The sequence below is a fragment of the Calypte anna genome, chromosome 2, assembly GCF_003957555.1.
Source record: "Calypte anna isolate BGI_N300 chromosome 2, bCalAnn1_v1.p, whole genome shotgun sequence".
Taxonomy (NCBI): domain Eukaryota; kingdom Metazoa; phylum Chordata; class Aves; order Apodiformes; family Trochilidae; genus Calypte; species Calypte anna.
This window is the reverse complement of record NC_044245.1, coordinates 73,564,746-73,636,834: the sequence shown is the minus strand read 5'-3', so window position 1 is coordinate 73,636,834 and position 72,089 is coordinate 73,564,746. Positions and strand designations below refer to the sequence as shown.

The 72,089-nt window shown below is 36.2% G+C and overlaps 1 protein-coding gene across 2 annotated transcripts; it reads right to left on the bottom strand.

Moving 5' to 3' along the window:
* Nucleotides 1-12,159: 12,159 nt before the first annotated feature.
* LOC103525550 (cadherin-10) lies at nucleotides 12,160-64,212 on the bottom strand. 2 transcript variants are annotated; one of them, XM_008490510.2, is made up of 11 exons: nucleotides 63,982-64,212; nucleotides 48,559-48,853; nucleotides 40,418-40,537; nucleotides 39,640-39,807; nucleotides 34,468-34,655; nucleotides 31,732-31,985; nucleotides 28,993-29,129; nucleotides 26,668-26,789; nucleotides 17,833-17,941; nucleotides 14,111-14,362; nucleotides 12,160-13,228 (listed from the first exon to the last, which is right to left on the bottom strand). In XM_008490510.2, exons 1-11 carry the CDS (start codon nucleotides 64,210-64,212, stop codon nucleotides 12,735-12,737), a joined length of 2,370 nt encoding a protein of 789 aa, XP_008488732.1. In that variant the 3' UTR covers nucleotides 12,160-12,734. The 2 variants fall into 2 exon arrangements, with proteins under 2 accessions (XP_008488732.1, XP_030300629.1); XM_030444769.1 differs by having other exon boundaries at nucleotides 12,160-13,222.
* Nucleotides 64,213-72,089: the final 7,877 nt, after the last annotated feature.

The following is a 72,089-nucleotide window of genomic DNA, read 5'->3' as shown; positions in this document are numbered from 1 at the left end:
ATTTTTTACTAATGTCTAACTTAGATCTATCCTCCTCCATTTTAAAACCTCTTATTCTATTACTATGTGTCCTTGTAAAAAGTCACTGTTGGGGAAACAGTTCAGAAATATACAGGTTGTGAGCAATCCTGACTTACTTCAACTTAGGCTACATTGGGTTAATACTTATTGAGGCCTAGTTAGAGGCCTGAGAATAAGCTAATGGGAAAGAGATAACTAATTGGCAACAGGAGAGGAAAATAATTATGTGAGAAGATGGTTCCGTGAGAATGGTATGTTGATTGGAATACAAAGCCACCCGCCTGATAACATAATATAAATAAGACTTCTCTATATATAGTGGATGTGAGTTCTTAATAAACGATTTTCCTGCAATCATATTGATGCGTACATGGAATCCTTAAGGCTTCGCAGATTGTTTTCCCACAAGTCACTCTCCAGCTTTCCTGGAGGGTCTTTGGAAGGGACTGGAAGGCCATTACAAGGTCTCCCCAGAATCGTCTCCAGGCTGAAAACCCCCAACTCTCTCTGCCTGTCTTCAGAGCAGAGGAGCTCCAGCCCTCTGATCACCTTTGTAGCCCAGTATTTCCTCAGCAAAGTTCATAGCAAAATGTTTTTGATTCCTGGCTAATCCATTTCATACTTTATTGCTAGTTTGATGGCTGTATGTATTAAATGGAATGCACTCCTGAATTACAGTATGTCAAAATGTACTATGTAGTTTGCAATAATGCACATAAAACCACAATCTTTAGTGGTGTTTTGGTATTTCTCTTGCTTGCCATGCATAATTCACTCCTGCCTCCCCCCTCAGTGGCACAGAGGGATGGGCAGTGGGTTTTTTACAGTCAGTTCACCATACATTGATTTTTCTACTCCTTCCTCCTCCTGGGGAGATCCCCTCACAGCATTCCCCCACTCCAAAGCATGGTCACTCTCATGGGAGAGAGTCCTTCATGAATCCCCCTGACATAAGTTCCTCCCACCAGGTGCAGTCCCTCAGGAACAGACTGCTCCAGTACAAGCTTCCCACAGAATCCCACCCTGTGTCAGGAACAGCCATCTCCACTGGGAAGCAGTCTTCTACAGCTGCAGATCAATGGCTTCCCCACCATCGTCCTCCATGGCTGCAGATCCATGTCTGCCCACTGTGATCCTTCATGGGCTGCAAATCCACGTCTGCTGCAGCATGGTCCTTCAGGGACTGCTACACCATACTCCTCAATGAGTTTCAGGAGCACAGCTTCCATCTCACTATGGGATGCAGCTGAAATCTCTTCTCAAATACCTCCTTCTCCCTCCTTCCTCACCAACCTGCTCTAGAACTGTGGTTTAGCAAAAATAAGTTTATGTAAGTTTATGTTTGAGCCATTAAATAATTGGCTCAAACATCAGTATAGGATATTTTGTAAGAGACTGTGTGGGGATTGTGTACCAGAACATCACTAACCACAGACAAACATCGAGATGTTCGATTCTACACTTCTCCAACCACAAAGGAGAAGCTCCTGTTTCAGAAAGTACCGAAGACAACTTCCTGCAAAAACATCTTGAAAAGTGCTATTATGGCAGTAACTTGGATAGATAGTGCCTGCCTACCCTCCCATGCACAAGAACCTGAGCTCAGGGCCACTACCACTGAGCCCCCTGCAGTAATGTTATGGGGCATGTGCAACACAGGGGGCTGGGCAATGTAAAACAGTTCCAAAAATTACTTGACTCTGCAGAAGATTTCCTGGACTATAAATGATGGACATTCACCACCTAGACCTGTGAGCTTCCCCACTGTTGGTCCCACCAACAGGACGCTGTTGGATCATGTGGGTGGTATGCTTAGCTATCTTCCTCTTTCTTCCCTATTTGTTTTCCTGCTCTTTTCTCTCCACACCATCTGATAAGTTGTTGGTGCGCTAATAAAGTGCCTTTGGACGCCAAGTGACATCTGACCTCACTTGTGTCTTAATTTCACTTTATAGTGCATAGCCTCACACACTGCCAGGAAAAAAAGAACTGTGAAAAATGTGTGAGATAAATAATTAGCATGAAAGTAAGGAGCAGTTCAGAGGGTATAACATCAGCAGAAACAAAGTGTGAATTACCTTTTGAAAAGGTTCAAAGGAAATGTTTATGCCCCTCAAATAAAACTCCCGGCTATTTTTCCTCTACTACATAGATTTTTGCCAACAAAGGATATTTAAAGAAAAAATTCTCAAGTGTTTATTTGGAAAAAACATACTGATATTTCAGTCTTTCCTGACTGATAAAATAACTTAATTGAAATGTGCTTTCCCTCACTCAACATCTGCACGGGGGAAAATGAGTTCACTTTCACTGCTATAAATGATATGATGGCAGAAGCTGATTTGGCTAAATCCAGTGTTCTGCTGTCATGTTTTAGAAAGCTTTTTATGAAAGATCAGATGCTGTACAATATTACATTTTACAATATTAGCCTGAAAAAAATTCATTCTATGACCTTCTACAACAGATGATTTAGCTTCCTTGGAGAAATTATATGGCCTTCCTCTAAGGTTGTGAATGCCATAGTAAAGAATGTCTCACATTTAATGACCACATGGATAAAGCTTTGGGACCACTTTGCACATCATTACCTTTCCATATCTAGGTATTTGAAGAAACAATATAAGGCCTTTATACAGTAAGTGTTTATCCATGAAAAAATGGTTACAGAGCATTTCTGTGGAAAAGACTAGTCATAGCTTCAGGAAGCAGACGCTGGATTTGATTCTCCAAAAATGCTTCTTAAGTCTTGAGCAGGATGTCACTACCAGCTGAAAAAGGGTTAAAGTGATTCTGAGACCAGCTCACAAGAGATGTTAAAGAGTCCCAGAAGTGGACACAGTACTCGAGGTGTGGCCTCACCGGTGCGAGTACAGGGGCAGAATCACTTCCCTGGACTTGTTGGCCACACTTTTCCTGATTACAGGCCAGGATGCCATTGTGTGCCAGGCATGCCAGGTGTGCCACCTGGGCACACTGCTGGCTCATGTTCAGCTTCCTGTCAATCCAGGCTCCCAGGTCCCTCTCTGTCTGGCTGCTCTCAGACACTCTGTGCCCAGCCTGGAGCTCCCCATGGGGTTGTTGTGGCCAAAGTGCAGGACCCGGCCCTTGGCCTTGTTTAACCTCATCCTGTTGGAATCAGCCCAACTCTCCAGTCTGTCCAGGTCCCTCTGCAGAGCCCTCCTGCCTTCCATCTGATCCACACTCCCCCCAGCTTAGTGTCATCTGTGAATTTGCTGATGGTGGACTCAATCCCCTCATCTAAATCATCAATGAAGATATTAAACAGAACCAGGCCCAGAACTGATCCCTTGGGGACACCACTGGTGAGCAGCCACCAACTGGATCAGCACCGTTCAGCACCACTCTTTGGGCCCACCCCCCCATCTCATTCCTAACCCAGCACAGAGTGCTCCTGTCTGAACCTGCCACTCTTTGATAAATGCTATCCTTGAGATGAACTCTGCTCATTATAATCTCATTAGATTACAAAAAACACATCTCATTCCCTAAAGTTACCCACTTCCAAGGTGCAACCACCCCTCACTGTGCCTGCACTCTGAATTTTCTCTATCCTGAAGCTAGAGAACTTTGAACCAATCACAATAAAGATATGCTTGACTAAATTAAAGGCAAAATATTAAAAAAATAGCTGACAGGTGAAAGGATGTCAGGGAAGATACCCTGTAGGGACACCACTAACCCCTGAGACCAGCTGAAAGACCGAGCACCTCTTCCCTTACACTGAAATGTCTTTGGATAAGATTCTAACACTCTAATGCTCCCTTCCTTTTCTCTTCCCCTTAATTCCACAGAGTCTCTTTAATAGTGTAAATCTCTACACTGGCCAGGTTGGCCCCCCTGGGGAATCTCTATAAAGTACTCATAGCCAAGGAATTTTGCATGTGCTTCTTTTGCGGACAGTGTATTTATCACTGGCACTACTAAAGAATTTGTATATTGTTGGTTTTATGAATCATTAATTCATTAATCTGGTGGTAAGAAGCCTCATGTAGTGTGACCAAATTCCAGCAGGTGTCTGTGATAAGTTCCTTACTGGTGTGGTGCTGGTAGTGCCTCCAGACCCTTGTTTTCGAACTTTTGAAGGGTTAATTTACTATCACTCAGAATCTAAGCCCAGCTGACTCCAGCTCCTCTAAGATCTGAAGGTCAGCTGGATTGCAAGGGGGTTTATTTTCTGGCAAATTTCGTTACTTGCTTTAACACAATGTATTAAAGCGTATTCCATCCTACCCTATCAGGTAGCAGTCATTATAAAATGTCCCATTTTCATAGAAACCAAAACTTTTGTGATGACACCAATTGCGTATCCAGAATTTAATATTCTATTCTTCTATACCTCACTGCCCCCATTCCTGTAGCTGGTGAGATAGAAGAAATGATACCTTGGGCCTCACTTGTGCCCAAAGAGCTTTATAGTTTGCCTTGCTTTCACTCAGCTTCCTGCTCCCAGTACCATCCGTACCCACATGAAATAATGACATGAAAGTCACAATCTGCCATGGTTCCCTCTGCTCCAGTGGCTGGAGAAGCAGCCCATTGGTTGTCAAGCATTGGAAAAGGCTGCCTGGGCAAGTGGTGGAGTCACTATTCCTGCAGATATTTAGCTGACCTCTAAATGTGGTGCTTAGGGATATTGTTTAGTGGTGGATTTGGCAGTGTGTTAGGTTAATGGTCATTTAATTATCATAAAGCTCTTTTCTAACCAAAGTGATTCTTAAATTCTGTGATTTTAAAACTGATGTTTTTACACAACGGCAACATTTTTCCACAAGTTTTGAGCTCAGTAATTCAACCCTATATGCATTATGATTACAAATATTAGTTTCTTTTGAAGACTATAGTATATGTAGAAACAGAAAACTGCTTCCCTGTGAAGAGCACAGATTTTGTTGGAATATTTGTACTATGAAATTCCAGTATCCTTTATCAAATGAGGCAAATCTCTATACAGAATAGTCATTATACAATTGCCTTGAAGCATTTACAAAATAAGCTTGCTCAGTAGAAATTTTCAAATTTCAAGAAGGGTTCTTTCTTTCTCCCAAGGCTTTAGTATGGAAGAAGATCAGAATGAGCCCTTAGCTACAAAGGACTATTTCATTAGAAGAACTGTTTTTCAGAACATATAATTAAAGTTCAGAAGAAAACTTCCATGGGGGTGTTTTTTGTTGGTTTTTGGTTTTTTTTTTATTTTGTTTTGGTTGGGGGTTTTGTTTGTGTGTTTGTTTTGTTTTGTTGTGGTTTTCTGGGGGTTGTGGTTTTTTTTGTTTTCTTCTGGTTTTTATTCTTATATATGCCAAGGCTGCTTGGGTCACTGTTTTGAGATGATGGTGCAGAAAGATTTATATATCTCAGCCATAACTGTGCATAGTAGTTGTGTAAAGTTTCTCTGCTGGGACCATCATCTAGAAAGGTTACTGTGATATTTTCAAAATTGTCTCTTGCTAATATGAATGAAACTTGCTTGTTTCCCATGTCATGCATATATATGGTATACATATCTATTTATACTTATCTGCAGCACATGTAGACACATATATTTATATAGAATATTGACATTAGAAACATTTTAATGTTCTATTCTGCAAGAAAAACAATACTCAAATGAGAATAATTTGAAGGAGAGAAAGAACACGGGCAACAGTGTTCTTCCAAATATATTGTTTTTAATCATCCTCTGAGTTATGAACAAATTCCATGAACTTTCAGTAAATAAAGCGCAGCATATGGCAGCTATATTAACTATAATGTCATTTATTCTGCCTGATGGACTTTCATACCGAGTAAAAATTTTTAAATGGCAATTTAAATATAGCTGTGTTAAACCTAATGATTATTAGCTCTTACACCAGCAATGTCTTGAAACTGTAGCTGCTTAATTTTCTTCCAATATTTTTTTTAATATGGACCCACTTACATTATAATGTAGCAGTAGTGAAGGCAAGTTAATTTTAGCTGAGTACAAGTAAGATGAAGTTTTTCTATCAATACAACCTACCGTTTTGCTGTTAGACTTCTCTTCTGCATACTATGAAATAATTTTTTTGAAAATTATCTCATCAAGACTTATCTGTAATCCATTTAAACAATTAGCATCTAAAAATCTTGAAGCAAGGAACTCTGTAGCTTTAGGTGTTTTGTGTCTGAAAAATAACCTTTTTCTTTATGAAACTGATATTTGTTGATTTTATTAGATGAGTCTTTTTTAAAAAAAACACAGTGAATCTCTACATCATCGATATCATTCATGTTTTCACAGGCATCTGTCATATTACCTGTCAGCTGAGGAACCCTGACCTGTGTCATTGTTCCTCACAAAGAAACATTTTTTGACCTTTGATAATCCCTTAACCCCTTCTTAATCTTTTATAGTTCTGGAATATCTTGTCTGGGGGAGAACATCACAAGGATGTCAATAAAACTTTCAGTATAAGAACACAACAGACAGTGTAACAATTTTTTTGTTCTTTTCCTAATATTTACTAATATTTATCTCCTTTATTTACTTGATACTAACCTAAGTTTTTCCAACGAGTGGCTATAACTACAAGATCTCATTTGTGAATGACCATGTTCCATAAGTGCATCACCGCACATTAATTTATAGCAATTTTGTGTGCTAATTTATCATCCAGTCATTTGGAGTTGCAATGTGTCCCTTCATTTCTTGAGTGGCACTTATGTTTATGGATCTTAAACTTCATAACAACCACAAATAAACTCTTCTACCCCACTTTTCATATCTTTTTCCAGATCAGAAGATCAGATCATGAAGGATTCAACTTCTGACTTTCCTCTACTATGATTACTGAATATTTACTCCTGTCACTAATTCTCTATTTTCTGCAGAGGTGAGAACTTCCATTTTTAAATACAATATTCAAATTTCTTTAGGAGTTTTGATGAGAGACCTTGTAAAAAAACTTGTGAATATCTAAGCAGACCATGAAATCTGGAGTTCTCTCCATGTGCAAAAATTGTGATTGCTTTGATTCATAGCAAGTAAATAAAGTTCCAGAAGGTAATCAAATCTGACTTTCTGTCCTTGTGAATGAACACACTATTACTGAAAATATGGAAACCAGCCAAAACTACAAATGTTCATTACTTCTGTAATTCTTTATGGTTATGAAATTCGAGAGGGGAGATGTCTGTGAGAGATGTGCATTATGATAGAAACATTCTTTATGCGTCATTGTTAAATATACCAAAGTTCCTCCATAAATTACATTTTTTCCTCCATAATTACATCCTGTCATGACTTACAAAACTTTTCAGGGTTCATTAATTAATTTTTTGGATTTTCCATACTTTTGGGGACTTTGCAGCTGAAAGTAATCCTGTAGCCTGTTTGGAACATAAAAGATACTTTCTAGATTTAACTGTTGGCATTCCTCTGTCCTTTTAATACATATTAGAGAACCAGAATTACCTTGATTGGAAAAGACCTTCAAGATCATTGAATCCAACTGTTAACACTGACAAGACCTTAACTAAGACATATCCTTAAGTACAATGTCTATACAATTCTTAAATACCTTCAGGGATGGTGACTCCACCATTGCCCTGGACAATCAATGCCTGATAACCCTTTCAATGAAAAAATTCTTCCTAGTATTCCATCTAAAGCTCCCCTGGAGCAACTTGAAACTCCTGTCCTATCACTTGTAAACTCCACTGAACAGAACAGTCTCCACTTCTTTACAACCTCCTTTAGGGTGGTTGTAGAGAGTGATAAGGTTTTCTGTCAGACTCATTTTCTCTAGGCTAAACAAGCACAGCTCCTTCAGCTTTGGATAACTATATTTATATTATTTATATTATATATACTTGTATTTGTATTTGTATTTATATTTATGTTTCTATTTATATTTATATTTATTTATATTGATATTGATATTGATATTGATATTGATATTGATATTGATATTTATATTTATATTTATATTTATATTTATATTTATATTTATTGAGGGATCAAAAGAGTCAAGTTCTTTGTCCATAGCCAGCATCTTGGCAGGATTCTGTCCATTTGTCTTCCTTTGATCCCAGTCCATGACCTCCTGAATTTGTGTGTTCCTGCCTCCAGGCCCCATCTGCAGCTGACTCTAGGAGCCCAGCCTGGGACTTTTCCCAGGGCCTTAGAGGTGAAATGAGCATTACTGGGGGAAGAGGAGCATGAAATTGCTTTTGTGTATCTTTGTATATATTTAATAATTTTCTTTTTCATCATTACTGTGTCATTAAAGCTGTGTAGTTTAATTTCTAGAAAAAAACAGCAACAAACAAGCAGAAAAAAACCAAACAACTTTATTACCCACACAATGCTGTCAATCTACTGCAGATATTCTGGAGATCCGACCCTCTTCAGTGCACTCAGTAGCGGGGTACCACCTGGCTGCCTTTTAATTCAGTTGTGTTTACGTTTTATCATGTCTGGCACAGAAGCACTTGCTGGTATTGTAACCTCATTGATGCCATGATGTTCCACTGTTATCCTCCACTCTCCACCAGGCTTTCACACTGGCTATGTAGGATTATCGAAGGGTGAATGAATCCTGCTGATCGATCCTTGGCTCTCTGATTGCTGGAGCAGCTTATGAGTGGGGATCACAGCATCTCTGTTGGCGAGATACTGTCATGAAAGCACTACTGAAGTAGTGATTGGCACCTGCTGGTCTTTAACTTGAAGCAAATCCACTGCAGAGGGATTGTCTGACAGGCCAGGCAAAGTTTCTACAGCTGCTATACCCACTGGTACCCTTTGGGATACTTGAAATCCTTGAGATAATCTATGTCAAGAATGCATGGACCATTTGGACATGTCACTATATTTGCATATGGCACCTTATCTCAGATTGGCCTTCTCAACACTCAGGTCTTGAGATTCCCCCTGTCACTCCAGAAATACTGATAAAAATAATTTTAAGAGATCATTGTGGGAACTTCTTATTCAAGGGCAATAGGGTCACACTGGAGAATGAGTGAGGGAAATGAAGGGTAGACTCTTGACAGATAGTAATGTAGTTATTTTACCTGGGAACAGTATGACATGCTTTTGAAGGAGAAATTGTGGAAAAGTGACACATTATAATAGTAAGTGAGTGAAAAATATCTGTATATAAACGGCTGGCAGCTGATGGATATTCACCTGATGATGTGCTATATGAGGTTTTTTCTTGATTTAGGTTTTTGTTTTAATGTCCAGTTTTTTTCAATCTGCTTAGACAGTTCTTACCATCAACCTTTTCCCAGAAGGTCCTATGAAATATTACTATTTTTGTTGTTGTAAGCATAAGATCTTGTACATACCTCCTTTTGTAAAATTCCTTAACAATCCCAATAAATAAGTAGATAGATTTGCAACAGACTCTAAGAACTTACTGTTTACCGGAAGTCCAGGGAGTGCAATAGTTTTGATATGTTTCTGAATTTTTAAACATTTGTAAGGTCTGTCCTGCAAGTTCTTTTGTAGGTTCTATCTGAAATGTAATATTAATGTATTTTCTCTCTGTTTGTGTGGTCCTGTGGCATTTTTGTGATAAGATGTAGAAAAGTAATTAAGACAAAACAATATCAGGTTCTTGTTTACTGCATGTTACATTTTGTTAAGCTTCATAGAGTTTCATGTGGCTAGGTTCAGAAGGTATGCTATCTTACATTCTGTATTTTGCACTGTCTGAGTGCTTCATTCTTTAATTCCTCACTGCTGTAAGAGTGCAAAAAGGACATTGAGATAGTGCTCTTGTTTCCTTTTTGTCTCTCTTTTCATGGCATCTGGTACTCATGGCTCTTTTACTTTATAGCCTTACATTTGACTAAGCTGTCATGACTCATCTGTGGCATGTAAGAGCATAGGGGACATAGGTAGTGGACTATTCTGTGACTCCATCTAATATTAAGGACTGAATTCAGTTACTTAACCGATCCAGTTCCTAAAATAAATTAGATATGACAATGAATTATGACTTCCTGAATGCTTTTTCATGATTTCTCTGCATAGGTGACTGCATGTTCCTATGCCCAGTTTCATTAGGCTGAGGAATTTGTATAGTGAAATGATATATATTTATATAGTGAGAAACATTTGCACAGTAAGATCTGTATAGTTGAAATGGACTACATTTTTTTTTCCTAAAATGTACTGGGATATAAAACTCCAAGGATGTAGCAGAGGTAGAAAATTTTTCATTTATACTATTTGCATAATAATTTTGGTAGTGTGCTTATAAATTGTTATATACTTACACAATATATACTACTGTTTTATTTCATAATGCATACAAGATTTAATTTTAAACACTAGGTTCAGATTCAGCTGAACAATTACAAAATTACTTCCTTAAATGTAGTGATAGACAAGTATTTTCACATAGTTATTATTCAGAAATAAGTACTGTAATGCAAATCAAAACACCAGTCTTATTTGACATTTGCTGATCTGTTTAAAGAGTGAGGGAGTTGTGTGTGTTTGTTTTTAATTTCTGTAAACAAACCAGAGATTGTTACTGAGTTGTATGTGAAAGTGTTGGCTGGATCTATTCAACAAAAAATCTTATTTTTAACAAAGAGATAAAAATCATCTGTATTATAGACTATTTTATGTTCTGTCCTAATACATACTTAATTAAATGTGTAGGATGTCGCTGATCTTAACATTGCTGCAAAGCGAAAACAGTATTGGAAGAGTGCCTTTTGGCTATTTATGTATTTAGTGGATGAATTTTGTTTGTTTATTCCTATTGCATGCTGCTGAAGGATAAATGGAGATTAGGATGTTAGAAACAATTTGGTTGCCTTCACTAAATAATAATAAAGAAGATCAGTCCTTTCTATAGGATGTAAGACTTCTATAAAGCTTTGCAATGCTGATTATCTAAGATGTTGCTTAATAGCCTCAGAATTATTTTCTACTAAAGAATACAACATTTCTTAGTTAATGAAAGCATTATTCAGTGAAATGAAGAAAAAATCCATAATCTTCATAGTATTTTAATAGATCAAATAGTTTAACTTGATACCAAGTCAATAAAAATTTTGTCTCTATTGTACCAAAATAGCTTGCATAATGAACTATATTCAGCTTTCAGCTTCGTTGGGTTTAATCACTGCATTAAGGAAAAAGAAAAAATCTGATCAAGTCAGAATGTAGCACTGCACTTTTCAAAGGACTAATATCTTTTTCAATATTTGTTGATTTTATGCGAGAAAGACCTTAACAATCAGGGGAGGCATTATCCTTCAGATGTGTTTCTTTCACAATAAATAAGCAAATCCAGACCCTATGACAACCTGCTTTTGTTTTGAAAATATGTAGTTCAGCAATATTTGGAAATTGAAGTGCTGGTTATCTAAATAGATACTTGTAATCCAAAGACTGAAAGCAAAATAATAATAATAAAAAAAAGTAAAATAACCATGTCTTGGGTTACCTATTTCATTTTGTGATTGCTAATCTATGATTTCTATTACAGCTGGCTAGTTGCTCAGGTTTCTTTTTCACTAGACTTTTCCAAGCTATCAATTTAAAAAAATATATATGTCCTCAGTAAATTGGGTTCAGGGTGTGTTAGTCTTACTGACACTTTTTCAGCCATAAACTTGGCAGCATTAAAAAGTTATCCTCACATGGCTGAAGTAAAACACACAGTGGTTTATCATCAAATGATTTGTCTTTGGAAAAGGATGATATTAAAAAATGATTGTTTAAACAACTTTTTTACACTATATCCATTACAGTTACACATCATCTGTAATGATGCAATTATGATGAAAAATGGAGCACTGTAAAACAAAGTAAGTTTTTGAAACTACTTGTTTTTAGAATAGGTAAAACAAGTTAAAAGAAAATAGTAGTTCATCTTTCTAAGAAGTATCACTAGTTCAGATCAAAACCAGAACAAAATTTTTCTTAAACATGTCAACTATAGGAAGTAGCATTTCAGAACAAGCAAATAGGTCTGTAACTTGATCCCCTCCCTGTGAGAACAAACACTTCTAACTGTGTTAAATAATGGAGAATACTGCAGCATTGAAGTACCACCAGTGCGTTGTGCTAGTGTTTTCTTCGAGCCAGGAGCTGATGGCCAGAATAGTCAGGCAAGCATCAACATAGTTGTAAAAACTGGTTTATTTCTTAAAAATAAATACAAAAATATAAATATAAAACATTGGCAGATAGAATTTGATGAAATGAAGTTGCACAAAGTTTTTTTTTTAAAACCAGCTGCATATTACACTTATTAACACCACGTGTACATTTTGTTTCAATTTTAATGTACAGAACAGGACATATTGGATTCTTTCTCCCTTGTCATCTTAAAAGCTCCACTTGCAAGGATAGGACATGTATCTAACAGAAGCGGCTTGTACATGAGGTTGCTTAAGGGACATAACCCCATTCAAATTTCTGAAGGTAAGATATTGTTTATTTATTAAAATGGACAACACTGAATTTCCATAGCTTTGGCTCTTGGAAAGTATTTAAATAAAATGCTCTATATATTCCCGGTGACATCTTACTAGAAAGAATGGATGACATTAATGGAAAAATTTAAAACAAATTTTAAAAGGAAATAATTGTGCTGAGTGGCAGGATAAATTTCCTGAATCGTAAATACTGTTGAGTGCAGAAGGTGTCTGTAAAATTACTTCCGCTCAAAGGAAACAAAAATGTAGCTTACTGCAGCTTAAGAAGTGTCCTTGTCACTTTCTCCTCCACCATACATTTCGGCTAACTTATTAAACCGAGGGCCCCATTCTCGGAGGTAATCATAGTTTTGGTCTCCTTCAGTAGTGCCTGACTCTAAGGAGCTCAAAGATTCAGCTATTGAATCATTTCCTTCGTAGGCATAGGTTGCAAGTGAGTCATACGGCGGGGCAGAGGGATCAGTGTCGTGCTCTTTTAGCCTTTGGTTAATGAAATCTCGGACATCCGTGTTATCTGGTGCTGAGGGAGTCCTCCGTGGCACAAATAACGTTTCAGGGATAATGTCACGTCGAAGCTTCTTATCTTCCATAGCTGCAGGATTCCTCAGTGTGCCAATATCAAAGGCCTGGGTGTCTTCCTCTCCACCTCCTTCATCATTATAACTCACAATGTTGTCTCTGATGTCCTCTTTAGAGAGGATCAAAGGCTCCTTCTTTCGTTGCCTCTTCAGAGCAGCAAACAGCACCACTATAACTTAGAGAGAAAAACAAAGAATGGGTAAAGATTTCTGTTTAACAATGTCTTAGTAGAAAATCCACTAGACACAAGAGCTTTATTTCAACTACACTTCAGCAATTAATTTCTGTCTGATACATGGATAAACATCCCCATCTGTATTCTGGTGACATAGTAAGATATATACCTAAGCATGCTATTTTTTACACACTTTATGTGTTCTACTTTATAGAATCATGAGCTTGTCTGTATGTTCCTTTTCTAATTAAAATGAATTTTAAAATAGCCATGTCTATTCTGAAGATAATTTCATCTTTTGATGCTCAAAGCATACTATTTAACTGGTTTTGAGGTGAACTAGAGGTCATTAAGTGATATTCTAAAAACTGTAAAAAGGTTTTACAAAAAATATTTTTTTTTTACAGCATAGAAGCATCTGCTTTTATACAATAAAAATACTATTTACTGGCATATTCTTTGTGAAATATATACTGCACACTAAATTTAAGTTATTTATCTACACAAAAAAGAGAAATTACCTCAAAAACAACAAAAAAAATCAAATTTAAAGACATGAAAGTCATTTGATTATGCTATTCCTTTTCACTAATCTTTTTTTTTTACTTTTTTTTTTTTTTTTTTTTTTTTGACAACAAAGAATAAAAATGAGTTTCTGGTTGCATGATGGTAGTTTTAAGAATCTGGGAACTGAATTCTTATTTATTATATCCAATTTTCAGATGAATGGGTTTTGCCTTTCTTTAAAAAAAATGAAACAAAACAAGTTTTAAGTTTCAGTTAAATTCTCCTCCCCAAAATCCATAAACATTACCTCTAATTTGTAACGTGAGTCAAGCCTGAAGCATTTGCTCATGGGGTAAGAGATCCATTTCTTCTTACCTAGGAGGATAATGATGCAGAGGAGAATGGCAACCAGAGCCCCAGTGCTGAGGCCAGCAGGGAGGAGCAAGGCCTCAGCGTTGCAGGACTGCATGTTCCCTCGGCTGTCGCAGGCACACACCCGAATGGTCAGCGTGCCTGTGCTGCTCTGGATGGGGTAGTCATTGTCTGATATCACCACTGGCAGGAGGTAAGTGCTTATTTCATGTCGACTAAAGCCATTCCTTCTCGTTAAAATTCTGGCAGTGTTATCTAGATTGATTAAAACATACTGTTGTAGAACATATGAATATAAAACGTGTAATTTATTGTACATGCAAACAACCATATTTTACATCACTGGCAGCATTCTGAAACTGCTCCTGTTATCTCAGTGATCTCTCTCTTTTTTTTCCTAATGACATTCCAATTTGATCAGAAAGCTATTTATAATTTTTTATGTACATCTGGCCTTCTCCTCTGTGCCTCCGCACCACCTTTGAGCGTGATATGAAAAGAGGATTTCTCAAAGCTTAAAATGTTTTATAGATTAATGCATGAGGTACGTGACACAGTTCCAGTTCAGGGATGAAGCCCTTACATGAAGTGGCCAGCTGAGAAAAAATAACTTCCACTTCACGCTGTTCAACAACCACTCAGTTCTGAAATATTCTTTCTATGGATTTTCTATGGCAACACCCATGGGAATACTATCTGTAAACTCTGTATGAGATTTTTCCACACCAAAACACTTTCAACATATTGTAGATAAATGAATAATGTACCTTAGCACATGAAGTACATTTTTGGGGTAAATATTGTCTTAGGAATTCAGAAAATGTGAAAGATAGTAGTTTTTTCAGTACAGTCTTTAGAAGTGAATTTACTAAACTGTATTTCTAGTAGAGACGTCTTAGTTATATGCAGTATACTTCAAAACCTGTTCACTGAGTGCCCAGAGAGAGGGGAAGGAAAGGAAGAGAAGGAGTAACAGGAAGAGGCTATTTCTTCTGTTGTTAGGGCTACAGCAATACAGTGCGAGACATTAGAGTTCCTAACTTTTTAGTCTAAGAGAGAGAAAACATACATTTAATCTGCATTAGAAGGAACATTTAAATTTCATGATACTTGTGGATCTCTTGAGGTATGTTGTTAGCTATCTCGATAGCTAACTTCAGGCTTAATTAAAAAATCCCATGCACAAAAAGAAAGAAAATAGTTACAGATAGAAAAATAGCAAGGTCTATATGTGTATTCACTCAGGACACAGCACCAGGATATATATACTATATTTAAATTTTTTGGGGGGGGGATTTTTTAGCCCTCATAATATAAAATAGTAAGTTTTCCTTTATTGCTTCATTTCATTAGTTTTCAGTATTTCTATGCTATTTGTTTTCACTAACATTAAAACCTATGTCTCTAATGAATCTTTAAATGCCTCTGCTTCTGGGGATTTTATAAGGTAATTAAAAAAAATTTATTTGATTCTTCAATTTCACAGAATCATAGAATCAGCAGGGTTGGAAAGGGGATCATCAAGTCCAACCCTTGATCCACTAACACCCTGGTTACCAGACCATGGCACTGAGTGTCACATTCAGTCTCTTCTTAAAACCTCCAGGGATGAAGAATCCACCACCTCCCTGGGCAGCCCATTCCAATGCCTGATCACCATCACTGTAAAGAATTTCTTCCTAATATCCAACCTAAACCTCCCCTGGCAGAGCTTCAGCCCATGCCCTCTTGTCTTCCTGATGGCTGCCTGGTAGAAGAGACCAACCCGCCCTGGCTACACCCTCCTTTCAGGGAGTTGTAGAGAGCGATGAGGTCTCCCCTGAGCCTCCTCTTCTCCAGACTGAACACCCCCAGCTCCTTCAACCCTTCCTCACAGGACTTGTGCTGGATCCCTTCACAGCCTCCTTGCTCTTCTCTAGACCCGCTCCAGGACCTCAATCTCCCTGAACCGAGGGGCCCAGAACTGGACACAGGACTCAAGGTGTGGCCTCACCAGGGCTGAGTACAGGGGCAGAATCCCTTCTCTGGATCTGTTGGCGACACTGTTCCTGATACAGGCCAGGATGCCATTGGCCTTCTTGGCCACCTGGGCACACTGCTGGCTCATGTTCAGATTCCTGTCAATCCAGACTCCCAGGTCCCTCTCTGTCTGGCTGCTCTCAGCCACTCTGTCCCCAGCCTGTAGCGCTGCATGGGGTTGTTGTGGCCAAAGTGCAGGACCCGGCACTTAGCCGTGTTGAACCTCATCCCGTTGGAATCAGCCCAACTCTCCAGTCTGTCCAGGTCCCTCTGCAGAACCCTTCTGCCTTCCAGCTGATCCACACATCCCCCCCTGACTTAGTGTCATCTGTGAATCTGCTAATGGTGGACTCAGTCCCTTCATCTAAATCAGTGAAGATATTAAACAGAACTGGATCCATGTGGCTCAGCAGGTCGCTAACTGTTCCCTCTTGGATTACAGGGATGATATTCAGCATCCTATTTCTCTCTACAATATCCAGCGCAAGCTCAGAACATCCTGTCTTTCTATTGAAAAGAGAGGCAAAGAAAGTGAACCTCAGCCTTTTCATCATCTTTGGTAAATATGTTTCCCCCCACGTCCAACGAAGAATGGAGGTCTTCCTTGCCCTTCCTTTTGCTATTGATCTATCTGTAGAAGGGCTTTTTGTTACCTTTAACAAGTGGCAAGATGAAGTTCACATTGTGTCTTTGTCTCTCTATTTTTCTCTCTACATGACCTAAAACTCTTCCTGAGTAGCCAGCCCTTCTTTCCATAGTTTGTAAGCTTTTTTACCCGGATTTCCTCAAAAATCTCCCTGTTCAGCCAGACGGCTCGTCTTCCCCTGCCAGTTTGCCTTTGGGCACACAGGGACAGTCTGCTCCTGTGCATTCAGGAGTTGCTTCTTGAAGTACGTCCATCCCTCCTGGACCCCTTTGTTTTCAAGGGCTGTTTCCCAGGGTACACGGAATCAGTCTTCTGAATAGGCCAAAATCTGCCCTCTGGAAGTCCATCACAGAGTTTTTTTTTCCCCCCTACCATTAGATTTTTTTTCTGCTGCTGTTTGCAGCCTATCACTTTCTGAAATCTTTTATCAGGAAAGAGGATGATTCACATTGCCTTTATGCCTTTTACACAGTTGAAGGACTATACCTTGTCTCATTTCATTTATTTCTTCTATAATCTAGAGCTCTGTCAGTTAAGTCATAGAGATGATGAAGGAAAAGATGAGTGCATAGCTCCCCTTCCTCAAAGGAATATTCTGAAAATTTTCTCTAGTACAGAAAGATTGGCAAGAGATCAAAAGAAAAAGCCAAAGCGGCTGTGAACTTGGAACCATTATTTTCATTAATGGTCAGAAAGAAGAAAAACAGAAGAGCAGGTAAATCAAAACTAAGTTATAGAAAGCCAAAGTGAAAATCTGAATTTGTCAGTAGAAGCCATTTTTGAAAAAGTCTTTTCTCCTTCAGTTTTCAGTCTTCAGTCCAGTGAGGTTACTCACCCCAAACCAGTAATCTTATGGTTTTCCTTATAATTAGTCTTATTACATTTATAACATGCTAATTTTCTGTCCCACTCACACAAATGAAAGTGCAGAAGTTGTAAACCACAAGTTAAACCACGGGTTAAATAACTTCTCTATATATTGATAGACATAAAAACATATTTCAGGAATGCATGCTGGATAGCAAAGTTAAAACTTCCTTGGAACGGGAATGAAATTTACCTTCATTATCCTGAACAGTGAAGTTAGGGTTAACAGCAGCTAAACTGAAGAAAAATTTTTGTCCACCAAGAGGGTCATCTTTGTCTACTGCACTTATGGTTTGAATAAGCTGCAGGAAAAAAAAAAAAAAAAAGCAAACAAACAAAGCAAGCAAGCAAGCAAACAAACACAAAAGCAAACAAACAAAAAACAAAACAAAACAAAACAACAATACACCTGGGTATTCCATACAGCTGTCACTACTTTAAGACCAGAAATGTTAAGATAACTTCATACTCAAACTATATATATATATTCACTTAATCTGTTGAATAAATTAATTGAAGAAACCATAAAGAAGTATATCATATAAGTTTTTCCAATAAGAGCATCCACCTATGTTTCATGTGCTGGTACAAATACACATATAAAATGGCCAGCGTCTCCCTTACTCCTCCTCTTTTTATTTTTTTCTTTCAATACATATTTATATATTTTTGTAGCTACAAAGGGAACAACACTTGCCAAAATAGTTTTGTTGTTAGCATAGATAATTTTTATTCTTCATCGCTGATCCACCACTTTAAATTCAAATAAACTTCTAAGACAAAAATTTTAGATTTTGATGAGGAAAATCGTATTTTATTAAATAGATATTTCTGATAGGAAAGCTAAAGTTTCTAATTAAATTAAATAAAAATATAAAAATAAAATACCTGTTTCTAAACCAAGGTTTTTCTATTTGTTAGTGTACCAAAATACATCAATAAGATTCCTGAGATGAAAAATTCCAGTTAGATTATACATATATTTTAACTCTTGTAAAACAGTATAGCATACTCTACAGACGTTCCACCTTAAGGTGGGATGAGAATCTGGTGTCAATCCTCAGAGTAAATTGCAACAGGTCAGTGCAATACTTAGATTTAGTGTTTTCTGCAAAGTGTACGAAAGAGTTCGGATATTTTTGGGGGGAAGTAATGGCAGGCCTTATCAGCATTTGCTTATCTGGATTAGGTTGCTTTATTTCAGAGTTGGGTTTTTTTTGTAGTTTTTATTCAATAACAATAAAAACTATGCTTACAGATTAATTTTTGTGCATGTGTGTATTAATGTTCAAATATGTTCTTAAGTTTAACTTTCAAAAATATGATAATAATAAATAGGCCTAGGTAATTTTATTTTTTCATTTTTCATAAAACAAATTAAATTGCAGTTTTTTAAAGCACAGAATTACTTCCCGCTCTTTGACACTATTCCCTCCCTGTGGCATACTTGTTAAACCCTGTTCATTTTTCCTCTTCCAGTTCTCCCAAATTGTCAGGATTAACCATCAACAATTGCAATGTACTCTTGTTAACCTTAACAAATGCATGATTATGTCCCAACTTCTTTCTTGTCCATCCAGAATACAGTAATAAACTTCTTAATGAGGCAAAGGTTTGATTTATTTTAATACAGCAGCTTGCTTGCTTTCTCAACTGAGTTTTGTCTTTCTCTAAATTTGTTTTCTCACATAGACCTCCAATAATAACACAGGCCTAGAGTATTATTTATTTTTAAAGAATGAAACTTAGTGAATTCTTAGCAAATAAATCTTTTGTTCTAGCAATTGAAGTTCTCTGGGAAACTGTTTAGATACTTATCACATTTTACTTTGCTTTTTTTGGTTTTTATTTTGTTTTATTTATGAAAAGATTTGAAAGGAAACCCAGCACTAGGAATTAAAAAACCTTGCTTGTGGGTTTTTTGTTGGTTTTGGATTGCTTTTTTTGTGGTATTTTTGTTTGTTTTGTGTATGTTGGCTTTTATTTTATTTTGTTTGTTGGATTTCTCATTTGGTTTTTGTTTTGTTTCTTTTTTTTTTCTATTATCTTCCAGACATTCAGCATATAGTATTTGCTGCTCCATGCCTTGTTCTGCCATCATTCCAGTCTCAGCCATCTTGAGGCACTTCATGAATTGCTCAAATTTTTAATTATTTGTTTGTTCAATTTTTAATTATTTCTTTTCTCAAATCTAACCACTTTAAGCAGACTGTAGCACTGTCTGACAGGTAAACGCAGTATTCCTACTCCAATATTTATTCATTCATTATCTAGCTGTTTGTGAGTACAGAACTGATAGGAGTAATTAAAATTGTAGCTAACCATGGGAGCTCTGTTTCATGAGCTTTCCCTTTTGTGCAGTTGCTAGGCAGCCACCTGGAACTATCTGTTTTTTACCAAGCCTGGACTAATTATTGAAGCTTCAAGGACTAGTCAAACCTTCAGTATACTAGTTTATAGCCATAGCTTGCCTGACTCTGAATTTTTTGGCAGTAATTGATGCCTAAAGGCAGTAAGGGTAACTATTTAGAGTACCCTAAATAAGAGCAAATACAACTGAGGAAAAAAACCTCCACATTTCTTACTGGTGGCAACTCTTTATTAGCAATCAACATGTACATTAGCAGTGTCTTACCTTTCTCAGTGGCTTTTGAAAATAAACCTAAGACTGAGAGGAACTGAAATAGCAGAAAGTAAATTCTGCCTTATAGGTCATCTACCACTCCGTATTACAACAGAAACACATACAGTGGATATTGCAAAATATCTAATATTATTGTAAATTTTGTTATTTATTAATAAAACTCAATCATAGTGAGTCATTAAAAGTGTTAGTCTTCAGTCTCTTTAAAGATGTATATATGATTTTTTCCTGTTTTAAAAAAAAAAATAATGAAAAAAGCACAAGTACCTAACCAGGAAAGAAGTACTTAAGTCTTATTAGAAATGCTATATAGTATCAAGGGAGCCTTTGAAGGAAGAGATAAATATGATTATTTTGCTTGTCTGAAGAAGTTTAGAAGTTATCAATACTATTCCAAAAACGGAAATCTCAGAGGTCACTCATTTTCCTGAAACTGCAAAAAATTATTCTCCATAACCATTGTAATTAAAGAAGATATACTGGAAATTGTGTTAACACAAAACAGTAGTTATAAGAGGGTTCTTACATGACATAACATATAGAAGTGTATGTATGATATTTGATATTGGAGTTTAGATGGGAGGTATGCCTTGTTAGCATTTTCTTGCTTCAGGCAATGTATTCTAATACGTTAGTCCTTCTTTGTTCTGCTTGACTCCCATGGGTAAGCACAAAGTGAGTGTTTTTGGTTTCCATAAAAAAAACTGAATAAACAGAAGCTGAAAGCAACACATTGTGTGTCTTGCCTACAGTTTCCTTCAGATATTCGTAACCATACTAACGTGATGTAACCTGTTTTACACATGGTTTCGTACAGTGTTGTTTTCCTCTGAGACAAATCAACCACAGGATACCACCATTACAGCCACAGTAAATTGTTTCTCTCTGCTAGCAATGACACAAAGCCATAACTGCAGGGAAGCCAAAAATGTTATTCTGGAAAAAGCAAGAAAGTAAGGGCTTTTGGGCCCAGTGAAAGAGGGTTGTTAGACACTAAAAACTGGTAAGATAGTAGAAATGAGCTAGCTGTGGAGGCTGCTTATTCCAATAATTCACCTACGCGTTTGGTAGGTCCTTTCTGAGCATCAGTTCTATCCACTATTTAAGGAAATGGATATTTTTTTTCTAGAACACACTAGATCTGTGCTTTTATATTCTGTATAAAGAACAGAAAACATGATATGCTATTATGAAAAACAAGCAGAACACAGCTAATTAGAAACCCTATATGGATTTGCATTACAAAAACTATCTTGCCAGAGTAAGACAAAGTAAATCTTTCAGTTTTTGAAAAACGAAAGGGAAAAAATACTTTGATATTTCTAAAACACTGGGAGATATAAAATTTATGGAAATATACTAAAGGAAATAAAGTAAGAACAAATGGGAAGAAATGAAAAAGGGTGGGGGCAAAAATACTCAAGGAAATTAACCACGAATTGTACTATGATAAAAAAAATGAGGGAGATGGAAAAAACAAAATAACACTTCAGGATCACAGGACTTAAGAAAGTGTTATAAAAATATCTAAAAAGAGGAAAGAAAATTGACTTCTAAATACATAACTTAGGTTTTTTTTTCAATAAAAGAAACAACTACAAGAAGGACATCTGGTGAACGTAATAGGCATATTGTTGTAAATATAAAGATGGATTTTTATGTTTAAGCCAGGTTATTGTTGGGAAAATATTCCCGATAAAGTTTTCTACATGGGTCAAAAAGAACAGGAGCAACATAAAAAGAATATGTTCAAGAAACATAATGTGTTTATATATATATGCTGAAGTAAGAATAGGAAAAGAATAGGAAAAAAAAAAAAGTAATTCGTATTTTAAAACAACATTTAGAGAGAATACATAAGCTAGACCGATTTTTACAATATCAGGACATATGTAAAGGGTGTGGGCTTATACAGATTTGGTAAAACTAATATGAAGATTGTAATAGGCATGCTTGGAGACCTAAACAGCTTTGCTCATTGGTTTTTGGGCTGTCCTGGGTTAGTGCAGTGATTTTTGGGAATCTGGTGGGACCACAGGGGTGGCTCCTGTGAGAAGCTGCTGGAAGGTCCCCTGGTTCCAATGCTGGCCCTGCCTCTGGCCAAGGCCGACAGATATGGGAAGCTGGATGCACCTCTGTAACAGAGTAACATATCCAAGAAAGGGAAAGCAAAAAACATGAAGAAAGAGCTGAGGAGAGGAGAAGGTGAGAGCAATGCCAGAGCAGACACCCAGGTCAGTGAGCAAAGATGGTAGGAGGGGTCCGAGCCGGTACTTCCCTGCAGTTATTGGTGAGGTGTCAGCTGTCCTCTTGCCACACATGAAGGGGCATAGTGGAGCTGTCTCTGAAGGACCACGGTGGGGCAGATGTGGATCTGCAGCCGTGTAGGACCCCGTGTCAGAGGAGGTGACTGCTCCCGCAGCAGCCGTGACTCTGTGTGCAGCCCAGGTGGGAGCAGTCTGTGCCTGAGGGACTGCACCTGTGGGAGGGACTCATGTCCCAGGGGTTCCTGAAGGACTCTCCCGGGAAAGGGACCCCGCGTTGGAGCAGGGGAAGAATGTAGAGCGCTCTCCCTGAGGAGGAAAGAGCAGCAGAAACATGAGGTGAACTGATACTAAACCTCTACTCCCTGGCCCCTGTGCCCCTGAAGGGGAGACAGCAGTGAAGCAATATTCGCCCAGGAAGAAGAGAGGTGGTGGTGGGGAAGGTAAGATCTGGTCATGTTTTCTCTTTCTCCTTGTAGATTAATTCAGGTTGTTGTTTCTTTTTTCTTCCCAAGTTGTGTCTGTTTTTTGCTTGTTAGTGTAATTGTGGAACAAAGACCTGCCTGTCCTTGTCTCAATTAAGGAGCCTTTGTGTGGATTTTCTCCTCCCTGTCCCACAGTGGGGGTGGGGGTCAATAAGCAGAGGCCTGGTGGGTACCAGCTGGTCCTAAACCCTGACAGGGCTTTGAAAATTGCAGGGAAATGTGCTGTTTATCAATTTCCTACCTCTTGTTCAGGCAGGTTGTCCTTCAGAATCTGTACATGACCTCACAGCAAGGCCTTTGTGCCTTAGTATATGTTACTCGGTATTTTTCAGTTTTTTATATTCAGCACCCAGGCACACGTGTATCTATGTATTATAATGACCAGAACAGGCAAAGATGCTGAACAGCCAAAGGGAAAGAAAAGAAGACTAAGCAGTTTTCCCACCCTGCAGTAAGGGCTGAGGGAAACAGGGGGAGAAACAGCCCTGCGAGCCCCGACGCTCCGGAGAGCAGGAGGAGGGCAGGAGGGGCTCCGGGTGCCCCAGCAGAGGTGCCCCTGTGGCCCTGGGAGAGACCCCGGTGGGGTGGGGGTTTCCTTGCTGCTGGATAGGACACCCCCCCCCCCTCCAGCAGATTTACCCTGAAGGTTTTCAACCCATATGCAGATAATCACACTAGAGCACAGAACAGCATGAGAAGGAGGGAGTGGCCGAGAGGAGGCAGAAGTCAGGAATTAAGAGGTGAAGGAGAACCTTTTAAGAAGGGGGTGTGGGTTTGAGAGAAAGTGTTTTAGTTCTTTAGTATTTGTTTCTCACCCTGTTTTTAACTGACAGTTAATGAAACCAGTTTTCCTCAAGTCTGTTTTGCCAGTGATGGTAACAATTAAGTGATCTCCCAGTCTTTATCTCAACACATTTTCATCTTATTTTCTTCCCCTGTCCTGTTGAACATGGCGACAGGGTGGGAAGCTGGCTGCTGTTATAAGTCAACTCATGACTTCTTTTCTTTTGGCAGGTCAAGAAGGGCCCCTTTTCTGACCATCACTGTAGGGAAAGTAAATATGCAGAATTACTCAGCTGCCATATAAAATCTCTCTAAAGTAAGTCTGATTTCTGCTTTCTACTTGATTTCTGTCTTTTACATTAGAGGACCTTTGGAGGCTGGCTGCTGAGATGCCAGACATGTTGCAGATGGGAACTGACAAAACCAGTAGGAATCCATCTGCTCAGCTGCCCGGCTCCTGACTCTTCTCACCTGGGGGTGGAGGACAGCTGAACTTCTTTGTGTACAGTGCTGCAGCAGTCTGAGGATTTCACTCCATTCTTCCCCTCAGCTCCTACTGAGTCACCTTTGTACCACTCACATGAATCCCTGTGTCCTGCTTATGCTATCTCACCAAGCTTGTCCTCAGTTGTTTTTCTTTAGGGGATGACAGATGTAAAAAGAAAGACAACCATCAAAATGCTGTTCTGCCACAGATGCTGCTTTTTTGTTGCTTAGCTTTTGTTCTTTTTGGAAAAGGATATTCCCAATGTTTGGAGGGTCATAATACAATCTGTCAAAAGTAGTAATAGCAGGCAGGAAAACAATTACAGTCAGTCCTAGAATTATTAAGGTTGGAAAAGACCTCTAACATCATCAAGGCAAACTGTCCCCCATGTCCCATCACACCTTTTAGGAGAATCTGTTCCATGATCTTCCGAGGCACAGAGGTGAAGCTGACAGGCCATTAGTTCTCAGGGTTCTCCTTACTACTCTTTTTAAAAATGTGTGTAGTAATGTCCCTTCTTCCTGTCACCAGGGACTTCACCTGACTGCCATGACTTTTCAAATGCCATGGAAAGAGGCTTGGCAACCACATCTGCCAGTTCACTCAAGACTGGGATGCATCTCCTCAGGTCACATAGACTTTATCTTGGGAGATGCTGGGAGAGAGGTTGCCAGTGAAGACTGAGGGAAAAAAGTTGTGCAATATGGATTGATTAGATTCAGCCTCTCAGGACAGACTGAATTAAAAAATACCAAGTATTATTTATGATCTACCAGTAATCAAGAAGAGTATAATTCCATGAAAATAGACTGCTCATGTTATCTTGTGTTGCTTTCCTTCCTGTGAATTCTTTTCTTTAAAGAATCATTGTCAACTTTTTTTTCCCCTAAATGTTTATATTTATGGCCCCTTTAGTAAATGTGGCATATTTTTCTTTTAAGGAAGACACTATTGAGTTTTGTTAATTTAAATAAACATTCAAGGATACATACATTTATCTAGCTTCTCATTTGTAAGCCATAATTATTATGTGTGGGTTTTTTTAAACTTTTTAACTGGTAGTGTTTTCTGAATGTAAAAAAAAACAAAACCCCAGTGTAATGTAGAAATAACTTTTATATTTACTTTAAATTTAACTGACCTCAATATTCTAGATGGATAAGAAAAACAGAGTTCCTCAAAGTATGTTTACATCAAAAAATATCTCTTTTATTAAGAATTTCCTGTACCATCTAATTAGTAACAGGGACAGAACAGGTTTGAAAATCTCAGAGATTTGTGATTACTGCATTTAAATTTTAATTTTTTTTTACCCAAGACCATTCTTGTGAAACTGGAAGAGGAAAAATCATTGCTATGCTTTTCCAATTCTTAATCCATGTGTCACATTTTAAAGGATTAAAACAGCAATGTCACATTTATAGAAGATACTACAACTGTCAAAAAATTCTAGAAGTTCAGCCAATTATTTCTATTTGTGGCAAATCTTGCAGACTACAAGGGAGGTGACCACTCTACAAGCAGCAATTGGCTAGCAGCTGAGGAGCAGCAAGAAATAAATAGCATCAAAGAGAGACACTTAACACCTCGCTTCTCCAAGGATTGGAACACCTCCCCCCCTGCCAGGAGACCAACTGGCTGGAGTCTTCGGTGGTGACTCTCATCTCCTTTCCCTCTCTGTCTTATTCTCTACCTTTTGGTGCTGATTTATTTTCCCTTCCTTTCTCTTTCTGTGTCTATAGGATTAGGCTAACAACTATAGTTTTAATGCCTACCAGTTCTTCCTGTGCTCAATCAAATGGGGTAGTTGCACCTGATACTGTGTTATCTTTACTTTGTCCTTGTGGGATCCAACAAGAATCTCCACATTTCTAGCCCTTGGAGCATAAGAACTGCCTATTAGCAACTAGGTATTAAGCAGTGCAGTCATTTTGTTTAAATTAACATAAAAATTCTAGCTTGTAAGAGGCAAAAAAGAAAAGGTATGACAGGTGTTGATATCTGTAACCACCATCAGCATGTATTTAAGTATATCTAAAATTTGCTATTTGAGTTACTGAAAATATTGTTCAAACATGTTAGCAGTTGCATATAACACTTCACATTGTGAAAAATAATTCTGAACATGCTTCTTGGATATATCTAGTCAAGATGTAAGAGTAGCACAGGGTTAGGAAAAGAACAGTGGTAATTCCCACACTGATGCTGTTATACTGAAATTGCACAGTAATCCAACGGTTACTTTGTTTTAATTTTTAACATTTCAAAAGCTATTTGGACATGATTTCTCCTAAGAGGAGAAAACGATCTAAAGTTCAGTACCATAGCAAAATTGCATAGTGTGAAGTGTTTATCAAAGGCATACCTGTCCAGCTCTCGCATTTTCACAGACAAAAGTATCGTAGAATACAGCAAATTGTGGGGCATTGTCATTAACATCCAAAATTCTCACATAGACAGGAACACGAGCAGTATCTTTGGGGTTGTCTGACCAGAGAAGAGAGAAGAATGACTTCATTTTCCTACTAGAAGTTTATTCTGTTTTCTTCAAAATTTAAAGAGCAATTGATATGCAAGATCAGGTATAGAAATGGTCAAAATTTATTGTAGAAACTTGACACCAGGTAAGAATCACACATCCTGAAAAATAAGGACATGTTTTGCCTAGAGTAAAAAAGAAAATATTGGTATCTAGTGAGCAGTTAAGCTTTTACATAAGAATAGGTGCTGAAACTCTATGCAGATACAGTATATGAAAAGCATGATCATTACTAATATGACAAATTTGATTATTTGGTAGGCTCAAGAGTATTACTCTGCTGTAAGGTTTTAATTTTTAATTTAAAAATTACTTGAGGTCTGTTTTGTTTTACACAGAAAAGGCATTACTAACTGGGTATATGTGTGTTTTGAAAACCTGTCAAGTCTGACTTCCTCTCTTGTATTTTAATAAGAAAGGAGACTTTCTAAAAAAACCATTTGAAGTACTTCCAAAAAATCAGGAAAATAATTTATTAGAATCAGAGTTTTTATGTTTAATTCACCTTAAAACATGAATGTAGATTTTCAGACCTTAGGGTAAGAAACAAGAATAGCAACTTTCTCCTTGCAAAATGCAAAAACCCTAGTACTATTTAGAATGCCATCTCATTAGTTACAGATTAATTCAGGAATATAAGTGTCCCTGTTCCCATTTGCTGATCTAATTGCCTTACCAAGAATCTAAAGTAATGCCTGGAAGTAAAAAAAATGCAGCCATTTCTTGGAATTATGTTTGTCTGCAGCTAAATACTGTAAGATTTTGCAGGTTTAATGGAATGGGATAATTGAGAGTAGAGATGATTAAAAATAACTCATGGGTGGGGTTCTGTTTGCTTTGCTTTGGTTTGTTTCATGACTTTTTTTTCCCCTTTTAAGCTTCTTCAAATAAAACAGTAAACATTTAGGAGTTACTGGCATTAAGTTCACTTTTTATTTGTAACACCTTTACTCAAGAGTGACATGGATCTTAAAATGGCAGGTGTGGGGCACTATTTGTCATAGCCTTTGTGTATTTTTGTATTAACTTTACAAATGCCTTCTAGTCTAACACTGCTTTGCCACTGTTTGGTGCTTCACAAGTAGTATTTTTAAAGATTTAAAGACCTAAATCTCTCCCCTTTATTCCATCATCCAAACTCAAATGTACCTCTTTGGAAAATGCTAGCTACTCCAGCTACATACCGAATGCAAATTTGGTTGCAGAATCTTGACAAGGAAGTAAGTTTAGAACTGTGATATAAGCATACAAGCAGCCTAAGTTTTTTCATTATGCAAATACTTCTGAAAGGTATTCTTACAATACTAGACAGCATTGTGAGGGATTATATGCTCAGGACCACGTATTGCAGGAGAAAAAAAAATAGGTTTAAAAAAAAGTGCAGGTACTCTGTACAACCAGCCTATTGCTCTGCACTAGAGAAATGGGCACAGGCAGGCTAAGAGCAGTTAATTGGCTGGACACAATGTTCCATTTAGTTCTCTGCAGAGTAGTTCTTGCCATCCATGCTGATGACCAGTATTTTTCTTTTTTTTTTGAATGATGTAAAATTAACCCAAAAAAAGCAAGTGTCTTTGAAAGCTAGTGGATTTCAAAGATTTAAAAGACCAGACATTTATCTCGCAGAAAATTTTTTCACTTCAGTAATGTAGCAGTTTTAGGAGGATCTCTGCTTTTGCTGTTGTACTTTTAACATGAAAATATTTACAGACATCTTATTTAAATATTCCAAGAAATGCTACAGCTGAGGGGTCAAATTGAACATAGCTTGTATATCTATTGATTCCAAAAGCTGTAGGAAGATATAATGAAATTATTTCTAAGGAAATGAAGAAAGCAACAGAGACAAAACCTCAACTCTGCTACTTTAACAGCAAAATCATATCCTCAAAGAAAAGAAAACAAAATTACTCCAATGTAATTATTTAATTGAGCAACATTTCAGAAGTAATTTGGACACTCAAGCTCAGTTGTGGGAGTAGGAAAGGAAAAACACAATGAAGAGACAGCTGCTGTTAGCTGTTCCCAGTTTACAAAGCACAGAGTGAGAGGGAAGTAAGAGAGGACTTTGGTAATAAAGACACAACTATATCCTTACAGGGTAAGGGAAACTGAGAGAAAGAAAGACAGAAAGAGACCAAATTGTCTTACTGATCTCAGCTGCTATAACGCTAAGATTGTGCCATTGTGATATCTCACGGTCAAGTGGCTTAGAAGTATAGATGGACCCATTCCCAGAATAAATATTAAATATCCTGTCAAGGTCAGTGTGACGATCCAGAGAAAACCTAAATGCAATAAGGAAAGAAAAAGTATTGCTAAAATGATAGAAAATGGAAGAAAGCAGGTTTTGCAGGTCAATATAGCTTTTACGTTCTGTATGTTACATTATAATAGTTTTGAGAAGACATATAATTTAGTTTCTAAAAATTCATATGAGAATTCTCAAGGTCAGTTCCATGGAATGAGATATAAAAATTTCAAGAATTTCATAAATATGATACAACATTGTAATATAAAATACATAGGGATAAGGGATGATGACCAAAGCATGACACAAATGGTATGGAATACAGGGTGGAATGTCCTGGTTTGGCCCAGGATAGAGCTAATTTTCTGTCTGGTAATTTTGTTTTCAGAAAGCAGCTGTTGTACATAGCTGTACTTGCTGAAATTAACAGCAAGTTTCTCAGTCTCTGCTTCTAGGACTGATAAACCTTAATGTTTATGAGTTTATAGAGAATGTTGTGCAGAACCAAGGCCACTGCTCAGCTCTGAGGAACATTTTATGAACCAGAAAGAGAAAAGGAGTAAAGAGGGCTGCACATCTGCTGCCCTCCGTTAGTGAGAAGCAGACAAGACAAATGACCAGAATTGACCAAACAGAGTATTCCATCCCATATGCATCAGACTCAGTATAAATCTGAGGCATCACGAGGGTCAAGCCCCTTCCTTCAGCCTTCACCTTCACCCTTCACCTTCACCCTTCTTCTCCTGTCCCTTTTTGCTTCAGCATCCTGGGATGATTCCATTTCTTCCTCTGCCTGTTGTCCCAGTCTGTGCCAGCCCATATCTGTGTGTTCCTTCCTCCAGTTCCCGACTGCTGCCGACTCCAGGAGTCCAGCCTGGACTTTCCCAGGGCTGCCCTGCAGCCTCGGTGGTGATGTGAGAGTTATCGGGGGAGATGGGGGAGGAATGTGGTATCATTTTCCTGTATATTTGTATATATTTAGTAATTTTTCCTATTTATCACTACTGCTTCATTAAAGCCGTGTAGTTTAGTTTCCAACCCATAAGTCTCTCTTCCTTATTCCCTCTCCTTTCTTTATCAGGGAGGGGGATTAATAGAGAGCATCTGTCATTTGGTTAATTACTGGCCCAGTGTTAAACTGTTACAAGTGTATATATAGTATAGTATAGTATATCTAATAAAATTAATATAGCGTAATATAATGTAATATAATTCCAGAATTTCAATACAATAATTAAAGGATTGTTTTAATCCTAAAAGAAAACTTGTCTTTAATGTACTGTTCCTTCAGACTTAAACTGACAGCTAACTTATGAGCTTTTCAAAAGTATTGTTATAATCCTAGTTTCTACATTTAAGGATATGATAATTCACTAGAAATCAAGAAAAATATCTATAAAAATAATTTTACATGCAGAACTTTCACTTTCATTAGTTTACTGATGTTAAAGGACCTTTTGTGTTGCTATAGTTACTGTACTACTGCAGGCAAAATTTCTTCTAACATAATATGGCAGGATGTCTAACTACAGTCAGAAAATTGCTCCTTCCTCCATTTTTTCCAGTATTTAACATCGCTTTCAAAGTTAGGATTGAACCTTTGATGTGGAATTAAATGTAGGATTTTGCAAAGTACAGAACATTTATCATACTACTTGGCAGAATTGGGCCACATTGAAGAAAAGTCTGCTAGTACACTCTTATAGTGCAACAGAACACACAATTCTTGGTACTTAGTATTAGTATTGTAAGAGGTAAAAGCTTGTAAAATTTTATCCTAGGTAATTATTTTTTGAATGAATATACAAAGCTGCTTTGGACATTGAGGAACAGAGCAAACATTAAAGAGAATTTGATCTATGCTATGCAATCTTTTTTAAAGTTCTTGTATTCGACCACAGGGCATTAAATTCAAGCTAAAATAAGTGACTGCACTATGAAGAACACTATCACACGTATCTTCTATTCTCTTTTCTTCAAGTGGAGTGATGGATAGAAGTTTGGAAAAACAAAGAAAACCCAACCCAAAATACAGTTTACTACATTCAGTTACATGTGATGTGCCATGTAGCATCTAGCAGTATCTATAGAAATGTTTTTTTAAATATATTAATTGTTCAGTGTCTAGTTTCTTAGGGTACTGGAGCAAATAACAAAATAATTTTATTCTCTATAGCCAACAGTGTGACAAGCCTACAAAACAGGAGGCACCAACCAGAGCAGATGAGATGAGCACCAGGACTGACTAGAGAAAGAATTAGAAAGCTCTGTCCCCTTCTTGGGCCATAGATTGTTTTATCACTTTTTCACAGTGTGAAGCAAGAAGCAGTCCTGAAGAGCTTACTTGAAATCAATTTTACAAGTTTTCTGAGGTTTGAAGTACTAGAAATAATTTCCTCTGTCTCTTGTGTGCAAGTGAATGGCTATTCCCTGAGGTGTTCACAGGTTCATAGGTAGCACAATTCTCTATAAACTCTATTCTCTAAAGCTCTATCTATATTTGGGACACTAAAACATAACAGAAAAAAAATATTATCATCTTCTTCCCTTGAACAATCAGCATGTGCAAATTCATGGTGTATTACTGTTTCTCTTAATTTCTTAAGCAAATTATGTGCTTAGAGAGACTGCAATATTACCTTATCAGACTTGATGTCGAATCAGGGTCTCGGGCCATTACCGTTCCTATTATTGTGCCCAGCTCAATATCCTCATGCACCTCAAAAAGGTAAGATGATCTGCTGAAAACAGGAGGTTCATCTACATCTTCTACAGAGATTTTCACAATAGTTGTATCTTTGAAAGGCCCAAGATAATAGAAGCGTGGGTCCACATGGGTATTCTCAGCTTCTACTTTCAAAGTATAAAGTCGTCTCGTCTCATAGTCCAGTGGCTAAAAAGAAAGATGACGTTATATTAAATTACACTGCATATTGACAGATGTTGGACTATATACATAATGAAAACTGAAGCCTTAAATGGCCTTAAATATCAAGAATATTTGGGATTTCCTTTACAGAGGGGTGTGTGTGTCAAAGTTCTCTATAGAGAAACAGTAGGAACTTAATTTTGTTCCTTTTCATTTAATCTAATGAATCTAACATCAGAGGGGTTTTTGAAAAATAGAAATGACGTTTTTGTCACAAAATAGAACTGACATTTTTTTCAGCACTAACTTTTTAAAGTGAAAGGAAGGAAGGTTCAGTGCTATAATTAGAAACCATTTTGGAAGGGAAAGGACCTCTATTCCTTCAAATTTTTCTGTCATAGATAAAAAGTTTTAGCTAATTAATGATACTGAGGAAATGAGCAAGCTGAGATTTTACCTTTCTGACACCCAAAAGAGCTCATTAACTTCCCCGAAATCTCAGGGAGATATCAAACTGGTGGTTTTCATTCATCAAAATGGGTGGTGGAAGACACATCTTTTCTGCCTACCTGCTTTCAAATACAAATTAATATTCATGACAGATATCAGAGAGACAGCCTAGAAATTTAAATATTCTATTTAAGAGCAGGAGGATACAGTCCAGTGAAACAATGAATTTCCCCACTGCCCCAAAACTTGTTTGAAAGAAGTAGCTAGAGCAAAGGGGAGAATATCTATTAATATAATTGTGAAAAGCAACACAGTGATGCTACATAAGTTCGATCTTTGACTGTTGGTGTACTACACTCTCTTCAGTGTAGCATGCTGCTGTTAAGGGATACTGGCCTCAAGCCTACAAGAAAAGAAGCTATATTAGTCCTGCTTTATTCTAATTAGCTGGCTTAATTTGCCAGAATGTGCTCCACGTACATGTATTACATTTACTACTGGTACATTCATATCCAGTTTCGACATCTCTTCAGGCTATGCTGTAAAACATGGATATAAAATATGTGGATCATACAGGTATTTCAGCATATCACCAGTAAAGAATAAAAACGTTGCCGAAATATGTGAACTTTTGACTAACCAATTATTTTGTCTATAAGAACTTGTCTAGAAAAACTTGTATAGAAAAGGTTCTTCTGCAGCAGTTACTAAATCAAGACTTTTTACTTAAGGGTTCAGTAAAGGAACACCTCAACCTGGATAAAGAATAACAAAATAAAGAACCTAAAAATCAAACTGAAAATATCTTCTTCGTTGCTAGTTAATGCTGTTGTCTGGCCTATCCTAATAAGCTACTTATTTATCAATATGCAAAAGCATCCTGAAAATTGCAAAGTATGATCTATGACTAATGAAAAAAAGAGATCTTATTCATTAGCATTTTTGGTGACATTTTTGGAGCTGCTGTAACATAGCATTTTTTAAATGATTGATTCAGTTATTAGATTGTTTTGAAATTTGTTTTTTTATCAAGACTGTATAGATTTAATACAACAGTCTGTGTGAAAAATCTGAAGCAAGCAAAAGAGGAGCAGCTCAAGAGTAACTTCTGCAAAGTACTAGGAAAAGAAAAAAATTCAGGCCCCAAACTTTGTATTTTCATTTCTTCCCAAATGAACTACAATGCTGACTAAGAACAGAGAGATTAAAAAGGAACACATTCCAATCTTTGCAGTATTTATTCTTTCCTTGGTTGCCACTGTCAAGAGATGTGGAGATGTATTTTACAGTAGTGCTTACTTTGTTATTCTTTCCTTAAGGAAATTTATTTTAAAAGCTAATATAAACAGTTATGTTACATATGCTGCCTGAACTTTTTAGAAACACATCTCAAAATCCCCAAGAAAAGAAGTGAGAAGTAGTTGAGGAGCAGGAGAATGTTTGTGGTTTTTTTTAGCTGTGAGATCTTAAATGCCTGCAAGTGCTCTATACAAGACAGAGAGCAGTGCTAAAGATAGCTTAAACAGGGACACCATCGTTATTCACTGCTCCCATGTCAACCAGCTGACATTTTGGAAACAAGAACTAAAAAATACAGTTTACAACTCAGTTTCTGTGGTTGTGTTTGTATTCTGGCAAACACTGAAGAGGACTCAAGCCTTGCTAGTTATTTCCTAGGAGCTGATGAGAAACCTAAGCTCCTAAGTTGATGAGAATTTCCTAGATAAATGCCGCTCAATAGCAAGTGAGCTGCACATTGCTTCATGAAGAAAATGTTACATGAATAATAAAAAAGTCTTTATTTGAAATCACTTAGATAATTAGAACTAACATAATGGGGGTGGTCTATCTTTTACATATTTCACTGCCAATAAGGCTACATATAAAGATAATGTTACTGCCTGTTAATTCCAGTTCGTTTAAAAGGAAATAATACTGTTCAGTTACTGATGGAGCTTGTTTGCAAGTACTGATCACAGCATCACGTGATCTGAGCAACTCTTAATGAAAATTTGTGACATAATATCGACCCCAAATGAATGTTGGAAATAGGCACCTTTCGCACAGTTATGATGCCTTCCTGTGTCTCCTTCTGTGTCACAATATCAAACATATCTGTCCCATCACCATCTATAATTCTGTACTCTACTTCTGCATTTTTTCCAGTGTCTGCATCTGTTGCTTTGACGCTGCCAATGGGTGTCCCAACTGGGGAGGACTCGGGTATGCGAAGGTGGACGGTACCTGCCAAAGAGACAAAGAGCCACTCAGGAGCCCCACAAGCCATTACACATGCATTGTGTCACAGAATAGCTGATTATATATATTTTGTATATCTCTTATTCTAGAGAACTTGACATTTACTATTGAGAGGACAGGCAAAATGTGAGGCAGACAACTATTCCAGGGAAATACTTCGGAAGAAGACTGAAAACAGAATCGCAGAAGAACAAAATCAGAAAAATAGTATTGAAAATGATCTCTCAAAGACAAATAAATTCTCCACTTTTCTTGTCTCATTTCTGATCATCATCAGGAAAGACTGCCCTGTCTTCTTTTCAGAAGAACTTCTTTTCATTGCTTTTTTTTCCCCCAAGTGAATTTTCTGGGCTACAACTTACATCTGTTTTATCATAGAAACAATACAAAGAACAAAATCCCTTAATTTCACTGCCCAATTCAAAGCAGCAGATTGAAATTTCAGCTTTCAAAATTAGGTAGTCAGATGGATTGTTAAATAAATTTGAATGACATCTTAATTCAGGGATTGATTTTGAAAATCCACAAACAGAAGGTGTGCCTATACTTTTCAAAGCAGTTATTACATACTTAAAAACAGCACACAAACTATGCAGTTTTTGTTTTGTGCTACATTTCCTAGCTCAGTTGCATCTCCATATTGTGGCGTCACATAGCTGATAAAGAAAATAGGAATAAAACTGTCATAATTCATAAATGCTGCAATAAATTGAAGGAAATATCTTACCATACATTTTAGTATTCTATGCCCCAACCTTACTGGAAAAACTGTAAAAAAGGGTTGAGAACTCTGAACCCATCTGTCAGAACATATGGTTGGATAACATGTGGGGCACAAATTGCACTATGAAGAAATCTCAGGAAAAGATTTAAAAATTAATGCAGATACAGCTGTCATTCAAAAGATGAAAGTTAAGTCATCAAAGCATTTTCTTCTCTAGCCTTAGGTAAGCGTTCCACAATTTGTCATTTTACTTAGAGACTTCCTAAGGTAAGAAAAGTGAGGCAGAAAAATAGTTCAGTTACCTGTAACACAACAGTGGAACTGGTAAAGACCAGAAACCACAACAGGAAAATACTGAACAGGCTACCTAAAGAGCAGCACATACATAGCTTGTTATAAACAAAAAAAATGCAAAAAAGTCCATAAAGGGAGATTTTAGCATGCAATGAGGAAGAATCATGAGAAGACAGCAGTGGTAAAGCAGTTTGGGAAGGCCACTGGCAACATAATATTATCATATTTTCAGGAAAACACGAGTGAATCCTTTAAGAATTATCAGTGTCTCTTAATAGACTATTTTAAAAGCCAGTTATATGGTAATAAGGAACTGTTTTCCTTTTAGGGAACACCTACAGCAATATTATTCAATGGGATATTTGAGGCTTTTTCTCATTCTACGGAACTTTGTTTTTTTTTCTCCTCATTATGTTATAATTTTTAAAATCAAAAAAGGAGAAATTTTTCAAAATAATAAATGCATTTGTATATATTTTTAAAATAAAATATTGAATTTTTTTAAATTTATTTTTTCATTCAATTTTACTTAGGCAGCTTTTGATATGAAACTACTATATGGCAACAATTAATACTTTAAGGTCATAGACACTCTACATTCTATTTAAGTGAATTTAATTTTGCTCAGTTATATTTTGGGTTTCAGTTCTGTGATTTATCTTGCATTTGACCTGACATTTTCATTACCTTTCTCTAATTCCTAACTCTGTGTATTTTGCTACGTTCGTATATAATCTCCCTGTAATCACCCAATGGTTAAGAAGGAAAAAAAAAAAAAAAAAAGCAAACTTCTGCTCCCATACGGTGTTAATTCAACGAAAGACCACGTTTTTCCCCCCCCCAATTAATAATTAAATGTTATAATTAGTTTTATTCTGTGTCAACTATTCCCTACATTTTTTTCTGGAGTGCTTGAAACTGCTTCCCCAAGGTATGCCTTGTGAACACTACTTTGACTCTCACTTCAATACCCAGCTCATTAATTTAGTCAAGAAAGTGGTTAGAGGTCATATCTTCAACTATTAATAAAGTAGTGGAAACAGAGAATGATAATAACCAGAAACCTATCACCTGAAAGATATTTCTATGTGTAATCCATCAATTTACAGAAATACTCACCATAGTATGAAGTACTTCATTTTATTATTTTTGTCACTGGAAGCATTTAATGCATTGACTAAGTATGGGATACAGGGCAGCTTTAGAAACTGTATCAGAACACAAACTACACAAAACTAGAATTATTCTCTCAAAACTACTTTTTTTTCCTTTCTCACTGCTCCCTCAGGGACTGATTACTGTTTGAAAATCCAGTGAGTGATGTTCTTTCATGAGTCTGTCAGGAATAAAAATGGAGGATCAAGGAAACTAAAAGCTCTTCTATATAGTAAGGAAATCAGCTGGAAGATTAAAGTCTACACTCGTGTGTCTGGAAATATTTCAGCCAGTCATAAAAAATTAAAAATTAATCTTATTCATGTTTACCCTTCTTCTCATTTACCCTGGAACATAATGTGAGGATAAATATTTTTATAGAGAAATACAGGCTATAATCTCACAGTAGACATGGGCTACCATAACAGAGATGCACTGATTTTAGGTCAGACTCATAAACTACTCTATTCCATTTATCAGTGATAAACACCATCTCCTTCCTTCTGTGAACACTTGAAAGTATTACAGTTGAAACAGAGATCCAATCGCTGAGGTCTTTGATAGCTGTTTTGTGCAGAACCTTGATAACATTTTAAATTTTATCATTCCCTCAGAAAGACAGGCACTGATACCTGTATGGTTTTTAGGAGATCTTTAGGAGGAGAAAAACATTCTGAAGAGCCCTTGCACTGTAACAACAACAATTAGTGGCTCTTTTTTTTTAATTTTTCTTTTTTTGAGAAAGTATAATAAAATGAAATATGTAGAATTTTCCACAATTTCCATATGAGTTTCTTATTTGAGAAGTTTAATGTCTTCTGAAACATTTTATTGGAACATGTACCTTTAATATCTTAATAACTCCACTGAAAATGTAATGGACCTTTTAACATTTTTCTTGGTAATCTATAAATCTCATATAAATATGATTGTCTCATGAACCTAAAACACATCTAGTTTTTATTAATGGAACAGAATATGAGTAATTTAACTTAGACAATAGCCATTCCATTAGTCTCACTGAACTCTATTAAAATCTGGAATCATTATAAAGTCTATTTGCATTTTGAGATTAAATGTAAGGCTTTTTTAAAGTCAGATGCTATTTTTAATTTCAAATATCTAGTAAAATGAACCAGCTTTATAAATATTTTATCTTTGATTTCCAGTGAAACATACATTTATATCTAACAAAGCTCTTGGCAGAGAGATAGTGGAAAGAAAATCAAAAAGAAACCACCACTACCCCTACCCCATGAGAATAGAACTAAACTTTCCTTAAACCAAAGGTCATGTCTGATTTACACTGACATTAACAGAAAAATGCAAAGATATTTCTGGGATGCTGCATCAAATCCTCATCTGGCTCAAATACAATGTTTGACTGCCAGATAAGTCATGTAAAAATGGTCATCATTCTAAATATTAATTTAACACACTGTTTAAGAAACAAGAAAAAAGTAAGAGTATAAATATCTGTGTTTGATGCTTATATGCTGTCTTAAATTTAACTGTTTCTTTAACAAAATTTAACAGAAATTATCTTTTTTGTAAAGATTTGAACACGACACCTCTTTGGATAATCTTCTTCAATTGGTCCAGAGAGGAGTAACACAATATTCCTCCTCTTCCCAGCTATGGAATTACTTTAATACTGTGAATACATACTGTAACATGGAAAATAATAAATCGTAAGTTTCTGCAAATACAAAGAACATAAAATGACAAATTAACAATAAATTCTATCCAGAATAGGGCCTGTGTGGAAATGCTCAATCTGTAAGTACTGAATTGCTCGTTATTCTTCTATTTTGAATGCGTATAAAAATCGCATGCTGATAAACATCTGAACTAAACACATATGTATTAGCTACAATATTAATTTAAAAAAAGAAATTTACTCTATTTTTGCCATGGGAAGCACGTTAAATCAGAATTATGTGAAGCTGATTTTGTTATTTTCAGCCTGAAGGCTCATTAACAGTAACTAATGGTGCCAAGAAAAAAATGCATGGTGAGGATACTCTACATGCTTTACCTATGAAATATGCCCAAACCAAATATTACAACTTCAATATACTCTGAAGACTTCAAACGTATATAAAATGCGTAACATTTAACAAGTTTGATGTTATAAATAATGGTATTTCTGTAATATTTCTGTAGTACATAGACATCAGGAATGGGTTTATATTTTAGTTTGAGGATGCAAAGACTTGATGGATGCAAGACTTTGAGGATGCAAGGCCTTGGTAAACTTAAACTGTAATAAAAAAAAAAAAAAGCCATTACTTTGGGGAAATTTTCTGTTAAGAATTGTAGTACTGTAACTGAAAAAGTACAAATCCGTGTGATTCCCTTAAAGTAATTTCTTTTCCATATTCTTCATGATTAAATATTTAAGCAGGTACTACAATATAAACATATCTGCATATCTAGAATTACTACATGTTTTATTTTCCAGGGGGGGAGTATTTAGGATTTAAGCAATAGGTAAGGGAAAAGAAAAACATTTCTCTAATGCTCTTTTAAGTCCACCTACCACTCCTTTCCATAATAATGGAAAATATTCCAGGTTTGATGCAGCTATATTTGACCATGTATCTGTTCTCCTAACAAACAAATGCTATTACATTTAATATACTACTTTAATAACAGTAAATAAATCAGTACATAAGCCTTGTGTTCATGTGTGCTCCATAATCTAGATTTAGTCTAAATTAAACCAGATGGTGAATGCTTAACTCTTTAGTTTGAAGCTCTTACAGTACAGGGCAACAATTAAATGCAGCTTACTCTGGGGGAAGCGAGGTGGATTGTCGTTGACATCAGTCAAAGTGATGTTCACGGTGGTGGTCCCTGATAATCCACCCATCTGGCCTCCCATGTCCTTTGCCTGGATAACTACTTGGTACTGCTCCCTGTTCTCTCTGTTCATGTTTGGCAAAGCAGTCCTGATGATGCCTTAAATAAAGAGAGAAAGAAAAAACAGAATTATTAATAATGTCCTTATTTTTGATGATTGCACCTCTTTTGTAATTTTGTCTGTGAAATATATTTCTAAAATATTCATTTCATGTTTTAAAATTTTCTGCTTTTAAGAATTATAAATAGTCTTTAGTACAGGCTATCTGTTGAACAAAGCTTAGTTCTACATCCCTTTCCAGCTTTTATGCCAAAAAAAATTCAAGATACTTAGGCATAAGGTTTATGGGTAGCAATAACCCTTTTGGGTTCTACCTTATGGGTAGAAAGAACTTTTTATTAGTCCAAGTAGAATCATAAAGAAAAAAGTGCAACTTTTTTCTAGGACATAGACCTTCACTCTTGCCTTTATCAGAAGTCTTGTTACTTCGGTCTCTAAGTTTTCAAAAGTACCACTGTTTATGCTTCATAGTTTCAGCCATAATAACTCTAGGTTATTTATTATAAGAATAATACATTATGATAAAAAAATCAACATTATTTCATTTCAGTTCTTAAAATTAAATTTTTTAATTGATCTACAATTCTTAAGATGAAAGGAAAAGTCTACAGTTTATGGTAAATGGAAATACTTAAAAGTTTTCCTGACCTGTTTCTGGCTCCACAGAAAAATATGGCTGTCCCTGAAGTATGCTGTAAATTACTCTGGCACTGTTCCCATATGAAGGGTCATCGGCATCAGTAGCTGTAACTTGCACCACAGAAGTACCTGAAATATCCAAAGTCAACTTAATTTCACATCATGCTAGGTGGAGATCCGAGAATATCAATTTCCACTTGGGCAGACCCCAATGAAAATTTCAGCTAATCTCAACTGGACTTCTCAAATATATTTATGAACTTACAGCCAACTTCCTGTGCATTCTTCCTTATTTCAGGTTTGCATTTAGATAAATTAAATCTAAATTTTGCAAATCACAAGTGTGATTAAGATGTAATTATAGAAGTTAAATAATGTCTCTGTTTGAGCTGAATTCTAATCCTTCCCCAGCTACGATCCTTTCATATTTATGCACTCACTTCCTCTGTTCCATTAGCTAGAACAGATTTTTTTTTTTTTCCAGTGATGTATTGAACTTCATGCAGAGGAGTGTGACAGGAAAAGATTATTAAATAGGTCATTGAAACATGGGAAAAACTAGTTATCAGTTCTTCCTTCTTTTTAAATGTTATTATAGATAGATACTACCCAAAGAAATATTGCCATATGGACTTTGAATTACGGTGGTTAATTAGACTCCAGAAAAATTTCTAACCTTAATCATCACTAAATCCTAGTGGAGCATGCCAATCCTTCCAAACATGAAATGAACACTGTTGCCACTGCCATTTCTTGCTGAATAAAAATAGGTTTTACATTCTGTTAAACTCTTCCACCAAAGAAATAAAATATCAGCAAGCCTCTCCTCTATTGTACCTCCATAAAATGCAGATGTGATTTTTAGTTTATAGGAAGGAAGTGAAAATAAACAAAGAAAAGAAAACAAATCATCATTTTCATGTGACCAGCTAGCCTTCTGATGATCAGAAGGTGTTCAGATCTATCTTGCCTTTTATTCCAATTCCTTCCCTCCACCAAATGCTACCAAATATTACGAAATAAAGCAACTGTAAATCCAAACCACTTTGCACAACTATCTCTTCCCTCTCATGGTTTGACTACAATGTATATTTGTTCTGCTAAACCACAGAAGGGCCAATGGAAGTGAATGCTAAACTTCCTTTGTTTATTTGGGGTTTCAAAAGGTGATGACAAATCTGCTTTTGACAAGCCAGTTGTTCACTCATGTAAACAACTTCACAATATCGATGGAATGAGCACATGCCGAACTGCTGAATCAGTGACGAGTTCTCAGAAATGTTCAGATTTCAACTGTTTAAAACACAGATACTTGTTTCAATGAGTTCCTCAAAGTGCTTACATCTCATATAAAATGGCATAATGGGGAACTTACTGGTTATATTATTACTAATATTAAAATAGGATTAATCACTGATTTAACGGAACAAAACACAAAATAAAATTTAAAGAGGTAAAAAACTGCTACAGAAGTATAATGAAAAAGAAGATATTTTTCATATAAAATACCTTCCACTGTAATAGTGATTGTCTTAGTGATCATCTGGACTGAGGCTGAAACTGAAAATCTGAACATCTTTAAAGTATATGAAAGTAGGGGTGATAGAGCTGTGGTCTCAACTCTTTGGCTTTTGCTGTCCAACCACTGGTCAAGTAGTACCTGACAGAATAGTGCAAGGGCATCACTATGTGTCTGCCTGCCATTCAGGATGCAGAAGCCACCATTTTGATCTTGGCCTTTGCACATAAGAGATAGAGACATGCTCTCTAGGATTCCACTGAGAGATCAATGATTTTTGTGAAAAATCTGAGAAAAAAATATGCAAAGAAATGAACAGGAGGAGTATATCAGTGCATCAGTTATGGTGAGCACATCAGCTGTCAAACCATCAACTTGTTTTATTTCTCTTCAGTTCATTGGAGTCACTGAAGACCACTGATGCTCAGTACTAAAAATACATTATTTGCCCCAGAGAATCTGTGGATGTCCCCTCCCTGGAAGTGTTCAAGGGCAGGCTGGATGGGACTTCGAGCAACCTGATCTCATGGATGTCCCTGAACATGCAGGGAGTTTGGAGCTATATGATTTCTAAAGTCCTTCCAACCTTAACCATTCTATGATTCTCTGAAACATGGAACAGAAAGCCAAAGGAAGTGAAGACAATCAGTCATACTGGTGTTCAATCAGTCATACTTCGTCAGCACTACTTGATCTGGGCCTCATTCTGTCCTTTACATAGGGATACATTGCTTCTCATGATGTTGGTAAGAGTCTTGGTCCTTCAGGTTCTAAAGTCCAATCTGACCTCTATACAAGTGCATAGGGGAGACTGATAATTTACTGGAGAATAGGGCACCAGTTACTTTATTAATAAAACTGATGAATTCTGTGATTTTCATCTTGTATACTTCAAAATTTTATTATACAATAAACTAGAATTATACAATAGTGAAGCAGGCCCAGAAGTAAACAATCATTTATCGGTATGTGGGTTCTCAGAAAACATAGCTTTAATTATAATTTTTCAATATCCCTAGGGTCTGGTATTATAATAGTAATTAATATACTTGGCCCTTTCTAATGTGTTCCCTGTTGCATCTTCAAACACCATACAAGTATTAATGACTTTGACCTCACAGTGCATTTATAATGTAGATGTATTAGATAAGAATCACTGAAGATAATTAACTAGGAAAATGAACCTACAGAATATCTATTGTAGAGCTGAATTTGAAATTTATAATCCCTTTTCCTTATTCCCAACTGAGTTATGTGATATTTACCTCAACCAAGTACACTCCATAGTAAATTATCCATACAAATGGCAAGTCAAAGAAACAGAAATCTGCTCTTTCTAGTGGAAAACATAGGAAACAGTGACACATTTTCCCCCCAAAATGAAATATTTAATGCATCAGAATAACAGAGAAGAAGTGGAAAAGGCTGAATATTCAGACAAGTTGATGTCAGAAAGGTCTTAGAAAACAGTTAATTGGGAAACAAGCACATTGGCGGCTATTTCCATTTCTTTTAAGAATGCCCCTTTTAAAGAAAACAAACAAACAAATCCCCCAAAATAACCAAACCAAACCAACAAACTAACAAAAATAAACTTAAGGGGTTTTGTGGTTTTTCCTCTCCCATTTGTCTCCCCTCCTTATAGTGGATTTGTGTGAAGAATGAAATTGGTGTTTGTAAATAATCTAAAATTGTGATAATTTGGGTTTTCAAAGTCTGTTACTAGTCTGTATATACTATGAAACTATAAATTAAAAGATGCAAAGGATTTGGTGAAATAATTATTACAAAAAATAAAATTAAAAAATCTATGTCAATAGTAAACATAAAAGAAATGTTATCAGATACATACTATGTCAGAGAGGACTTTGCATTGTGAATTGGTGGAAAAGCACTAATGAGGCAGTGTACAAAAAGCCTACGGAGAAAGTCAAGCAATAATAAGTCTATATGCTATGTGAAGAATAAGATAAAAAGATAACTACAGGTAGAGATGACACCTCACATCTCAATCCAGACAGAGATTACATTTTATGAAGCATACACTGACATCCCCAATTCAGAAGCACAAAAGATCAGCTTGGGAGCATGACAGATAGCAAAAATAGCACTGAAGAGACAGGAGATAGAATAAAACAAAATAGTGATTACAAAATACATATAGGCTACAATAGATGAATATAGAAATGTCAACAAATAACAGTAAGGATAAAAAACCTTGAAATGAGCATAAAGAGATAGACAGGTGAAGAATATGATGAACAGAAAAGAATACAGTAATCAAAATTGAAAGAATATTCTGAGTTATATACTTTTAAAGTAAGAAAAAGAAAAAAGTGAAAAAAAGATAAAATACAGTAATCAGTACAAAGACTTCATGGGAACAAGATTTCTATGATAGGGACTCATCTGAACTTGGACTATTTATCTTTGCCTTTGCTGTGATTAATGAGTGGCAGAAGAAAGATGAACAGGAAAACAAATAATTTACGTCAAGAAACTGAATTTGATAATAGAAATAGGGACAGTCTCAGGTATCCATCAGGCTAATACCACAGCCTAAGGAAGAAAGCAAAACTGCTGTTTATGGCATGAAAGAGGATGATGTATGTCTACATCATGATTTGAGACCTTAAGGATGGGGGCAGAGGGAGCAGATGAAGACTTAATAGTTTTTTTCTTACCTTCTGGTCCACCTTTGTAGTACCTTATAGCACAGGGAATTCTAGGGTAGAGCAGACCCTGAACTCCAAGGCATGCACAGATTTATTTTAAGCTGATGCTTTTTTACATGTTTTTGCTACTTGTGCCCTTCTTTTGATGCTTTTGGTGAAGAAAGCAAGATACAGGGCAACAGCCTTCATTTATGAATTACTAAAGAAACACTCATGATTAAAAGTTTACCAATTAACTCAGTTATTAATAAACAGAAATACAGTGGTATACCATTGAAATGAATGATACTTGTCACAGTGTTGTTGCAAACTTAAAATGAACTTTTAGAGAAACCTAAAATATCTGAACATTAGCAGCTGTCTACATTACTCATTGTAGCTCTGAAAGAGATGAGGTATACAAGTCAACTGACATAGTATGACATGCTACCATGTCTTCTTTCTGGTATTCATGTGAGCAGATATAGATTTAATATGAACATCTCATCGCTGTATTTAAAATACAGTTGTGTGAAAAGAGACAACACTGTTGCAAAACTGCAGAATAGTTGACTATTTTTATGACACTTCATAAAATAGAGATAAAATTAGGCCCATCCATTTGAAACTGATATTCAGTACTGGTGTTAAGAGTGCAGGCATCACATGATAGCAGAGATCTTGAGAAAGCAGTCCCAGAAGAACATACTAGAGACCGTAAAGGCATACATACTATTTACAAGTTACTAGTCATATTACAGATTGACTTACAGTATACCAAAGAAGAAAAAAAACCCAAAGCCAAAACCAAATACCTAACATATGTAAAATATCACTTGCATGGTGAAAAGAGAAAAGATAACAAGAGGATATAAAAGATAATGATAACTTCTACAAGAATTGAAATCAATGAATAAAAAGAGTTGTTCCAGTGTTGTCTCCCGGAAAAAAAGGCATTACATCTGATCAACATTACTATCAATGGGCAGCAGGTCATTTTTCACCTTTGGACACGATAGTGCCATGCCTTTTATTTTCCTGTTCACCCCATTTTGCTGTTACCGCTCACCAATCATACCATTACATAAAAAACCAAAAGAAAACATAACAGAATCTTTCCCTGTATATTTGGTTTAAATACATTGTCATTTGAGAAAAAAAGTGGTTTTGTATGTGTCTGCGCCTGTCAAATGCTCTGGCCTTCCCACCTGATAAAGTGACTCATAGTAAACTAGAGAATTTGGATGCAAAGAGAGTATAAGGAGTGCAAGGCATTCTATGAACACACAGATACATTTCAGTGAATAATTCCATCACCAAATCATAGAAACACAGAATATCTCAAGTTCTTTTTCCTAAAAAGAAACTATCTCAATCTTTTTCCTAAATGCCCAATCTAAAGTTCCCATCACAGTTTCATTCCGTTTCTTCCTGTTCTATCATGGATGTTACAGTCTGAAGGGGCAGAAACTGATTTTATGGTATTGACATGGGATGGCCAAGCCCAAGAGATAGAAAGCATTACTAATAACACCGAGAAGGCTCAGAGGGCACAACAGAAAAGAGTCAGATAACCTCAGTAATCCCTTCCATTTTCTGCCATATCCTATAGAAAGCCTGAAGGGTGGGAAAATGTCCCCTTGCTCTTTTCTTTCTCACTGGTGAACATCTTGGAAGGAGGTTCCCAGCTCAGTCTCCAGCCCACCATGTGCTCTGTGGAATCGAACTCCATATGTTGCTGAGTAGACACCAGGCCATTTTTTCCTTTACTGACTCTACCATGAGGGAACTTTGGACTGTTATATCAGCTAACATTAACATGATATTTTTCTGTGAAGGGTTTTTGCCTTCACAGAAAGGCATGTATTTTTCCTTTCTTTCCCAGTTGCTATTATTCCTTCCCTGTTCTATTAGACCTGTTCTAGCTGTATTTTTCAACCTTGAAGTCTCTGTTTCTTATTTTCCTTTTTATCTTTTCCTGGCAGATGTTAACAAAGAACAATTTGGTTGTCTGTGTTTTGGTTCATCCTGACGATTAAACAGAAGCAGGTCACCAGACAGAGAGAAGAACAGCATCTCCTGCTCCACAGCCTGTCTTGAGGAAGACTGTGACCACAACATCACAGAATCATGGGATGCCAGGGGCTGGAAGGGACCTTGAGAAGTCACTGCATCCAACCCCCTCGCCAGAGCAGGATCACACAGTGTAAGTCACACAGGAATGCATTCAGGCAGTTTTTTAATATCTCCAGAGGAGACTCCACAACCTCACTGTGCAACTAGTTATGGTGTTCTGTCAGCCTCACAGTCAAAATTTTTCCCTTAACTTTACACAGAACCTCCTATGCTCCAACTTACACCCCTTACTCCCTTGTCCTATCATTGCTGATGAAGTCAACTCTCAGCTTCCTTCAAGGTGAATAAACCATGTGACCTTTGTTGCTCCTAGTAAGCCTTGCCCTCAAGGCCTCTCACCATCTGGGATGCCCTCCTCTGGACAGACTCTAATAGTCTGATGTCGTTCGTATACTGATGTGCCAGTACAGTGTAGACTGGGGCAATAACCTCTCTTGACTGATGATCTATCCTTTGCTTAATGCATCCCATGACATGTTGGCCCTTTTGGCTGCCAGGGCACACTGTTGACTAACATTTAACTTGCCATCAACCCAAAACTCCAGATGTCTTTCTGTGGGGCTGCTTTCCAGGTTCTCAGTCACCAGTTTGTATGTATAACCAGGATTATCCTGTGCCAACTGGAGAATTCAGCACTTGCTCTTGTTAAATTTCATATTACTGGTGATTGTCCAGCTCTCTAGTCTATCCAGTTTTTGTAAGGCCTCTCTACTCTCAAGGCACCCCACAGTTCCTTCTAGTTTAGTATTGGCATAAAGCTTAACTAATGTACATTTGATTCTTTCATCCAAACATTCATAAATATATTAAAGAGCACTGGTCCTAAAATTGAGTCCTGGGGAACCCCACTGGGGATTGGCCACCAGCCTGATGTAACTCCATTTACTATGAATCTTTGACCCTGACCAATCAGCCAATTGCTCACCGGTGTATTATGGACTGGTTTAGATGTGTGCTGGACAGTTTATCCAGGATAGTGTGAGAGACAGTATGAAAAGGTTTGCTAAAATAAAAAATAAAAGAAAACCTAAATTAGAATTATATCTCCAGTTATACTGGAATATATATATATATACATATATATGAGTGAATATTAATTTTTAAGCTTATCAAAACTCTTCTTAAAGAATCGTATGCAGTAAATAATAATAGCTAATATTTCAAAATGCCATAATTTATGAATCTGAACAGCTGGCACGATCCAGCCCACAACTCTGAAGTTAAGATAGAAACTGAAAGTACATTGCAAAAAGAAGTTTAACTCAAACAGCTGCTTACAGTTCTTGAAGCTGCCATTCATGAGTGGGTTAAGGGAGGAATTGAAAACTCAAGAGGTTTTGTTCATACACTTAAAAACTAAAAGCAAAGAGAATAATGATGATCTTTACCTTCAGAAAGTGCATTAACAGCACATGAGTAAACACGTAACTCCCCTCAGCCACACAAGGAGTGAAAGAGGAGAGAACTCTCCATTGAGTGCTTATCACCCCTGGGGAACTCCAGTGAAAATAAAAGAAAACATCCACTGGGCTTTAAACAGGCTAATTTAGTGATCTTGTTCTATTAGTTGTTAAGGAGGAAGATAATTCACCACTAACTGCTTTCTATTAGTTTTTAAATTCAAAATCACTATAAATCAATAGGTTGATTATTTTAACTGGAAATAGATCTCATATCACAAATATGTCTTTCTGGATGCAATTCAAATATTTGGAAAAAAAATGGAAAAATATATAACCTATAAGGCAGAATCCTGAACACTGCTCACTTTTCAGAGTATGGGGAAATCATTCATCAAGTAACTCAGTGAATGCATTTGTGCCTCTGTATAAAACACTCACCCACTATAGACATTTCAGGAACACTAGCAGTGTAAATTTCTTCTGGAAATGTTGGTTCATTGTCATTGATGTCATGGATTTTGATGACAAACTCAGATTCAGGTTCCACTGGTCTCAATGTTCTCCTGTTAATAGCTTGGGCACGCAGGGTGTAAAAGGCTTTCTCTTCCCTGTCAATTCTTCGAGTAGCATGAATGTCACCAGTTTTCTCATCAATTATAAAAAGAGTACCAGCCCCATCTCCTGACAAAATGTATTTCAGGGATCCATCTCCCTTATCCTGGTCAGAATGAAGCTGAAAAAGAAGAAAAGTAACAGTATCTTATTTAGAAGTAATTACAAGTTTTATGGTTTGTTTTGTTGATTTTTGTTTGGTTTGGGATTTTTGTTTGTTATTTGTTAATTTAAAATTATATATTAAATCATTTTGCATGCAATAAACATGTTTAATACCAACAAAAGAGTAATTTTCAGTCACCACTGACTAGCAGTCATGGTGTCATAGTGAGGCATCTGTTTCCTAGCTTAGCTCCAATAATCTTTTACTTTGACTGCTGTGGCAGATTCTACCTTTGCAACAACATCTGTTCTCTGCTAGGAAACCTTTGCACCACAGTTCTTGAATAAGATTTTTATGTTAATACTGACCTTTTCCTTCTTTGAAGAGATTCTGTTAAAAATTCACAACCCACTGTGCTAGCTGTAAATTCACTAAGCAGATAGCAAACATGGCAGAATACATGGCAGGTAAGGAAAATGGAACAACTGGTTCCATGTCTACTACATTTTTAAAATTTTATTTCATATTACTTGCAATTCTCCTAAGTTGGAGAACATTTTGTTATATGTCATGATTTTGACTCCATGAATTCACATAAATAGCCTAAAGGAAAGAAACACAATTATTAATTGTTCAATATTAATTTAATACCCATTATGCACATTCTATAAAACTTAAATTCATCTGTTAATGACCCATAGTACTGGCTGACTTTAATACACCGTAACAAAAAATTGCTCAATTATTTTGCTTTGTTCAGTACATTACAGCAATGTGTTTGGCTCATTTGATCTGGATACGTTTGCCATAATTTGTCTGACCACCGATTAGAAAGTTCCTCCTAAGCTCGTTGATTTCATAATTAATAGAAAGAATTTGGCATTCAGATTTATTTTCACCAAAAAATGTACATTTTTTTTAACGTTTGAGTTCAGGAGAATGATTAAATCAAGCATAAGCTCTGATTACAAAAGTCAAGTGCTAATATAAAGACATTTTAAAAATAACACAAAAATATCAGATAGAACTAGTGTGCTTTTCCCTTTCTAAGAACAGTTACTTGAACATACACTAACAACATCAATTAGAACTTCAGTAAGATCACATTTAGTCATGTGTAGGATCTTCATTAATTTAAGCTCACATTTCAGCTCATGATCTGTAGTGGCCTTGTTTTGCCTTTTGTAGCACCAATTTCAGGATAGCAGCAGAGGTAGAATATTAAACTACCACAGTTTCAAAAGTGACTTTCCTTGCCCTTTGTGTTCAAACCATACACCATAGGCTGCTGGGATAAACTGAAGTCAAACGTTCTGTTGGGAAACATTTTCAAACACTGAATGATCACATACAGAATGTATGGAACAGAAGGAGACCATGTGTACTCTTGGATTAGAACCTTTATGGTAGAAATTTAGAAAACTATCATTGTTCTGCAATTTAATTTTCTATATAAATGTTTTCATAATTACCTTCAGTTCATTAATACACCTTGAAAACCTGTAAATATTTATTAAAGGCTAACAAATTAAACTTTGCTTACTTCAGATGTATGCATGTTTACATTACAAAATACATATTTTCTTATTACTTTATTTCATTCTAGTAGGAAGGTAGATGTTAAAAGAAATCTTTTTGCAAATAATTGAATGCATTCTTTTCCTTTTGTTTCTCTTGCTGATTTTGAACTGAAAGTTTCATGCCATTCCCACTTCCCTATTGAGTAATTAATTTTTCTTGTGAACTTTAGTCCCTCATGCATCTTTCTTGTAATGTTTACAGTATCTTGTAGGCTGTGGCCTGATTACAGAATACTTAAATTGGCACATCAAAACTTTTCTGTACATTTTCCAATGTTAAATCTGGTATTATAAATTCCTACAAAAGTTGATAATACTACATTGAAGCTGGAGTGCCTGTTCTTTAACTTGGAAATCAGCAGAGTCTGGCCAAATCCATTCTAGTAAATTCTTCATCTCTAGAATAGTATAAAACCATCCAAGCAGTTCCCAGAAATAATATCTGGACAAACTTAACCCACAAATCATGCAAATTGTGCATGTGATTGTGTGTGTGATACTTAGCACAAGTTATCAGCCAGGAACTTGTAAAATAATTTAGCGATCCCAGTAACCTGATTCTGAGAATATGAGAAGATGGTCTGGCACTGGAGGCACAGAGTGTAGTGAACAGAAAATGAAGAAAATCCCTACAATTCAAAATATAAAGCTTTTCAACAATTAAACTTAGCTCTAGTTCAGGATGTAAAGATCTTTTCACTCACTTGTCTGTCTAAATGTACTATCAATGTTAATGGTTTTCCATTCCTTCATCTGTAGCTATGCATGTCTCACATTCTTAACTAAGATGATTTGGAAGTGCACGATTTGTTTTTACACCATTCACAAAATCTTTACCTTTTCATTTCCACCAAATTCACATTTCACAGTTTTCCTTCCCTGTTATTAATGAAAAGATTATTAATGGAAAGGGAGTTGAATATAAGATTTTGAGAAGTGTGACATATAAAGAATACCAACCTGCATAAGTTAGAACAATGATTTAACCTATATCACTTTGTATTTTCTAAAAAATGTTAATAATTTAATTCAGACTGGTAAATAAATTATCTTTTATTTATACACATAATGATCCACAGTTATTGTAGGAAAACTTCAAAACTATGTATCAGAAGGTCTTCTTGCATAATCAAGAAAAACAAAACAGCAGCAAACAAAGCTTCCAGACATAATAAGTGAAAATGTGCATTACATATGAACAAGAAAAGAGAGTATCTCTCATTTCATTTTCCTAGCTCTTAATTCAATCCAGATTTTATTAGAGTCATCAAGATGGCTAAAGACTGCCCTGAGTACTCGACGTTCTTGAACTCTGAATCTTTACCCAGCTCTGAAATGCATGAGCAGAGTGGCAGTTACCACTATAAACTTTTGCCATTTAACTCTGTTTTCTGCAAAATATTTCTTGGCTACTTATACTAAAAGTGTTTTCTATAGTTATTTTGGCTAATGGGCACCTGTGACTCATGTCAGCCAAGATGAGAAATGGGGAGACATCCGTTCCATTTAGCAATTTTATTGCACAAAATGATCAACTATGAGAAAGTGATTTTTTCATATCTGTCACTGATATTTTGCAAACTTTTTTTTTCAGTGATTTTCTTGCTGCTCTTCCACATAAATATTTCCCTTTTGACTTGTCATTGGTATATGTATTTATATGTAATTTTTACTTACTATATAGAAAAGCAGAATATCTGTTGATTTTATTTTATATAGTCCTGTTTCATTTTACCGTAACTTCTGCTACTGTAAAAGAGACTTTTGAGTGGGCTGAACAAACTTTTAAATTAAAGAGGTCATATAAATGAAAAAAGGAAGGTATTGCTTACTAGAAGACAGCACTTCAAGAGGTTAATAATATGGAATGTTATATGAGTACTTAAACCAAGTTACCGAGTTACCAATACAAGAAAGAAAATAAAACAGGTTATAAAGGATGGCTTTATTTTAATTCAGTTCAAATCAATGTCCATTAATATATTACTATTTATTACTTTCCTCTTCACAGCAAATCGAACAATTAACAAAAAATTAAATTAAAATATGACAATCAAATACAGCTCAATATCTTTTTGAGCCTCTAAAAGATCTTTTTAGAATATCTTTCAGAAATCTTCAGGTGAACATAATAATTCTGCCGTAAAAATTACTTGAAAATTACAGCATGGGAAATTCTTTATTAATTGACTTCCAATGATTCAAGTCAAACCTGAAAATTTCAGGAATGTGGATTTTCTTTTTCTCCCCCTATGAATTCCAATGAAGTCTGAAATTTCTTAAATTAATACAAAGGTCATGGACTTTTTTTTCTAACAGCATATGGAGTTTTAATATTTTCACCAAAAAGACAGAAGATGCTATTGTGAAAAACTGAGAGTAGATTAGGTTTGACAGATCCATTTCACGATACAAACTACTTCTGGATTTCTAAATTATTTATGACAATGACAGATAATGTCTTTAAGATTTTTACACCCTTTGGTGTTGGAATTTCAGATTCGTAAGTCCCTCTATGAATTTACAGTGATAGGTATTCAGAGAACTAGAGACCAATTATGACTAAATTAACAAACTAGACTTTAGCTTGAATCCTTACTATAGGCATTAACATAGTTTAAGCTAGTTTTTTTCTTAATTAAATATGCTATGACAGATAGCATATTTTCCAATACAGAACAGTTTTTGTAAGAAAAAAACCCCTAAAATTGAAGTATATAAAGTAATGAAGGATGAGGAGTACTCTGAAAATCTTTTGCTTGCTGAGAACTAACAAATATAAAATTAAAAACTTCAGTCTGCAGTTCCTTTTCAGGTTATATTATTTTACTTTAACTTGAATAATTATCCAAAGGAAAGATAAAAATAATTGTTATTGTTTCTATTGATATAATTAGAGTAGTTCCTTGTTATTCAAGATTTTTGTTTGTTTCTAGCAATGTTTTTAAATAATAAGAGGTAAATTAATAAATGCTTCAATATTCATTTATACATCCCTGGTGAAGCAATGTCTATCACATGATTAGAAATATTGTTTTTCTAGCTTCCTACAAATGTCACTAATAACTGCTGTCATCTGCTATATTGTCAGTTTCCACAAACTAATCATACACCAAAGGTATAGGTATTTTTGATCACTATGCTTGCATCTTTTCCCCATTATTTAGAGGGTTGAGTCACTGACAGTATCTTCTAGGATTTAGAGAAGAAAGGCAGCTTTTTGTGCATGGGTTCTGTTTTGTGGTTTTGGGGGGGTTTGTTGGTTTCTTTGGGGGGGTGCGTGTGGTTTCTGTTTTGTTTTGTTTTGTTTTTTAAATGACACACCAGATTAGCAGCAGAAAGTCTTACACAGAGGCAGAGAGTCAATGTGCCAATAGCCAAACCCTCCTCAAGCCAAGATCTTTAGCTGATGTTCAGCGAACCAGAGCAAGAAAGCTTCAGCTTCATTAGACTTCTGAAGCTTCTACTCCAGAAGACACTAAAGTATTGCTTTAACATGAACTGGAGACTAATTCTATTTCATCCACTGAAGAGTTCTTGCAGAAATATGCAAGCTTTCATCCACCCTGAAGTGCCTCTGCTTTGTGGCAGCGTCTCTTATACCTCATACAGATGACTGGGTACTGATAGGCAGAAGGGAATTCTTGTGTTAAAGGGGGAAAAATAAATCCGGACCTGTATGTGCTGTTCAGGATCCCATTCATTAAAAAACTGAATTAAACAAAAAACATTATTTGGTCCATTTGGTCCTACTCCTACTGGTCCTACTCCTACTTTACACAGGAAGTGTAAAAAAAAAGTGTTAAGGAAGAGGGAATATATCAGAATTAAGCAATAGAAAACATTGAAGGGATATTTTAATAATCTCCTACACAGTAATATCCATGACAATATATTATTATTGTTAAATTTAATCCCAAGGAAGAGAGGAGAGAGAAAGAATAAACATATTTTTCATACGATTCAGGAAACTAATGAATCTGAACTGATGCAATATCTAATATTACAAGATTTCAAACAATGATTCCAAGACAAAGATATCTTGGATCAATCCTGGCATCATTTTATCTCCCAGTAGGGTTGGGGGGGCTATTCATGTAATAGATGAATGGTCCAGGAGACATGTATTGGTATCTTATGAACCTACAGGGATAGTAAAGGTATTAAAGGTAGATCTGTCAGAGAAGATAGGTGAAATATGAATAAACCCATGAATGTAACTCACATTGTATATACCCATCAATTCTGTCTCTCCTTTTACTAGATTACAAAATCCAATATTCTAGAGAATAGTGTTCTCAAGAAAAACCCTATCCATATACCAATTACAAAGTAAAGAAGTTATAGTTTATATCATTACATACAATTATATTACAGAGTGGCTGAGGTTAAAAGGGACCTTTGGAGGTCATCTTGTTCAACCCAGCCTTGCTCAAGCAGGGCTACCTAGAGCCGGTTGCTAAGGACCATGTCTAGACAGCTTTTTAATAGCTCCAAATATGAAGAATGGGCAACCTGTTGCAATGATCAGTTACCCTCACAGGATAAAAGTTTTCCCTTTTGTTTTGTTGAAAAGTTTTTTTCACAGGGAACTTCCTCTGTTTGAGTGTACACTCAGTGTCTCTTGTCCCATCACTGGGCACAGAAATGAGCCCAGCTCTATCCTCTTTGCACCTTCCAGTCAGGTATTTATATATATTGATAAGATCCCCCCTGAATCTTCTCCAGGGTAAAGAGTTCCAGCCCTCTCAGCCTTCCCTCAGATGTGAGTTGCTCCAGTCCCTTTCCCAATTCACCTTTATGGTCCTTTGTTCAATGCCCCTCTTGAGGATGTCCATGTCTCTTTTGTACTGGGGTGGCCAGAATGGGACAGTGTATTCCAGGTGTGGACTTACCGGTGTTGAGTAGAGGCAAAGGATTCCCTCCTTTGACCTGCTGGTAATACTTTGCCTAATTCACCCAATATTTTTCTGTCCATTGCTAACTCATGTTCAAGCCTATGCCCAGAGGAACCAACAAGTCCTTATCTGCCAACAAGTCCTTATCTGTTTTCAAGTGGGTCAGCACCCAGCAGATACTGGTACCTGGGCCTCCCCAGCTGCAGGACTTTGTACTTCATCTTGCTGAACTTTATGAGGTTCTTGCCAGGCTACTTCTTCAGCTTGCAGTGGTCCTTCTGGGTGGCAGCATGACCCATCAGCCACTCCTCCCAAGTTGGTGTCAGCAGCAAAGTGACTGACGGTACACTGTGCCCCATCATCCAGATCATTAATGAGGATGTTAAGCTACAGTGGACCTGATATTGACCCCTGAGATATACCACCAGCTGCTGGCCTCCAACTAGGCTTTGAATCACTGATCTGGTTATTAAGACAGTTTTCAGTTCACCTCAGTCTGTTCAACAAGCCCATACATAAACAGCTTCCCTACCAGGAGCTTGTGGGACACAGTTTCAAAGACCTTATGGAAGTCCAAGCAGACAGTATCTACTGCTCTTCATCTTCCAGGATGGTTGGTTCATCACAGAAGGTTGTCAAGTTGGCCAGGCATTTCTCCTTGATGAACTCGTGCTGACTGCTCCTGATAACTGTCTTATCCTTAATGTGCCTGGAAGTAGTATCCAGAATTAGCTGCTTCACCACTTTCCTAGGGATCAAGGTGAGGCTTAGGCTGACTGGTCTGTAGTTCCCTAGGTCCTCTTTCTTGCTCTTCCTGAAGATGCGGGTGACATTTGAATTCCATCAATATTTGAATACTTCTCCCAGTCATCATGGTCAAACATTATTGACAGTGGCCTTACAATAAATCTGCCAGCTCCCTCAGTATTAATGGGTGTATCTTATGAGGGCCCATGGACTTCTGGAGGTCCAGTTTGCCTAAATATTCCCTGGTCTAATCCTCTTCTACAAGGGATATATACTCCTTGCTCCAGCTTTTCCTCCTGGTCTCTGGAACCTGGGGTTTCTGAAGGCTCATCTTGCTTGTAAAGACAGGCAAAGGAAGTATTCAGTAGGTCCATCTTTCCCACACCTTGTGTCTCAGAGATGTCAGGTCCTCCATCTGAGAAATGGGCTGAGAAATGGGCCCACCTTTCCCATACTCATTCATTTGTTTCTTGGCACAGAAAGCCATTTGACATCCCTGGCCAGATCCAATGGGGCTTTAGCTTTCCCAAATTCATCTCTGGATGCTTGGACAATGGTTCTGTATTTCTCCCAGGTGTACTATCCTTGCTTCCCTTTGGTGTTTGAGTTTGGCAAGGAGTTCCTTGTTCCTTCACACAGGCCTCCTGGCATTTTTGCCTGACTTCCAAGTCACTGGAATGGAATCTTTCTTGATCTTGAGGAAGTGATCCTCAAATATCAACCAGCTCTTTGTGAGCTTCTTTTCCCACTATGGACTTACTTCATGGGTCTCTTCCAAGCGGATTTTGAAGAGACTGAAGGTTTTTTTTTTTCTGAAGCCCTGTACTGTAAGCTTGCTATTCACCCTGCTCCCTCCCCTCACTATCCTGAACTCCACCATCTCACAGTAACTGCAGCCAAGGCTGCCTTTTTACCTTCACATCCTTAATGAAGCCCTCTTGTTGATAAGTATGGAGTTCAGCACAGAAGCTCTCCTTGTTGGGTCCTCAGTCACTTGGAAGAAATTGTCACCAATGCACTCCAGGAATCATCTCAATTGTTAATGCCATGCTGTGTAAGTTTTCCCAGCAGGGTGTTTGAAATCCCCCATGAAGACCAGAGCCTGTGAATGTGAGGCTATTCCTGTCTTTACAGGATGTCATCCACTTGTTCTCCTTGCTCAAGTGGCTTATAGCAGACAGTCACTATAATGTCACTTTTGCCTGTCCTCCCTTTAATCCTTACCCATAAATTTGCCATTGGCTCCCCTCTTCCATCCCCAAGTAAAGCTCCATGCACTCCAGCTGCTCTCTCGTATAAAGGGTAACTCTCCTTGTCATCCGTTCCTGTCCTTCCTAAAGTGCCTGTATCTCTCCACTTTAATGCTCCAATCGTGGCAGTCATCCCACCACATCTCTGTAATCTCAACAAAGTCACAGCCTCTGACTCATTGTATTTATTTCCCATATAGAGTGCAGTAGTATACAGGCTCTTAAAAGTGAAATTCCAGCATGTTGAGCTCCCAAGGAAAGTTATGGGGATATGTCCACAATGACCTCCTGTAGACACCTTGTAGGCACCTCAATTACATAAGGAATTACAGTTACATAAGGAAGTTTCACTGAATTTAATCAGATTTGTATTGACTGAGTAAGGTGACTATAATTAAAGTTTAAATAAAACCAATGCAGCATATTTTATTCTATGATACCATTCTTTTATGATTCTTTTATGATATTCTTTTAAGATACCAAAATAATTTGGATATAAATCTTGACAGAAGATTTATGTGTGTATGCATACATACAAGACCACATCATCGGCCCAGCGAACTGTATTCCTCAGCTACTTTTGCTGGAAACAGAAACTCTACCACAATGTTCACAGCTAAAAATTAAGAATTCTACTTGATTTGCAATGTTAACTGATGTTTTAAAAAAAAAGTGTTCTGTGGACTACATAATGAAAAATTATTTATAACTTATGAGAACTGTGTTGAGGCCCACTCAATATTTCCATAATTTCCATAAAACTTCTATGACGCTTGCTGGCATTTGTAAGACATCAGAAGCACCCTTTTTCTAATCTCCAATTAATTTCCTGTAATTTCCTGGTTATAATATTCTATTTTCCAATAAAATATTATAAATTGATTATACTGTTTGTGTTTGGCATTTGCTGCTTTTTTGTTTGCTTTTTAAAATCTCCTTTACTTCTTTATCATTTATACCAAACCCACCTATTCTTTTGTTTTGTATATAGAAACATAGAGAACTTTTACATTGTATTTTTTTCCAGAATTAAGCCCTGTTTAATGAAGCTTTAGTTTCTGTCCTGCATAATATTATCTCTGTCCTGGTTTGGGCCAGGATAAAGGTGATTTTCTGTTTTACTACTTACAAGAAACTTAGCTAAAAGCAAAAGTACAAAACAGAAAATCACCTTTATCCTGGCCCAAACCAGGACAATCTCCTACTTCCTTCTTTTGGCAGAACCCCCTCCACACACACTTACTAATTGTCTTTCATGTACACAGTCTTGCATTGCACTTGAAACGCTATTCCTTATTCCTTCAATAACTTTGTTTTCTATAGCATGTCATCATCCCTTCCTCGCAAATGCATTAGTGTTACAAAAATCTCTACCTCTCTTCTTAAATGAGAAGCCTTGATTAATCCCATGCAGCTTTTTCCAGTGTCATACAGTTTAGATGTCCTCCAGCTATTACATTTATTTGCTTGGCTTTTACTAGAAAACATGCCACTCCTGACACATAGAGAATGGGATGTCACATAACCAGACCTAACTAAAGAGATAATTAAGAAATCAGTTTCTTTATCTTTCAGCTGTATTTTTTATATAGCAGACTCATCTTTTTTGAACGACCTAAGACATCCTGCTGATTGCTAAAGGTATTTCTAAGTCTTCTGAGAAATCCTCTGAGGAGACAGCATCCTCAGTAGAAGCACTGTGAAAAAATTTGGTCAAATTCCTTCACAGTCTTACAAGTGTCAGAGACTTTTAAAGAAAAAAAAAAGGAATGGAGAGTTCTGTAAAAAAAATAATCAATTTACAGAAGTCCAGTATCCTTCCTGGCTCCATGTCCTCATACAGATATTTATCTGCTATTTGGCAATATCCATTTTGCCTTTCCTAAAGCTCATTTGATCTATTTCTTCATATTAATTTAGCATTTCACAAGCAACTCACTTTATTAAAAGTCTTTCTGAATTTTAGTAATAGGCCTGAACATTGCATTTCTCTATCTTTTCATTTCCTTCTTCAAAATGGATTGCTTCGTAACATTTCTTTAATCTCCTATTCTTTAAAACATGAAATTGCTATAGAACTCTCTATTTTTCTCCCTGTTTGCTTCACCTGTTATAGAAGTAGTAATTGTTCTCACTGTCAACATTTAAAATATCATTTTCACTTTAATTGTACTGAGTAAAATTTTTTATTACCATGATTGCCTAGGTATTAATAGTTGCTAATTATTCAATTAACTAAAAAAAAAAAAAAATCTTGAATATTTCCGCTTCCTAAAGATCCAGTTTTCAGTGGAATTAGCAATTATTAACATGGAGATACAGCAATTTTAATTTATGCATATTTTATGTCAAATTCCATACCTTAAAAAAAGGATATGCAACAGTTCTCAGTGGAAGATGAAGTGCTCAGTAAAGGAAGAAGAAATCTTTATTATTACTTTATGTCTCTGCATATCAAATGTAATTTATTCTACTGATCACTGTATTGTGGCATATATATTTAGGATAAAAGCAAAGGAGCAGTTGTGTGGGACAGAGGAGTCTTGTGAACTGCCTGATATTGCCTGACCTTGAAGGAGAACAAAGAGCTGTAAATAACCTGAGGAATTTGACATCTTGATGTTATGTCCTGGTACCAGGTGCCTCTGGTGGGAACAGGTAGATAAGGTTTTATGTAAGTACAAAGAGCACATTGAGATTGTAGATCAATCTACACCCATTCTTTGGACAACAAAAATTGACAATGAAGGATAGTATTATTACCCCAAACTTTATATCAAGAAGAAGCACTATGTTTGCAAGTTGAAAGGAAAGGAAGTGGTGAAGGAATAAAAGTTCAGAAGCAGAGACAGCACTTACACTTTTGCCTAAATAAAAATGAATAAAGAAAAGTTAATTCAGTGTGGGCCTGCATTGCATGTAAAATAAATCTAAAACCAGGTCACATAACTAGACAGAAGACCATAGATAGGCAAGTAAACAAAAGGCACAAAGTATTGGTGCAAGCCAATATGAAGAAGCAAGGCTTTTCTACAACTAGGAAGAGAGGAACAGAAGAGATGGACAGAATTGCAGTTGAGCAGGGAGGTTTTTTTCAATTTATATTGAAGAACATTTTTGGGGTACTTTTTTGGAAGTATCTAGCTTTTCTTCCTAGAGAAAATCTTGTGTGCCCAGGCACCTCAGTGTTACAGTGAAGACAGCACTCTTTGGAGTTTTCAATGGTACAGTATCATGAATATCTCAGAATATAACATTCCTTCTTTCAGATTACATTTTCCAGCTGGTTGGTTGCATACAATCTATTTGGACATGAGTTTTAACATGCCAAGCCACCTAATTCTTCATTAATGCCTTTCTAAATTTTTAGATATGCTCAGACATATAAGGTACTTTGCATTTGAGTGACAGGCAGATGGATGGTCTGTGAATTGGATCTTTGAAATGAAACAAGGCAGTTTCTGTTCTCGGATTTGAAGAGTGAATGAACACATCTACAGCTGGACAACTGAAATTACTGCAAACCAAAATATTGTCAAAGTAGAGAGCAATTTTTCCCTCATTAGTCACTCTCCTTTAGCACTCTCAATTAGATAGTTTTAAAAGACTTAGAAAATAGAAATAAATCCGTTTAAGAAAGTAACACTGAGTTGGAAAATGATAATTACTTACTCATGCAAAAGAATTCTAGTCTGCCAGGGACTTCAGATACCTTGACTGTAAAGTTATTACTGCCTCAAAATAGAAGTCATTGGATGTCTGGGAGAACTTGCCATTACAGACTGTCTGGTTCAACTTACTTATAATTATCTTTGAAGACAAAACCACTCATAAATATAGCGAAAATCTAGCAAGAAAACACTTTAAAGCGTGAATAACAAATTTTAATTTCTTAGAACTCTCTGCCTCTGGGTATTTTGTTGCAAGTCACCCATTTTGCCTCCACTCTTCCTTGCTGTATATATGGGATTTTTAAAAGGTCATCTGCATCTGATTTTAAAAAAATAAAAAAAAAATTATAAATCAAGAGAGGGGGAAGAAAGTGCCTAAAGCACCAGCCTTTGAATTTTTGTTGAAACTATTAGCTATTTATACATTTATCATTTCAAACAAGGTATAGGTCAGACATTTCTAAAGCTCCCTTTTCTATTATGTCTTTTGATTCCTTGAGAGAACAAATGTACTGTGATGAAGAGGATTCTAATTTTCCTCAACTATGGCTTAGAATATAAATCCTTTTAGTTTTATTGCTTCTTTCCTTTTTGGGAGCATTTTTTCCTGGCAAGGACATGCAATTTTAAAACTGAAAGAGAAACTGAACTGAATGGAACTTCACAGTTCAGACTAAACTACTTCCCTGTTTCTTATGTATTTTGAAGCATGATGTCATTTTTAGTGCAATATATAACCATGCACAGAATCTGTTTGGAAACCACCCAAGAGAGTTACGACTCTTTTCCATGAAGGCAGCAAAATGTGTCTTTCTCGTGATTTTACACCTGCTGGAAGGATGCCCATAACTGAGGTTGTATTCCCCTGAAATCTTCCTGACAACTGATGAACACTACTGCACTTCATTCCTCCAAAGAGTGGAACTGTCTCTTGTAAAAATTAGTTTAAAAATGGCAGATCACTGTTACTGGGATTATTAGAGAGAGAGAGAAAACCAAACCAAAACAACCCCCACACACAAAACAAAAAACCCAACAAAAAACAAACAAACAAACCCAAGAAATCCATTCCAGTCCTGTTTCACTGTGAAGCCCTGGAGTTCCACTGTGGGCCTCTCTTCCTTCTCATGCATTCAAATATTTGCCAGTCCAAAGAGGTAACTGGGAATACTCACTTAGGTCTTTCATCTACAGTGCCTGGCACATCTGACCAAAAATAACATCAGATAATTTTGGCATTGGGGATCATCCCCACAAGCAATTACACTGAGCTTGCCCTCACTATGCCCAACTGAAAGCACCCAAGCCCTCTTGTTACCAGAGAGCACTTTTAAGAAAGTCATATACAAAATATTTTCTGGATATGCTTAAAACAAACCGAAGTTTTTCAGAAAAAGTTTGAAAATGCATAATACTTTATAGTTACACAACTTTATTTGAAACATGATTAATTGGCCTTGAAACTATAGACTTACATAGAGAAATAGAAGTTATGAATCAGCTGCAATATGTTAAGAAAGAAAAAAAGAGCATATATAGAGCATAAAAGAGCATATATAGCATATAGCATATATTCCTGCACAGAAAGAGGCATAAAGGAAGCATTAACCATAACACTAACCCCAAGTATGAATAAAATTATATGAAGTTTAAGATTTTTTTTTCAACACCCCTGCATTATTTATTTAATTTGTGAAATGTATCTTTTTTCAGAATTACTGTCTTTTGAACATTTGTGCACAGAAACTTCAAAACCAGGTTGTATAATGCATCTATATGTCTGATTTCCCACGCTACTCTTCTTTTTGTGGTTTCAACCTCTACTGGGAGCTACAATTGTAATAATTATTTGTGGTTCTGCATATACAAAACTTATTCATATTCATTTGATTTCTACCCTTAGAATGACCATCCTCCTTTCTTACAATAATAAATACTGACCTGTAGCAACCAGTGAATGTACATATTTGCCACTATTTCACATGCAGTAAGGAACTCTTCAGATGCTATGGATTGGATTACGTATCCCATTCATTCACTGACCCTCATTTCCATCATATTATTCTTAAAGAACACTCTCTTATTCTGTCATAAAACGCCTTAAACAGTAACCAAGTCAACGCATAAATTTCATTGTGACTTGTAGCTACTGGTTTCAAGAGTAGTGAGTTATTCAACAGTTTTCAAGATCTCTTGATAGATACACAGATGCAGGATAAGAGATTAGGAAAAAAAAACAACACACCAGTCATGATGTAAATCACAACTCCAGATTAATCTGATAGCCTCAGTTTTGGAATTTTTGTTCTTCCTTACAGTGGCACATTTATCAGCTATTACTGATATTTAAAAAAATCACAAAATGCTTAGTTTTGACTGAAATCTCTCTAGGGTATATATTTTCTTCTAGTCATCGTCTATGGTTCTATAATCATAGAATGGATAGGGCTGCAAGGGACCTTAAAGATCATCTATTTCCAAGACCCCTGAATTGGCAGGAACACCTCCCACTAGACCAGGTTGCTCAAGACCCCATCCAATCTGGCCTTGAACACTTCCAGGGGGGTGGGCTGCCACAAATTCCATGGGCAACCTGTTCCAATGTCTCACAACCCTCAGAAGAATTTCTTCCTAATGTCAAGCCTAAATCTCCCCTCCTAATGTCTAGCCTAAATTTTCCTCTTCAAGTTTTAAACTATTTCCCCTTGTCTTCTCACTACACACCCATGTGAAAAGCCCTAACCTAGCTTTCTTGTAGACCCCCTTCAGATGTTGGAAGGTTGCTATAAGGTGAAATAAGATGTCTTCATTTGCTTAATTCAAATATTTTAAAATAACTTTAAATAGCAGTATTATTTTAGTAATTCTAGCATTGACAGCTAGATATATATTGCTTGGAAATCTGCTTCTTACACATTAAAAACCATAGAAACTAAGACTCTGCAGAAAGATAAGTAAACTTGACAAAAAATGCAGAGATCTTATTAAGAAACCTACCTTGCCTACATACTGATAATCAGATCCTGTGTATTCCTCTAAAAGAAAAAACTGGTTCCACATCCATCCTCGCTTCTGGCGGTGAATCGCTTTTCCATCATTCCCTGTTGCGCGTCCCCCAAAGCTTTTGGGTCTGAGATCAGGAGTCCTTCTGAACAGCATTTCAGCATGGTGGGGGTGTGGCAGCCACATCCAGAGCAACAGAAGAAACAGGAGTTGATGTATTGTCATAGTTCTCCACTGCTGATGCACTTCAAGACAGTCAGCGATGTTTTGTTTTCCTAGACTTGCTTTATGTGTCTCTAGTTGCTGATGCAGCCCAGTAATTCCCAGCAACTCATCTCTGAACTGTACATAGTAACCAAACCCTGAAAGTGAACAGGCAAGAGACAGTATAAGTTGAAGTGCATTCCCTCCTAGAGTCAAACATCCTTGCGACTGCACACCCATAGATACAAAGAACAAAAAGTAACCAGGTTATAAATACAAAGGTTTTCCAGATAAGGAGAACATTGTGTATATAAAAGAGAGTGCCTTGAGATGATCAACTATTTCCTCATTAAAACATTTCAGTTTAAAAACTTCTAAGAATATTCTTTATATAGTGTAGGGGATTAATATTGCTGAAACTATACATTAAATACCTCTGCCTTTGCTTCAAAAGTTGTTCTGAATTACAAGAACTGCAGTATTTTAATAATCTTGCTATTAAGAGAACTTAAAATCAAACACAAAGTAGTTTTAGAAATGAGAGAAAGGTTCTCAGAGTGTTTTAAATGGTAAAAGAACATCAAATGCATCAGAAGAAATACATGACATGAACCAAAATTTAAATACAAAAATTTCTTGAGATGATCTTGCAATATGCAGAGATGCAAACTTAGCCTTAAAATGCAGGGAGTTTTAAAAAAGGCAGGCCTGTTTTGAAAGTATCCTATATAACTAATTTTGTAAAGTTTTGAAATAAATCTCATTGCCGGAAGTGATATTGCAGAGAGAGGGCAAGCCTCTCCCAAACCATCTTTGGTTTATCACCACTTTCTTTTTTCAGTTTGCTTTATTTTCTTTTTTTTTTCTTTTGAATTTTAGTTTTTCCTTCTTTTTCATAAGATGTTATTTCAGCCAGACAAATTTAGCTAGGTTCTCTTCAATTACATCCCAGCATTTAAAGAGTTAGCACTTTTTGCTAGTGAGAATATTTTCCTGCAGTAAATCATGAAAAAGTATGATTTGTCTACTTTATGGGGATGGAGTGTTTATTTTTTAATTTATTTTTAGCATGCTATCAGAAAAAAATACATAGATGGTGGTTTCAGTTACTTGGATACTGTTCCACGTGTGGCACTAAATTCTTTTGAGTGTTTTTTTCTTCTCTTTTCTCATTTTGACAAGTAACAGTGCACACAACAATCCCATGTGCCTTCTGACTGCAATAACATTATAGTGTAACTCACTATAATCTTTTTATTATTATTTACAGTAGAGCTATGTAAAAGGTCTAAAAAAGAATTTTATGTAAAAAAAAATAAAAATTCAGTTTGCTACTGAAGTGCTACTCAAGATATATCCAGTAAGCCTCTGTAGATCAAAAGAGTTTGTAATAAAATGTCAGGAGTGTAGAGTGGGAAGCCTATGATACGCAGCACTTTCTTACAGCTGGAAGACTCTTCATGTGCATGTGCATTTGTGTTTGTGGACAACTGGAAAGATTCAGTTCAGAAACCATCTTTTGTCTTCAGAGTTAAGTTCTCTCAGGAGGGTATTTCTACCTCTCCTCCAGCATTTGGAAGACTAAAGAATTTCTCAAAGCCACTGCTTTCAAGGACTTGAGCTCCAAGACTTTTCACAGTAACTCACTTCCTATTCGTCTTCATTAACACCAGATTATATATCTTTTCCTTTAACCCTTCTTCCTTTCTCCAATAATACCAGAATACCATATACCAGAATAACATATATATATATATATATATATATACACATATATATATAAAATATACCAGAATAACTACCCAGAATAACATATGCCGAGTTATATAACAGTGTGCAAACTGGAGAAGTGGTTTTCATCTTGAAGATCATTTATCACAATATTTATGTTCTTTGAAACAAAGCGAGAGAAGAGGGCTATGATTTATTCTCAATGTTTCTTCTAAAAACCACAGGAATTTCAACCTTGAAACTACCTCTTCAGGATATATTATTTTCCCTAAATATTTGAAAGCTTTTGGTTTTGTTTTTGGGTGGGTTTATGGTTTGTTTTGGTTTTTTTTCTTTGGTGTTTTGAGTTTTTTGCGCTTTTTTGTGGGGTTTTTTTTTCAATGAGTACAGTATTTTATTTTATTTTTGAAAGGGTAGGTTTTCTTTTTTTCACTTTCTTGTTTCCACCAGTATATATTCCATTATTCACACATTATTATTATTATTATTATTATTATTATTATTATTATTATTATTATTATTATTTGATGCAAAATTGTTGTTAATTGACAATTAATACTTCAAAACAGACTGAAAAAAAATAAAATAAAAAGTACTGGAATAAAGAAAATGTTTGAAGAAAATTGTATTAAGGAAACATCTTAACATATAACTATAGAAAATTTACACAAGTCCCAGATGTGTAATATGTGGTGTATGTTCTGTGCGATCCTGCCTAAACTGGAGCAGCTGATGCAGGAAGATACATTTATCAAGCGTTTTTTCTAGGAAATAGGAAAGAGGGTCTGAGAACTCAGCAGAATGGTAATAGTTTTGCTGGCTTCAAGTAAGTATTATAAAGAACAGAAATAGTTTTAATTAGCTTTAAATACTTTTATGTTAAATTATTTGTTTATGTAGGAGGGTTTTTTAATTTATTTGTAATGATTTTTCTTGGAACAAAATCTAGTATGGAGGAGATGGACCAGTCATCACTGAAGCTCTGAATCATTTCACCTTTAGCCTTCAGCTAACAACTTTAAAACAATGAGGCAGTCTCCTCATGTTAATCACTTCTGTATCTCTCAGAAGAAAACATTTTAATGCAAGTCCAATGGTATTAATGTGATTTTAAGTGTAATTTTTGCAAAATCTGGGAAATACATTTTGCTTGTTCAATCCTGCAGCTCCCTTATTAATACTAAAACATACCTCATACCATTTGAAGTTCATGAGATTTAACGGCCACAAAAGATGAACCATGAATACCCTTAAATTATACATTTCTCAGAATTTGATTTACTGGTTGCTCCCAGAGGTTGTTCTTTAAGAGCTTACATTTATTTCTTCAGTAAACATTTTTCCCTTCTTATCTATTTTCCTGTACTGATATACAGCTGCTTTTACAAATCAGCAGAATTAAGCTTAAACTAAAATCTGTAATACAGATCAAAAGCTTGTCTATTTATTTTAATCAATAAATTTTAATCTCTGTTTCCTATGGAGACCAAATCTGAACAGCAAAAAAATTTACTTGGGATAGACACCATCTACAATATTTGTTCCATATCTAACCCGGTGGTTTATTTTTTGCTGTTTGTAGAAAAGAAAGATACTTTTGAAACTATAGATGCTTCATGACAAATTAGGTTAAACTACACCAGAATTTTGTGAGAGCAGTCTTTAGAATGGAAGACATTAGATCACGTTATGTTCTTGTCTTCTCTTGGTCTGCAGAAGTGATGCCAATAAAGCTGATCTTGTATACAAACACAGTGACAAAATATTTTCTATCCCATTTCTCCAAATCTTCAGTTGCTCCCCAGTCACCAGTTTACAGCTACCACCACAGGCCGAATTAATTTCTCCAAAGTGGTGAAAGCCACTGGTCAAGAGGCACAATTTCTACTATTATTTCCACACTGAAGTAGGTAACTTGGAAAGGTCTCTTTGTCTTTCAGTAGAATTCTAACTCCCGACTTGTGTCATAAACAAAATTCAAAACTCTGGATTGATTTTGAAAGCAAAGGAACAATTTAAAAACCTACTAAAAATGGAAGAACGATATCAGCTAAGTGCCGAAAAAGCTGCATTTTCAAAAAGCCTCAGAAGTGCTCAGGTCAGGTAATTTAGTTGCATTATTTCCCATCTTTTTATCAAAAACTGGATTAAAGTTCTAACGCTTTACAGCACAGTGTGATGAAGCATGTACTTTAAAGAGACACCTTTGTAAGACACTCCTATTCAAAACATAACAAAATATTTCTGTAAGTATAACTTAGAGGTACAATTATCCCTTAAGATTAAAAATAAGAATACTTTCATAAAGGTTTTTAAGAGTACTTGAAGCAAACAAGTGAGCTCTTTCAATTGGTCATTTCTAAACTGATTCTAATGTCATAATCCCCTGTATTATAGATTTATGCTCCTTGCTTTGTCTATTTTATCACAATGAAGCTGCCTAAAGTCGTTCATAATGTAATTGCTTAGTTCTGAAATAAAGAGATAACTGGTAAACTGTCAATAAGCTGTTTATTTCATAGCCTCCACCAGAGCACTTACACTGTTCTCCTTTTTAGATAACTCTTTCCTATCTGAATATACATATACTGGGTTAGCTTTCATGTGTCTTGGTAGTCAGCCAGTATTTTTCTGTTAATATCAATGAACAATTAGAGATATTTTTATTTTTTTAATTTAAGACCATTAAAAACTCCTTAAAATAACAAAAACAAACAAAAAAACATCTCCCACAAAAAAAATCCCCCCCAATTAAAAAAAAACAAAACAAAAAAACCCCTAAACTAAACCAAAATTAAAATCAGCAAAGAAGCATTCCTCCAAATTATATAAATCATGTGAAAATGTACAGAATATGATTTAAAAAAAAAAGAGCAAAAAGATCATAATACGTTGCACCATATAGGAAGAAACTACATAGGCACAGTTCTGGAAAAACAATTGAGGAATAGTAGTATAACAGTTCTGAGCAGCCTGAATATGGTGGATTTTTTTGGTCTCTCACTTTTTAAAAATAGAAGGACAAATAGAAGATTTGTGAACAGGAATATTATTCTTAAGAAGTATGAAATAATCCTTCCTCTCCACTCAGCCTCACTTTAAATGCTGTGTCCAGGTTTGAACATAAGAGAACCGACATGCAAATGAACAGAAATAAGGCAAGCAACAAAATGTTTAAGAAAAAAGTGTTATTTCTGAGGAAAGAACAACTACACCTATTTGCCTAGTCTACAGGAAGAAAAAAAGATGAAGAAGGTGGTAAGACTGTGGCTTTCAGAAACAGAAACTGTTGAAAATAAGGATTTATTCTCAACGCACATCACAAGTAGTATTAATAATTTATTTCAATCTCAACTATGAATTAGGTTAAACATTAAGAAAAACTTCTTATATATTTCAAAGGGTCGTCAGCAGCCAAAGGGATATGTGACTGAAGGTTTGGAAGAACAGTTTGAGCAAATTACTTTTAGAAATGGGCTTCCTGCTGGTGGTGTTGCCAGAGAATTTCTCAAGATCCTTTCAAGTTCCATCCTGTAGAACCCTGTCCCACCTTTTTCCATGTCATTATTTCTCCTCATTATTTCTTTCTGCAACTGGTGCCACTGTTACCAGGGGTCACTCTATTCTCCTATATATGAATGAGTATTATTCTTTCCAACTCAACCCTATCCTTTTCCATTTATCTGATTTAATCTCAAAAGCAGCTGTATGTTTACTGTTGTGGATTGAGGGCAACCTGAACTCTCTTGCTTGGCAGCCACCATAGTGTGCTCTTCTGCATCAAATGATAACAGTCCTAGCCACAAAGCTCCCTCCCATTTAGATAGGGTCTGTGCCAGTCCTCTGAGTCTCCTTTTGAAAGGTTTTGGTGCTGCATTTATCCCATCAAGTGTTTCCCATATAGAGCGAATTTAGCTATTTGCTACCTCATTTTCACTTCATTCCAAATTAATATCCTCCTTTTATGTTTAGCCTAAGGCCATGCTGCTTTCTAAAACATCCATCCACATTGTATTATTAGCAGACTTTTGTCTTTTCAAAGAAGGTAGCCCTCTACTTCGTCTGTTAAAACCAACAAACCCAAAACCAATTATGGCTTTTAGTATTTGATTATACTTTGTTTTTTCCTTTCTTTCTGTTTAATTAAAACACTAACCCAAAACTCTCACAATCAAAACCAAACCAAAACAAAACCACAAAAAATGTTCTGATGCTTAGTATGCATGCTAGGGGAAAGTACAAGAGAGTAACAGCATAGAGGAGGACAATGACCCATTCCAATGGGAAGCAGCAAAACCGAAGTTGCAGAATGTTGTTTTCTTCTCTGGAAAAGTATAGAGTAGGATGAAAACTGATTTATCAGAAGAATTAAATGTAATTGCAGTATTATGACACTCTAATTTAGACACAAGAGCATGTACTAACGAGATTTTGTTAACACCACATTTTCTGATTCATATTCACTTCAGTCCACTTTTGGCAGACTAATTTTTCTGGAAATGAAAAAATTAGAAAATTCTGTCTGCATGTTGCCAAGAGACAAAATGAGAGATCATCAAACTTCTAATCTTGGGGACTTAATATTCTTTTTCTCTGTGCTGAAGCATTTTCCTGAGGAGGGTAAATTGTAATGAATAATGCTGAATGGTTATGAAAAATATGGTCTTTTCCTTCAGGGCAGGTAGAATTTGAAATCTCCTAGTCTTAGCTGCCCAGTGCTTTCACGTGTCAGCAACTCTGAGCCTTATTTAAAAAACAGAATAAGCATAGAGGGGTGCCAAGTATCTAAAAACTCACCATAATCTCATCTTCAGCTCAGTCTGAAACCGTATGGCTTCAGAGAGCAGAGACAGATCACTAAAGCAAAAAGAATTAGGGCACTGAGAGACCGTGCCTGCTATGGAAAGTGTGTAATTTAGTAAAGCCTTCATTGATGTCTACATGATGGCACCTCAGACTTGTGTTAGTGCCTGTGCCTGCAGCATGGATAGTCCCCTTCCTGCTAATTAAGATGATAACAGAAGGATTACATTCTTTCTTAGCAGACAGGAAGCAATTAAAACAACTCATGGAAGCTCACTGTTGAAATGTAAGAGGATCACATTTTGAGAAAGTCTGTTAAAGCATACTATTGTATCTCTCACATTTATTAGAATAAAAAGTGTTAAATATTGAAATATGCACTTTAATATGCACAAAGCCCATAAATGTTACATTTGGCATGAAAAAAAATATTTTTGAATGACGAGAAGGCATATTTCCAATGCATTTGAAATTTTTTACTCTGAATATTTCTTTCTGAAAGTGCTTGGAGTTTCACTTCATGTTCAATTCCTTTATAATCATTGTAGCATGTCAAAAAGACCTGCTATGGCTCCTTGCATTGTTCTCAATTTATACAGCAAAGTAAAACTCCATTTATGGAGTGACTGATATTTTTTTGTGCCACGCTGACCTGAAATTACAAAAAAATAATAATGTAGAGAGTGGTAATATCATTTATTACACTGGTTTGGTACGGTTGGATAAAATGCCCATAATTTCTTCGCCATTAGTGAGTCACAATTAAGAGTCTCCTTTATGACTTTTCTGTAAGTTTTAAAATGTTAGCCATGACAAGAAAACTTTTAAGAAAACACTATGTACATGTATTCTGTAATATTCTGCAGCCTTTTGTGCTTAACACTATACCATCTACAGTGCACTGAAAAAAAGGCGAAGTACTGTACACCAGGTATTTAGGCAGTATAATATTTAATATTGCTTATGCAATGTGACACTAGCAGTTTTTGATGTACGTGTGATGATAACAGATGTTAATTGAAAGACTACATCCTATTTTTAGAATTTATGGATATCCAGTCTAAGTAGTCTCTAGCTAGGTCCTCCGCTACTGAGGAAAAGTCTTCTTCTCTCCAGACCCTTCCCTTTACCCTGGGATTCGTAGGGGTCTGGGATTCATGAAGGTCTGGGATTACAATGGTTATGGGATTCATGAGGCCAGGCTTTATCAGTGAAGACCAATGCAAAGAAGGTATTCAATAAAGTCATCTTCTCTGCGTCTTCCACCATGAAGGTACCCTCTTTATTTATCAGCAGGCCTACAGTTTCCCTCGTCTTCCTTTTCCCATTGATATACTGAAAAAGCATCTGGATTTGGCCCTTCA

Coding starts and splice junctions, on each gene's coding strand:
- LOC103525550 (XM_008490510.2), bottom strand. CDS start 64,212: ATGACAATACATCAACTCCTGTTTCTTCTGTTGCTCTGGATGTGGCTG. Junction 39,808..40,417: donor TTCTGTGGAGCCAGAAACAG/GTCAGGAAAACT, acceptor TCTTTATTTAAG/GCATCATCAGGACTGCTTTG. Junction 26,790..28,992: donor CGTTATAGCAGCTGAGATCA/GTAAGACAATTT, acceptor TTCTCTGGTCAG/ACAACCCCAAAGATACTGCT.